This window comes from Lampris incognitus, chromosome 20 (genome assembly GCF_029633865.1).
Source record: "Lampris incognitus isolate fLamInc1 chromosome 20, fLamInc1.hap2, whole genome shotgun sequence".
NCBI lineage: Eukaryota > Metazoa > Chordata > Actinopteri > Lampriformes > Lampridae > Lampris > Lampris incognitus.
The window spans coordinates 22,886,157-22,942,470 of record NC_079230.1 but is presented as its reverse complement, the minus strand read 5'-3'; the positions used below and the strand labels follow the sequence as shown (position 1 = coordinate 22,942,470).

The window sequence follows — 56,314 nt, the reverse complement described above, 5'->3', positions numbered from 1 at the left end:
TCAGTAGGTAGGACCACTGCATAGGTAGAGGGGTGAAAGGTGACTGAGGCTGCAGTGGCACTTAGAGGACCATACCGGGGCATTTGCACGTTTTAGCCCATTTAAATCGAGTAGACAGCATTGCGACGATTCCCCTATCCAACTAAAGCGGACAACCCGCAAATAGATTTCCGTAAGCGTCACATCCTGAATTGCGCACATTCTGCACGAGCCACGAATGTCGCCTTAGCAGGTGACGGTCATTCGCCTGCATCGCGCACGTGTGACCGCAGCCAAATCCCGTTTTTCCCCCCAGAGCATATTTTATTTTCAGTTTTCTTTTAAAATTCCCCCATTCCCCCATTTCCTTACATACAAACGCTGATACGATAAACTCACCGTAAAATTCGGCATTGAGAAATCACCGACGTTTGATTTTCCTTTGCCAAACTAGGTTATTCGTCTTTTTTTCCCCCTGGGCCTTTTTTATTTTTATTATTATTTGCTCAATTCAATTTCAACTCCGTTATTCCGCAGCGGCAACTAGTTGGCGGACTAGTTGGTTTAAAATGCAAAAGCAAACAAGCACATTTCAAGTCTCTACCAGTTGATTTTAACGCCTCACTGAAAGAACGGAAACCAAACGGCTGCTTGGAAAGGAGGCGACGACGCTTTCGATCAAATCCATGTAAAATAACCACGGTACGCTTTTGGTTACCACGAGTCGCGTAAAGTACGCGGCGTTAGTAGTACATAAACTAAAACATGGCTAAAACACCGGAACGGCGCTACAATAGAAATCCACCAGTCCGGCGAAGGCAGGGCAGACGGTGCATCACACCCTCCCCTCCTCTCCCCCCCCCCCCCTGCATAAAGCGCAGATGGGAGACAACTTTCCCAGTCGGCCGCGCCGTACAGTGCAGTACAGTGCAGTCTAATGAACATTTACCCAGTTTCATTTCGTCTCCCCTGGACACGGCTTGGTTTCGGGGATAGTGCCGCGCTTCGTCTTTTTCAATGAGGAATATCTGAATGCGTTAAACGCGTATATTCAACGCTAGTTGTTGTAGAGAAACAGCCCTCTATCCGGCTCGCTGACTTTGTTTTTGTTTTCTTTTTCGTTACCTTCATTGATGTGGCCGAACTAGTGAGGAGCTCGAGCTAGCGGACAGATAAAACAGCAGCCGGACGCGGACTGTTCTCTCTCGGGGCGCTTCATTCTCTGGAGGGGGAAGAAGAAGAAGAAGAACACAACGACGACGACGACGAAGAAGAAGAAGTAGTCGAAGAAGAACAAGAAGGAGAGGAGAAAGAATAAGACGGTCCGAGAGAAAGTGATAATCGTTACCAGTCCGTCGCTCAGAATGAATAACAACAAGATCGAGAAGGAGAACGAGCAAAATGAATTCAGCAATCACGAGGAGGAGGTATGACGACTTTCCTCGCTGCATCACCTGCTCTCACCTGTGCTGTTATTGTAATATAGGCCCATACGTATAACGAATAGGGTTTTTTTCCCCACACGATACAACTTTTAATTTACTCTTCACACTCCTTTCAGTGTTTGTTCTTGTCTTCTTTTTTTGTTTGGTTGTTAAGACCTCATCTTAATATATTTAGACACACTTCATCCGATAATACCTAACTTTATGTGTGTGTGTGTGTGTGTGTGTGTGTGTGTGTGTGTGTGTGTGTGTGTGTGTGTGTGTATATATATATTTATTCAATTGACAAGTGAAATATCTGCTTCTCAGTGGTACCGTAGAAGTAAATACACTACACTAAATAGGTGTGTAGGAGGAATTCTCCGCCAAATCATATTAGTTTTCATTGAAGCTGAGGGTGCAGTGGAAGTTCAAACAATTGCTGTTGCAACATGTAGGCAATGTGCTTTGCAAGCCCATGTCTACTGTACTACAGTCATGCAAGAGCACAGCCTTTCCAGCAATCTGTGTTCATTACACTTTAAAGTCTCCGGGTACTGTTGTCAGATAAGAAAATGTAATTCAGATAGTTGAGGGTAAAAAAAAAAAACCCAACGAAACATCAACGTTATTTTCACTAACAGCCTGGACAATAGCCCATTTTCCCTCCTTCATAAATATCGGTCTGGTTGTGCAATCTGAATCCAATTTCCTGGTATCTCTCTTGCTAAACATGGTTGGATCGTGGTGTCCTTTGCGTGGGGTAATTTACTTTGGATCTGAAATCTCTGCTCACTTGTTGTTTTAGAGCCACTCTGTATGTGCAGCCAAATGATGTAAGAAAAGGTATATCAGATTATATCCGTTATTTCTCTTGAAGCAATTAGATTAAGGCCTAACATGCTCTCGGTCCATTTGTAACTGAATAGCCGAAGGTTTTGGCCTGATGTAACAACAGAACCATATTTGGTTCTGTTGTTTAGATTACGCTGTGTGCAGGCCACCAGACAGATGACACGTCGTCACTGAGAGAAAAGAACATGCATCTTAGAAACGTATGGAAAGCATATGGCCAAGCCTAATGCTGGATTTATGTAGGCTTAAAGCACTTCTCACACTTTGGGAAGATAAACTATATACATTTCTCAGCGAAAAATATGTCTAAAACAAATCATTGAATTACAACACAAACATAAGATCACACGCTTACTTAGGATGTGATTTAGGATCGAGGGTAATGGCATTTTGAGTCAGTGTGACTGCAAAGAGCATTGATTGATGGAGTGAATTATAAACTAATTCTTTCGCTCAGACGTTTTTTAAATAACATGATGTAAACAGAGAGGATCGCAAGGACGGTTGAGTCAGATTTGGTGCTCTCATGTCGGATAAACTATAACGGAGTGAAGGAGAGAGACTGATTAGGAACTGTATGAGGAGCTAGAGGAATGTAAATGGTTGTGGAATTACTTGGAAGCCATCCAGACCGGCGAGGGATTGCATTTACTCAGTAATATTAACATGAAATAAGAAGGCCCCACTTCATCTTTTGGGAAATGATGTATGCTGTAATATATGAAGGGGGGGGGTAAAGTTTGGGTAGAGTGTGGGGGTTCACACATACACGCACACACACAATCACTTTTGCACACATGAGCCCCCCCCTCCACACACACACACTCACACACACATACACACTCACACACAGACAGACAGACAATCACTTTTGCACACAAGTGGCCCTTACACACACGCACACAAACACACAATCACACACTGGAGACTTAACACGAGGCTCCTAATTCTCAGCAACAGGCCGTTAAGAGACAATGACTTGCAATTTTTTTCCAGGTTATTCATGACCGCCACTTCTTCTAAATAATATTAAATCGGGTAAGATTTCAAAACTACCCTTCCCCACGCGTACGAAGATGGAGCTTCTTATTCTTTCATCTGAAACACGTGAAATGATATTGAAACGAGGGTTACCTTCGTACAACGATTCCGTTTCACGACCGCATGTAAAAGGTTTATTACAAACGCTGTAAGGGTATCTGTTTCCGTCTTGCCTTCATAAACCTTTGCTCAGACCTTCTTATTAGGCTATATTGACTAAAACCCATCCTTTGCATACGGGGCAACTATCCTGCAGTCAAAAACAGGAGCTATAAAATGTTAAATAGCTATGTACTTAACAGTGCTATAGAAATGGTTAACCATTACTTCAATGGGAGAGCCAAAGTTTAACAGGCCTTTCTGGCATGACTCTCACATGCAGAACAATAGCCGTTGTGAGCTTTGTGCTGCCGCGCATGTGTATGTGTCTCAATGGATCATCGATTCGAGCCGGTAAAGCCTCCCGGCAAGCTTGGCTCCTCATGGCCGCTCCGTTGCTCAACCTCACACAACACCATCAGTGTACACTTAAATGTTTATCTTTTGTGGACCAGCGGTCACCAAACATGGTGTTGCTGCAGGAGGAGAGGTATGCAGGTTTCAGTTCCAGCCCAGTGTTGACAACATCTAATCTTGCGGGGTCAGGTTGATAAAGTCCTTATTATCAGGTGTTCTGGATGCCTTCACATGCCGTGGCACTCAGAAGTGCCATGGTTAGGAACAAGCCACCGGTTCAGTCTATGTGACATACTGTCTTTTAGATAGCGAGCGTCGGAGATAAGTTACCGCCGTCTGAGATTTCCAGACCTTGTATGGACAAAGCACCAGGAGAGAAGATTTCCTTTTGCCAACGGAAAATTAATGTGGTTTTGTAAAATGGTTGGAACAGGGAAAAAACAAAAACAAAAACGATATGATGCGATGGAGCCACAAAGGGGTTTTTGCTCACCTTTTGATGGTTGACTTAATTGATGCGATTTAAGCTCAGGAAGAAGAAGAAGGGTATTGACACCCATTAGATGCATTTGTTTCATGGCACACTGCAAACACACGTCATCCTTATTTCCCCCTAAAACACCTTTAAAAAAAAACCTCCTCAGGAAGGTGAGATCATTTTCTTTTGTTTTGAAAAATGTTACCTAGTGGAGAAAATAGTGTCACATGACTGAAGAACACATGATCCACGTAAATAAGCCTGGGCACATCTTCCCTCGTTGGCCATGCGTCTCACTCGTTTTGAGAATAATAAGACTTTTAAAAGACTCGAGGCTGGGTTAAATGACTAAATATGGATATTATTTGTCACACAACGCTATCACGGGGTCTTATAACGCTGGCATATCGCAGCAGCAAACGCAGGGCACATAGCTCTCGTGAGATTTTAATCACTTATTTATTCAAATTTTTGGTTCATTCCGGCTCTGTTTAGCTGAATACAGCGTACAGTGAACGAGATGGCTGTGATGGGTGGGGGTGGGGGGGGCGGCCATGGTGGTAAAATAAGCCAGTCAAAACCACTCTACCCATATAAGCCACAAAAAAAATCTACGTTAAAGAATTGATTTACTGCATGTTTCCGTCCCCGTCTGATCCCACACGTTAGTCCGTCGTCGTGTGAGTTTGATGCTACTTACAACAACAGATTTACGTCGTAATGTTTTATTATCGCCTTAAAAGGTGAGTCATGTCTCCCTTCCCATAACTGGAGATGGTGGGGGCTAGGTGGTTCTTTTCCATCCTGATTTAAGGTTATGGTTATGTCTCAGAGCCCACCAAGACACCACAATCCTCTTGACCTTTAACTTCCACGCTGTCAATCTCCCAGCCAGTCCACCCGTTTCTGCTAAAAACGGCAACTATCCTGCTGCCGCCGCTGCCGCTGCTGCTGCTGCTGCGGCCTCCACTGAGCTCCACGCCGTCTTTGCGTTCGGTTTTCTTCAGATCGACCAAAAAGGAGCTGCGTCCTCGTTAACCGTTTCCTCCACTGGATGTGAATATATAACAGCGTACATGCATGTGTTCGCCCAACAGCACGGCATCATAGCTGGAGGGTTTGTTCACCCCAGATATCAAATGACACAACGCGAGGCCGGACCTTGTAAAACATCTGTTGATTCAAGATCGCGGCAGGCTATAAACGTGTAAGTGGATCTTGACACGCAAATGCCCCCGAGAGAGACAAAATACCCCTCCCCCCACCCACCACCACCACCACCCCGTAGAGTTCAGCAGATATGGCGCATCTCCCCGGGGTGTAATTGGATTGTGCTTTGGCATGGTCGGGGTATCTGCACGGTTCCTCTTCAAATAGCAGGTCATGTGACCAGCGTGACCTTTTCTTGTGAAGCGATCTAAGCGGGGAGTTGCGCCGCTGCAGGACCACGTCGGAGCAGTCTCGGGCACAGCCGTGTGAGCGGTCCATATGTGTGCATGTGTCTATGAAAAGGGCACATAGATATATTAACTCTCCTTGACATGAAACTTTATCGGGGGGGGGGGGATAACATAAAGGCGCTTGTGGAGCTTGGGGGCAACGTGGCCATGATAGGTAAAATGTGACCGTCCATGCAGGCTGGCTTAGACGATGCACTAGTTGGTATGCTACAGAGAAAGAGTGGCAAACGCTCTCCAACACATACACCTGCCTGTGTACCCACTCACAGTAGAAGGTCACAATTTCACAGATATACAATGAAACGCACATAATTAGATAGTCCTAATACATAACACAAAAATACACAATATATGACGGAAATAGAAACTTGTGAGTGCTTACCTTCACCCGACACGTGCAAGCATAGACCCACACACCTCCAAGACAGTCACGCCACCGGTACACATAGACACACACACACACACACACACATACACACACACAGTCACACACACACAGTCACACACACGCACACATAGACAGACAGACAGACACACATACACGGTCATACACTGGCACGCAGACACACAAACACACACACACACACACTGGCACACATAGACAGACAGACACACAGTCAGTCACACACACACACACAGTCACACACTGGCACACAGACAGACACACAGTCACACACGTGCACACATAGACAGAAAGATGCACATAGACAGACACACACATAAAGACAGACACGCATACACAGTCACACACCGGCACACAGACACACACAGGCAATCGCACACATAGACACACACACACACAGTCACACACCGGCACACATAGACAGACAGACACACACAGAGAAACACAGTGTTTCATCTACCAGCAGATAGGTTGGAGTTTATTTATAAAAGCGCTGGGGGAATTGTCATCTTATCTTAGCCATTTGTCAGCAGTGTGACAAGAGGTATTTGAAAAGACAACAACAAGGCTTAGCGTCAGGAACGGCTGCTATAGGAACCCGCTAAAGTGACGCGAGAGGAACAGGGGAAAAAGACGTGTACGAAACACACCGAAGGAAAAAGGGAAAACCTTCAAGCTGACCGGCGCTGAGGGACGGTGGATCCTCTCATGTGGCGCTGTTTGGTTATGAAGAAACATGTTGAAAAGGAGGCCGAGTCTCGTGATGCTGTGCAATAAATGACATGCTTGCCCAACGGAGGAAGTGGGATCTTTCCTGAGACAACGTCAGCCATCTTGGCTTGCTTTGTCATGCTGTATACTTTGTCACCTCCACACTGACGTTGCTTACTCACAGACTATAATTATCCGTCTTAGTGTTCAACACATTCTCTTGTTCTCTCTCGCTCTTTCTCTCTTCCTTTTTTGTCGGTCCTCATAATGACTCTGTACTTTCTTGACTCTTAATACTCTTCCATTTCTTTTGGTTTTAGTTTCCTGACCATTCTTCTCTCCGCCCCCATCTCTCCATCTTTATCTCTCTTCCTCCTCGCTCTTATCTCGCTTGCTCCCTGTTTCCTCCCTCTTTCCCTACTCTAGTAATTTTCTACCCCTCCTCTCTCTGTCTCCCCCCCCTTTGTCTCACTCTCCATTCTCTTTCTCTCTCCACTCTCTTTCACTCTGTCTGCTCCCTCCACTCTATCACTCTCCACTCTCTCTCTCTCTGCTGTCTCTCCTCTCTCTCTCTCTTTCTCAGCTCTATCTCACCACTCTCTCTCCACTCTTTCTCTCTCTCCACTCTCTCTCTCTGCTCTCTCCTCTTTCTCTCTCTCTCTTTCTCAGCTCTATCTCACCACTCTCTCTCTCCACTCTTTCTCTCTCTTCACTCTCTTTCTCTCTCTCCACTCTTTCTCTCTCTCCACTCTCTTTCTCTCTTTCTCTCTCCCTCTCTCCACTCTATTGCTCTCTCAACTCTATCTTCGCTCTCTCTCTCTCTCTTTCCACTTTATCGCTCTCGCTCTCCGCTCTCTGTCTCTCTCTCCACTCTATCACTCTCATTCTTGCTCTCCTCTCTCTCTTTCTCTCTCTCTCGCTCCACTCAGCCCAGACGTTGTAGCTGTGACCCTTGAATCTCCAAACTGAAGGGCCGTTTATGGGTATGGGAAGAACTCTGTGGAGACAGAAACGAGCCAGGCATTTAGAAAGGGTTACATGAAGAAGCCTGTCAGCTTACCGACTGTGCAGCAGCTTTGTTTGTGCCAACAGTCTTTTTAACTAGGCAGCAAGAGTTAACCATCCAAGGTCAAATCCCACGAGCTTGGCTGGGAGTGCTGGGCCACAGGAGGGCAGGGAGTTCAGTTAATTCTTGCTGTTGTGAGGTTACATTAGTTTGTTTAATCGGGCTACAGTTGGAATCGGTGAAGGTTTCTGGGTTTTTAATCAAACAGTCGATCAAACTTAATCCATGTGGCACCTTCCCTACGTTGAAATGCAGTGCGGCAGGGCTGACATCATGTCAAAACTGCACAGGTAATGATAAAAGAGGAAGACGGATGAAATGAAAACATTATGAGTTGAAGATAAAGTAAAAAAAGTGGAAAATCAAATCGATTTTTAAATCTTGATAAAATAAAGAGATGGAATTTTTTTTTTTAAAACTAAATGCAATGACACATCAGATTTTGTAATTGATCAACAGCAGATTTTTGGCCCCTGATGGGAGACAGATAGCTTTATTGTTGGATAACGTTTTGTGCTTTAGTCACTTGCGTTATTTTCCTTGGCAACAGCTACTGCTGGTTGTCCATCAAATGCCCATAAGGTTTGCCGTCTGACATCATTGCAGTGTGAGCTAGTGTGTTTGGAGTTCTCCATCAAAGGAGAAAAGCATCAAACAACATAGCAGAAGTTTTACACAGTCCACACGGGGTCAGTTTCAGAACTCAAAGCCAGCACCAAGTCATGAGCAGGCCTGCATTTTATTTATTTATTTATTTATTTATTTTTATTCTATGCTGGCAAAGCGGTAGACTGAGTGCCAAATGCTGCCCCCCCTCCCTCCCCGGCGATTTTAACCCCTCTCCACCCGACCTTGAAGCCAAACGGTGCAAGACGCCCAGTTGAGCGAGCATTTACAAAGGGAGTCGGTGGAAAGTGGATGTGGACTTGGTCAGTTTGTCAGTGTTAATGAGCTCCCCGGGATGTGGTGTTTAGCCCATTCGTAAAGAATTGCCAGGCTAAAAAGGAAGTGGATGCTTATTGTCTGGTAGGACTTTCATGGGGAGGGGGATGACTCTTATGTCTCCAACATAGTGGCCAAGTGTGGAATAAGGAAGGCTGGTAGTGTGCGGTTGTGTTTGTTCTGGGTTACCAGCTGAGATGGTGGAACAAACTCATGCAAGAGCTTTACCAACAGACCTCTCCAACATCAACTCGGGTTCAATTATGTTTTGGTTTTTTTTGGTCTGGCGGTGAGGGGAGGTGCTGGCAAAACCAGCAATGGGGGCTCTGTTTTATTTCAAATTGGTCTCTGGGATTTGGAGTGGTCAATCACCAGTGCCGATACCAGGATCACCACAGACGATCTTCAGGACTGTGGCTTTAAGAAGACAGTACACCGTACCATGAGAGGTTTTGATGATCTCTTGACTGATGGCTGAAGTGTCAAACTGATATCCACTTGGCAATCTGTGAACGAGTTCCTCTTCCACACACGACGGTGGAATGACACATCGGGGCTTTTGCAGGGTGCTCGCCTGTAGATGGATAGGAAATGAAGACCGCATATTGGTGTCAAGAAGAGAGACATAGCCCGAGGACTGTTTTTTTTTTTGCCAGGTTTCATTTAAAATAAGGAAAAGCTATTACGGATAGAGTTAACGAACGGTATGGGAGGAGCTGAAGGAAAAACATGTTGAAGTGGGCACTTTGCCTTTCGTAGGTCATTTATTTAAAATGCCTTCAAAGGTTAACCTGTTGGAACATTTACAGACCCATACTGGGCTGTAATTGTTGGGAAAGGCACTTGGCGGCTGTAACACACACACAAAAAAAACCCCTCTCAGCCTTTTGTCGTGACTTTGGAGTGTGTTCAGCCCCTCAGCCTATGCAACAACCTGGCCCTAACCCCTGACCTTTGACCCCGAGTGTGAAACTTCACCCCTTGAACCCTGCCGATTAACAGACACTTTAAACTGAGCCATCCATTTATGGACGTTTGACACCTAGCAGGCCTGCGGTCTCTCTTTTCACATCCTCCGACATGAAAGGTGGAGGGGGGGAAAAAAGAAAGAAAATAAGACCTTGCGTGGATGATGGAGAGTGACACGGACGCAGTGCAGTGACAAGTGAGATAGCAAAGGAGAGGCAGTCTTGTTTTTGTTTTTTTCTGACATTGTGCGAGACTGATGTAAGACACAGCTTGCCTTGAGCTCTCCTGGGCGCATGGGTGTGATTTCATTCTTTGATTTCAGCTTCTGTCATGGAGAAGGGCTGTGTTGAAGTGCACGCAACTGGTTTGGGCGTGCACTAAAGTGCTTCTTCACGGTCTCTGGGTGGATTTTGAAAGGTACACCGGTGCTGTCAGGTGAAAACCTCATATCGCTAAAATGGTAACTACTCAGAAATTGTGTGTGTGTGTGTGTGTGTGTGTGTGTGTGTGTGTGTGTGTGTGTGTGTGTGTGTGTGTGTGTGTGTGTGTGTGAGGTGGGGGGGATGGTCCCCATCAGTGCATTTGGCTCAGTGCATTTTTTAAATTACACAGTTGGTATTGAATGGCTTTCATTGTCCCTTAGGTTAGGCAATTTTCTGCTCAGTCCACCAAGGACACGGTAAAGCCTGAATTTGAGCAACGAGTACCATCATAACTGGAACTCTTGAGTTGCTCACATAATAGCGGGGAAACAGTTTTTGACATAGTTGATGCTTTCATGTACTGTAGATTCACATGATCAGTGTCAGAACCTGTTCTATTCCCAGAATACTGGGAATACAACTTGGTGAGTTCTTCACAGGAAATGCACGACACAACGTCATAGGAATCGGAGAACTGAACTTAATTAGCTAAGGTGGAGTCACAGAAATGAGGCCGTAACACATCTATTCTGTATGGGGGGTGGGTGGGGGGGGGGGAATCCAACAAGAAAATTAGAAATATTCAAATAATAGAAAAGCTGTTTTACCGGCATTCACACGTAAAGCTGTTGCAGTGTGTGAATCATATTAACAGGTATCGGCAGGTATGCGTATCTTACAGATCGTGGCAATATTGGACTGAGGAGGTGGTTTTAAATACAGTATACATCAGACCACTAAATACTAATTATAGGGTGTATAATTGTACTAACTACAGGCATTGTGAGTTGAATACAAACAATTAACTGAGAAATATAGAGTACAATAAGCTGCTGTCCTGATGCGTTTGAAGACTCGGGGAACAGTAGTAGTAGTAATGGTACAACTGTATGCCAACCTCCTATCTGTAGTGCGCGCACACACACACACACACACACACACACACAAATAGTCAACAACAACAACATGCTCCCATACACAAATGAGGAGTAGGGGGTGAGTCACACAAGAGTTTGGTGAACTCAAACAAGCGACTTTAAAGTAACGCCCCAGTCATTCAGTCACCCAGTTGTCGGCCAGGTTTACTTAGCAAGCTCTGTTGTTGCAGGAGTTTGGGATTTTTGTTGACTTTACGTGTCCCGGTGGACAAAAATGTTTCATTGATGAATGACTCCATTTCCCAGAAGCATTGCCCTTTGTCACGAAGATCCCCGTTCACCCTCTATTGGCGCCTGCATCAGTGTTTTGGAGAGTTGAGAGATGTAGAGGTGTGGTATGATGAGGTAATGTCTCTCCGATTGTGGCTATGCAACACGTCATCTGTGCGTCGTAGGTCATTTTGTCAGATTTTGCAGCAGGGAATCCGACACGGAGGCAAGCACTTTTCGGCGAGGATCGCCTTAAACTTGTACGTGGGTACGAGCGAACGGCAAGTAAGATGGCAGAACTACAGGAACCACCTGAGATTCAGCCTCAGGTGCAGACAGAGCGGGATTACGCCTAAGAGCCTGCAAACGAAATTTTCTGTCAGGGGCCACCGAGCTAGCGAGATCCTCCAGAAGGCACAGAGCCAGCTGTTGAACGAAGGGGTGAGACAAACCGATTTGACCATCGACGCTTTGAAAGCACTTGGAAATATTACATTGCAATATTTAATCTCCTCACGGATGGTCTCGTTTGATTATGTCAAAGGCTTATAGAGGCATGGAAATTAGAAATAATGATGTTAAAGAAACCCTCAAATTGTTGGCCTTAAGGTCTTAGGCCTTTCCTGTCTGAGAGTTTATAAGAAGAACAGATACGGGTCTTTGGTTGGGGGTGATCAATGAATGAGGTGAGTTTTTATATATATATACTTTAAATTAGAGATGATATTGCACTTGGTTGCTACCGGAGGTCTGCCTCCCATTTAAGAAAGCAGCTCGATTCTGGTTTATGGCCTATTTGAGCACAGCAACCCCCCTAACCTCCATCCCATCCTCAAGCAGAGCTTTGGCTGGCACCGGAAAAAGGTTGTGTGGGTGGTGTGATTGAGTATCAATCAGGTGATGACCCCCATCCGGAGCCTGTGGAACCGGGGATCTCTGATTAGAGGTGCCTTGTTTCCCTCGGGACAGGCTGCAGAGGTGGCCTTAATAGGATCTGATGTTTTTGGCCCGGAGGCTCCGCTCTCTGCCGAGCTCGGCTAAAACGTTGCCAGGGAACTGCACCGGTGCGCCGCTCGTGGACCTCCTTGGCTGGCTTTACGGTTGATATGACCTGCTGTTTTTGATCGAAGCATGCCCGCATGTTTGCGCGGGAGCATGCCATAAATGGTCAATGATTCAAAGCCCCGTACTTGACCAGTCAGCACTATGGAAATGCAGGTATGTGTAAAGCTCAAAGTGACTCACGAGGAACCAATAAAAGGACGCCACTAAGCTCCAGTAAAAAAAAAAGCGGCAGAGCATTTACGCTTGTATAATATATGAAACTCCCAAGATCTGCCCAATCTCCAAGATCTGGCTTGACCTTCAGTTTGGTTTACTGCTTCATGAAAGCTTGATGTCTTACTTGATTCGGTGGCAAATAGTTTTACTACTGCACTTTTTCAAAGTACTCTGAGGGCAGCAAAGAGAGAGAGAGGGAGAGAGAGAGCGAGGGGGAAATTCAGTAATCAACAGCAGATGTATGCGGAGAGAGCTGTCGACACATTTCGACTGTGAATCATTCGGTATCTGCTGTGCGGCCAGGCCAACACAGGACACACTCCAACCGATCATATATCACAACAAGTGACGTCAGTAAATCTCAGGAATGGGGAGCGCTCCTCCGCCCAACGCAGCTAGGATTGCCCCCATTGTTCCGTTTTGTATAGAGAACTCGTTGTTTTAGCGGGGTTTGCCCTTACTTGTGCTTTACGACTTCAGATAAAAGTTAAATCCTAACCGAAATCTGAGATGACTTGGCGAGGTGGAGAGGGATGACTAAGATACTCTTTAGTGTGTGTGCCAAGGCTCGCTTCAAGGAGAGAGGATCGCGTATTAACCGACATGGTGGTTGAGACACGGTTTCCAGCGATGAAAACAAACCCCCCGTGTCACGACAGCATAACAAAATGCGTTAACAACAAGCCGAGGCCTTGTTGGAAAATCCTGAAAATCTCTGGGAGGAGGGGGGGTCAATTTGGTTTGATAAATGTAGTGAGTGTTTGGTTTTTTTTTTACATCGTCTCACACCTGGCAGATTTTAGTTTCACCCCACACACACATTATTTTTATTTTTATTTTTTTACAGTTCCACTTTGTACCCTCGCACTATTAATTTGACAAGCTTCGGTAGCTCTCAGCGATCATCCTCGCCGCTATCTGATGCTTTTCTCTTCTTTGTCCTTTGTTCACATATTGCTGTGTGCCGTATAAGGATACCCACAAAGGAGCTTCTTTTTTTCAAAGAGGAATGCCAATGATAGAGCCGTGCCAGCTCTCCGGGGTTCAGCCCCTCTGAGATAAGATAAGAGTTGAGGTGAGAGGGTCACTGATGTGATCTTGGCCGGACGGCTGGCTTGGCACCTGCCAGCTATGGCTCCCCAGTTGCTAAGCTTCTCTGTTTGTGTGTCAGTCTCCATTCTGGCAGGGCCGGTGTGTGTCGGGTTACCGCGCGGGGACTGAGCCGTGGTGTTAGTTCAGCGGTTCCATTGTGCCGCGAGCTTTAAAGCCACCATCAAAAGTCAATATGGGGACTCTGGGGAGTCGAAATCCACTTTGTAGTCGTATTACAATCAAATTATGAAACAAAGATTAAAAAAAAGTTTTTAGGATGCTGTCGTCACCGTAACGGGGTTGAGAGTGTTGAGGCGGCGCCGGTTTAGGTGGTCAACTACATGGCCAAACCATGCGTTTCAGCGCCCCGTGTGGCGTAGGGCAGTTATTGTAGTTGCCCCACATGGATTTGGTTGATTGTTTTGCGTCGGGCGGTTGCGATTTGTTTCCGCTGGGAGGATACAGCCGCCGATGACAGCTGTGCCGCTTACAAGACTCCCAAATAGGCGGTGTCCCGTGTCACGATCAGAACGTCGGGCCAGCGTGACTCCATCACAGCCTCTCCGTCAGACCTGTATTTCCGACATGCGGAACAATGGTGGAAACTCCAAAGCAAACAGAAAACTCGGGATTGTACAAAAATAGCCGTGCGGATGAGCGATCCTAAGTGTTCGTCGTCGTCTCCCAAAAGCAAGAAGGTTCTCGCTGGGCTCACGGCGTTGCACGTCTGCGCTGATTTCGTGTCAGGTTTTACCGTGACGTCCCACCTGATACTCGGCGTAACGTGACGAATTATCCCGCTCAGGTGCGGTCGAGCGTTAAAACAAATATGACCTGATTTTTTTTTTTAATTTTTTTTATTCATTTCACATGGCAGGGCTTCTCTGGCGTGTTTGCTTGGATAAGCCCCGCATACCAGCTAAAGCGATATTTCAATTTTTATTTTTTTTAATTTTTGTAACATTTTGAATTTTTTTAGCACACGCGACCTCCAGATAACTGCATGAACAGCTGAACCCCCATTACAACCGTCCCCGGAGGTCCTCTAATCACTGCTGTTTTCTGCTCGTTTTCCATTTCTCTACCTAATCGTTGCTTTGGTTTGTATTATAAGTGTGCTTTCCTTGAAACTGAAAGAGCCTTTCTAGAAACTAAAAGCATGCGAAAGCAAAAAAAAAAACAACCTTGAACAGCTCACTCTCGTGAATACGTAAGAGATAAAGCGTTGCTAAAAGCGAAAATATTCTTCCACGCGTGCGCTTGAGCGAGCCTCTAATCTACCGTGCACCTGAAACAGTCACACTCCCTCCCCCGGAACAATCGGCGCACACAGCGAGCGCCGCGCAAGATAAAGACGTCCTTGTCAGGAATCACTTCCGCAGTCACACCCGTGCTGCTCCTGCAGCGCTCCTCGCATGACTGCGGCGAGGGCTGAATGCGACAGCAGCCGGGTTCCTCGGTTCCCCTCCGAGCCGACACGTACGTCGCAATTTGCCTACACAGCGAGCTGCTTTAGGTCCCTTATCCAAGATCCCAAGTTGAAAAGTTCAGACATAAAACTCAGAGTAAGGCTGTGGAGGGAGGTTTGCCATGAAAATCAGTAGGCCCTAGATTACGTGGAAGAACACAATAGACTTAGAGGGAAGGTATGATGGGCGTGGGAGTGTGTGTGTGTGTGTGTGTGTGTGTGTGTGTGTGTGTGTGTGTTTGCGAAGTTAAGCAAAATAAATAAAAATATCCCGTCTAGCAAAGTGTGTTTCATAACCTCCTACCTTCTTCATGTGAAACCTGCACCTCAAAACCACGATACAGCCTGGGCTTGATCTGGCCATTTCAATATCCCTTTTTTTTTCTCTCCTCTCTCTCCACTGTCCTCCTTCACTACCTCATCTTTTAGTGTCAAGGTACGCCGGATAGCTATTTATAACTAGCGGAGGTTAATGAAAAATACATGAACACAGCTCTCTCTCTCTCTCTCTTTCTTGTCTCCTCCCGCAGGTCCGAACACTATTCGTCAGTGGGCTACCGCTTGATATCAAGCCACGGGAGCTCTACCTTCTGTTCAGACCTTTTAAGGTATGTTTGTATGTATTATATGGATGGCTTGCAGCTATTCTTAGTGGCTTTCTTTCCAGCCGTCCGTGGGACCTCCATTAATGGTGATGAAATAAATGGCAATGGAAAATCTCCCTAGGTTCAAGTGTCTATGTTCCTTAAGCTGAGGTTCAATCAAATCCTGATCCGCAGGAAGCGCACCAGAGCCTAATGGAAAATGGCTGAGTGCCTGGTGTACACAGATGAAGCTATCTGTTCTACCCTAAGAAACAAGATCGGGGCAGGCGCGAAAGTAGTCATAGTTTGTCCCAAACGACAGCAAGAACAGGTGATTTTTGAGTGGAGGTTGGATCAAGGAAGGCTATGTAGACATTTCAAGCTGTTTTTGGACCATCTCCCGTTGATAATGTGCTTTAATGGCACCAAAACAGTGCATTTAAAGTGAGTAATGGGACAATTGCTGTGCTTCTAATCCCCTACTTAGATAATGCCCGTGGTATGTGCTCTTTGGAAATGGTTTATATCATGAGTGTTGAAAGTAGTAAATTTGAACTAATCAGGTATGACTCCACAGACTGCTCCACATGGTTTTAATAAGAAAGCTATGGCCCATGACACAACTATGCTTAGTCAATTATAAACCAGCACTGCAAAAAAAAGCAAACTAACTTATAGGCCATTTGGAAATTCAATAGATAGTCAAAGTCAAGTCTTTAATCATACTATACATTACATTACCGTCACCAAATGTTTCTCTGTTATATTTTAGCCTAATCTGTAGTTGTAATTTAGATCAAATTAAAGCTTTTTTTGACTTTTTTTTTCTATGTCCCTGTTAATGGCACTGACCGTGTTGGCTTCGGTCTCCATTTCAGGGCTACGAAGGCTCCCTGATCAAACTAACTTCAAAACAGGTAAGACGAAGACCCATCTATGGCCCGGTTTCTGTAGACTGGAACGCATGAATGAGCCCATCACTCAATGTCCCCGCCATGCTGTTACTGTCTGCGTCATGCAGTTGCATGATCATCAACACCTCTCCCCCCCCCCCCTTTATTTTTCTCCTTGTTTTTTTCCTCTCGGGGTCAACACTGTTGAGTGTGAAGGGCAAGGCTGTCGGCTTTGACGGGCCTAGCACACTCGCTAAGGAATTATCACCCTTTGTTAGGAAGCGACTTGAATAGAAAAGTCGTCTTTTTTTTCCCTCTTGTGGTGGTGGTGTTGGTGTTGGGATTGCACCAACTTGCCTCTGGCAGTCAGATAGTTTGCTTGTAATCACAGACGGTTAACTCTAGCGGGATGCGTGTGCATGAGAAGGGAGATGGAGAAGAATTTTTCAGGTGTCAAAGCAAACATTTTGACAAGACTAGTGGTGACGGCTGGCTTCGCCCGCGGGAGTGGTGGGGAGTCGGGGGTGGTGGAGGTGGTGGTGGTGGGGTGACTGAAAATGAGCTCAGCTGGCATGTGTCTACGTCCAGATTTGAGCAGTTTAGCTTCATGTCAGTGTCCTTATCGTCACATTGCAGTTAAGTCTAATTAGGAGGGGACATGCTCGTTAGAGGAGATTAAGGTGATTTAGATAGCGTGTGCAAGAAATAACACCTCTCGAACTAGACGCTGTACAAAATGTTGTGTCCTGGCAGTACAATAATAGTGCAATAAGTTATTATGAGGCCAACTGGAGCTGCAGTTCAGACCACTGGGTGGACAGGTTTGCTGAACTGATCAGGATGAGCAGAAATCGCAGCACAAAGCAAATAGATTTGACGACTGTACACGTTTCACCTCCATGATGTGCTTCCAAAGCAGACAAAATCATATTTCTCCGCAGAAGACGTTTCGGCTATACGGCTTTATGGGTCGAGGTTTTCAGTTATCCCCAGGTTACGGAGGCGTGACTTAGTCATTGCTCACGACACATTATGCCAAATTACCTCATCAGCTATAGTAAATGTGGTTTCTCTTGGACTTAGGTGTTTTTTTTTTGTGTCTGTGTGCAGCGTGTTTATGTATTAGCGAGCAAGCGGGCCAAAAAAACCTTCGCTGAGCAATTGAATTCTCACTTTGTACCCCTCGGGGCCTCGCCGTGTTCGAACACAGCCATCTTCTACATGCCAAACGTACAGTTCTCACAGAGCGCCGTGCAAAATCCCAGCGGGTATGTTTGCTTTAAGGTGACTCTCCCATGCTCCCTGCTCGGGCGAGCCCCCTCTGAATAATGGCAATGACAATGTTAACGTAAATCAATCGATCCCTCGCTTCGCTCCCCGTCTGAGAACACACGGCCATCGCCATATATAGCAAGAGCCAGATCTCAGGCCCTTTCTATTTATATTCCGGTTACGTTTCCTCCTCCTGACGTCTTTACTCAGTCTCTCCGCTTTTTTTTTCTCCTCCCTCTTTCATTTTTTTTCTCCCCCTCTCCTCTTCTCCTTGTTTAAAATTCCCATAACCCTCGAAAGCTCTTCAGATCAATCTGTGGTGTTGCCCTCCCCCAACAGAGTTCTCCAAACAACAAGTTTAGAGCACTCTTTTTCTCCCCCCCCCCCATCCTCCCTTATTCTCTCTTCTCTTCCTCCTTCTCCTTCTCTCACCACCCACTTCTTTTTTCGGGCTGGGAAACTGAAAATGTGTCTCCTTTGTTCATAGAAAAAAAAAAAGGTTTTGCGAACTGGCGATTCCAAACTTGCATCCCCCTTTCTCTTTCTTCCTTTCTCTCTCTCTCTCTCTCTCTCTCTCTCTCTCTCTCTCTCTCTCTCTCTCTCTCTCTCTCTCTCTCTCTCTCTCTCTCTCTCTCTCTCTCTCTCTGTGCTGTTGCGGGCACAAAAAAGTGATGTCACCGGCCGGAATGTAAAACATGTACAAATGTGTCGGTGAGAAAGATGTAGGTAGAGCGAGTGCCAGGGCTTTGCCATTTGACATCCCTGTTTGGAGACATCTTGAAAACTCCCATCTTTCTCTGCCTCTCTGCATCCCCCCCCCCCCCCGCCCTCTCCCGTCTCTCTCTCCCTCCCATCTGTCACGCTCACCTCCAACCCTTTCACTGTTTTTCCCTGTGCGCTCCCTCTCTCGTCATATAACCTCTCTTTCTCAAGCCCCCTTATTTGTCTTTTGCTCTGTCTCTTCTGCTTATCCTCTCTCTTTCTCTCCCTCGCTCCCTCGCTCCCTCCCTCCATCGCCCTCCCTCCCTCCCCCCCTCTCTCTCCCCCTCTCTTTTTTTTCTCTTACTTACTCTTGCCTGAGTTTTCTGTGTTTTTCCCGTATTTGGGCATAGGGGAGTTTTGTGCGATCCCCCTGAATGATGAACTCTCTGTGGACTTCAACAGCACAGGCCTCCATCCTCCCCCTCTCCTTCTCTCACTCTCTCTCTCGCTCACCCCCTCTCTTTCTTTCTGCAAATCTGTCACCATTGTTGGGAAAAAAAAGTGTGTGTAGGTGCACAAGTGTGTGTGCCTGCATGTGTGTGTGTGTATGTGTGTGTGTGTGGGGGGGGGGGAGTATGAAAAAACAAAATAAAATAAAAAAAAGACCCATGTCTATGTCACTCAGACAGAGGTGCTGACTCAGATTTCTGCCCTAAACCGTGTTTCTTTCTTTTGTTCTGTCTTCTCGTCTCCGCAGCCGGTGGGGTTTGTCAGCTTTGACAGCAGATCAGAGGCAGAGGCTGCTAAGAATGCCTTGAACGTAAGTGTCATGTCCTTCACACTGTGCACCAAGAAAACCGGCCTTGGCTTCCATATTCATTGTGACTACTATGAGCCTCCCTGGTCCTCTGCAGAACTGTAGTCAAATCTTGGCTCTGTGCAATATCACATCCAGGTCCTCTGATTTCATTTGGAAGAAGTCCGGATATTTGAAAATATCCCCCCCCCACACACACACACACATACCATAGTTAGAACAAGTAGGCTAGCCAAAGATGTGCAAAACTTTGATTGCGGTTGTGTTATTACATCTGTACAGTCTGGTTATCTTTGAAAACTGCAGGTGGCATTTTTAAAGTCTTACGGGTGATTTAGAAAAGCGTAAGGTTTCCGTCTGAGCGGTTCTTGTGTGGCTGAACACGCTAAAAACATTAAAATTAGCACCTCCATGGCTTATAAATAGAAGATATTGATCTAGGATCTTCATTTTAGTCTCATTAATTTCAAAATGCATCCTCCGAGCTTTGAGACCGATTCTCACAAAGCAGAGCTCGTCCTCGCAGGGGCTTTAGTCAAATCTCGAAAAACAAAGTGTAGATGGAGAGTAATGAACCGAAGCTCTCAAACACAAACCCTTCGCTTTCTTTTATTTTTGGAGTCGGATCATTGCACCCCACCTTTTCATCGTTTCCTCAAGTTTTTGTTGGTCTTTTGATCACAGAAATAGATCAGTTTAATCATCCGCTTAAAGTGGTACAGTGACACCTCCGGCAGCATCTGTCAACTCTCAGATGCGGTGATATTGGCTTGCATCAAAGCAAGGAGGAGAGAGAGGAGAGGAAGGGAATAGAAATTATCATCTGATTACGAGTTAACAGTATTCAGTGTTTCCACAAAACCGCTCAGTGGGGTTGAGAATTGTAGAGTGCTCTTGTTTTCCGGGTAAGGCTATGTCCCTGGGGTCTTGTGGCGATGGGCCAGATTTTGCAAACAACTCTTTGCATATGAAAATGTGGGAAAAACCTAGAGGGGATTGTTCGTTCAGGGGATGGTGGGCTGGTTGGGGGGGGGGGTGTTCAACTGTTGTAACGTTTCGCATGGAGGACGGATGAATCTATTTCTACTCAAACTATGACCGGATACAGATAAACACAACAATGACATCTATTTATACATTCAACACAGAATTCCACCAAAGCGGACATTATGACAAATGGTAGGTGCAGGCAGCGAAGAGGTGTCGAGATAAAAAAAAAACCCAAACAAAACGAGAACAAACATTTCTAGGTAGGGTTTCAACTCATCTGAACACCCCCCCCCCCCGAAATCGACCTCAGTGGAAACTGAGAGGTGCCCAGGCCTCATTATATCCGTGTATCTTATTATACCTCCACACTGAGCCGAAGCAATCCCAGTTAATTCCCTCCCCTCCATGAGAACCGTCGTCCCGCGTTCGCTTCGGCTCGAGCTCGTGGGGATGAGAGGGGGAACCGAATTCTCGCTCACTTGCGGAGAAACTTTCCACCCGACCGCATTTTCCCTCCATTGATCCGACCCCCTTTGTTTTTCTTTTTTCCCATTTTTCTTTTTTTGTTCCATAGGCAAGACGAGATTCTTAAATGAGGTTGATGATGGGGTGATTGCCGCCACCAGCAAGATTTTGCTCGGCCTTGTTGCTTTCCAACGCCGGCAAAATGGCGGCTTTGTCTCCAGATGAAGAAAACCTTTGTTTAGGGGACATTCACAATTTGTGGACTGTATCTTTGGGGCAAGTGTAACTTGGCAGAAAAAAATAACTCAGTCCAGTGTGTATGTGGTATTTTTTCTTTTCTTTTTATAGATTGTAGAAATTGGAAGTGACAGTTTTCCCTTGATCACAGACACATTTCTTGGCGGAATGTGTTAGCGTTGGTATCCCATGAATTTGTCGAGGCTTTTAGGCTAGCGCTAAGTGGTATTGCTCACCGTATGCCATGACGACTGGGGGATATAGGGTCATGGTATAGGCTTACGGATACAGTTTTAATGGGACCCGTGGTTAGGACCCTTTGGACTGTGCAGGGTGTGAATGATCCCATGCACTGGCTCAGTTTGTCATCATGTTCAGTGTTAATGTCATCGCTGACCACTTGCACTGAGCTAGACAGACATCCTACTCCACACTGGACGAGTCCACTGGAAAGACGGCTCAGGCTTTCAAGTGGGAAGATTTTTCCGAACCAAATTTGCATTTTGGAATTGACTGCCGGTTGTTACAGAGAGCAAGCAAGCATTTTTTTTAGCCTGCACATGTTTAGAATGAGGATAAGATAGGGGTGTAGATGATTAGGGCAGTGATGGTAGAGTGTTTGAGGAAGTCTACTCAGAGTATTTAGCTGGTCATCACCGGCATGTCGCCCCTCCACTCGCCTCATATCTCACTGGTCCAACATGCTGGACCCCACGTTTGTCGCCGACATCACATGAAGTGTCTATGGTCATTGGGTCCCCCAAGGGACGTGGGTATTTCAGAGGGATTTTTTTTCCCCTCCTTTTTTCTCTCCAATTGTATCCAGCCGATTACCCCGCTCTTCCGAGCCGTCCCAGTCACTGCTCCACCCCCTCCGCCAAGCTGGAGAGGGCTGCAGACTACACCATGCCTCCTCCAAGACATGTGGAGTCGTCAGCCGCTTCTTTTCACCTGACAGTGAGGAGTTTCACCAGGGGGTGTAGCGCGTGGGAGGATCACGCTATTCCTCCCAGTCCCACCCCCCACCACCCCCCGAACAGGCGCCCCGACCGACCAGAGGAGGTGCTAGTGCAGCTACCAGGACACATATCCACATCCGGCTTCCCACCCGCAGACATGGCCAGTTGTTTCTGTAGGAATGCCCGACCAAGCCGGAGGTAACATGGGGATTCAAACTGACGATCCCTGTGTTGGTAGGCAATGGAATAGACTTCTATGCTACCTGGACGCTGCTACTATCCCTTTAAACAGAGTGAGAAACTAATTCAACAAACCAAAAAATGAAAACAAGACAACTACAAAGAACAAACATGTCTCAGTAGCTTCTCACAGCCATTTTCAGGAAAACAAAAGGAAATGGGGGGGGGGGATCTTTGGAAATCATCTCAAGAGACGACATCATATTTCACATTTGATATATGCTGGTTGCCACAAAATGTAGTCACACGTATCATACATTACTGGAACATTTGAGTATATGTCAAAATTGTAGGGTAGTGAAGAAAAATAATATTTCAGTTATCCCAAAAAAACCAAAGGGTCTGTCTGCAGCCTAATTCATGTTTTCTGAAATGACTCCTTCCTTGTGCCAAACTGATTTCTTGTAATCAATATTTCTCTACTGGTGATGGTGTGCCAATGGAGAAATTGTAAATTCACTAAATTGTCATGGGTCTAGCATTGCTAAAGAATTATCGACACAATTTTCCTAAAACTTATCACAGTATTTGATTATCTATGTATTTGTTTATTCAAATGCAATATATACTGGAAGACCTTTCCTCTCCTCTGTATTTTCTGCATCTATATTTAACTAAAATCTTACAAAACCAAAGACAGACCAGCAAATATTACTAAATACTGTCAGTCGATACCATTCATCGCACTTTAGCTATATTATGTTATTCTTACTTAATCTCAGAGCCAAACTAACAAGTAATATGTTGATATTCGCCTAACCAAATTTAAAACAAGTCTCTCTCCTCTAAAGTTCTGTGGCTTACAGACCAAGGAGGACATATTATAGGGGGGGACAAAATTGTTTTGCTGATTCCCTAACTTTTCCATTTGATCCCAGGGTGTCCGGTTTGATCCGGAGATCCCCCAGACCCTGCGGCTGGAGTTTGCCAAGGCCAACACCAAGATGGCCAAGAACAAGCTGGTTGGTACTCCCAACCCCCCTCCCTCCCAGCAGAGCCCGGGGCCACAGTTCATCAGCAGAGACCCATGTGAGTCCTCCATCCATGAATCTGTCCGTCTGTCTGTCTCTTACTGTCCGTCTGTCTGTCTGCTGTTGCTCCTCTCGAACCCTTAATCTCTGTGGTCTGTAGTTCGGGTTACGTAAGTAGTTGTAGTTCAGATTACTGTGTTCTTATGTTTGGCTGGGACTATGAATGCAAAAACGAACTGATGTTGAGCATACTTTACCTATCCTCGCAACATCAGAAAGTGCTTCTTCTCTTCATTTGTGACATGGTGTATTTTTGTGTGTGTGTGTGTGTGTGGGGGGGGGGTCAAATTTTTTCGAATGAGGAATCTGCTATCAGCATCGTATCCAAACAGGCAACACGTTTCCTTGGAAATCAAATTCTGTTTAATGTACTTTAATGTACTTTTTAGCCCGTCATTTGTCAATGTGACTTCTGGAGCTTTCTACCCCAAGCAACACATTCCCCTCAGAGTTAGATTAATGGTTCATAAACAATACATGTTCACCATTAGCTGTGGGCGTGATACCCCGGAGCCAACCCTTTGAGCTTTGAGCGTGTGTGGAATTTCCCGATGCAGCTCCGTGTCGTCCCGTGTTAAGTTAAATATTTTTGTGAAGGGGTTAAGTATTCGCATTTAGAAGCAGGCAGCGATGGTTGAACATGGGCCAGCTGTGGTTTCTAAATTCTTCCTGAATGACCAAACTGCTCTTATCTTGGACCTTTCTGCCAAGGGTGTACACTTCTCTGGCCCCAGCAAGACATGGAAGGAAACGATTAATGAAAGCATGACGTAATAACCAGGAGAGAAATTGCTGTCTCTTCCTGATTAGAGCCATTTAAATCAGCCGTTTTCCTGATCGTGCATCGATAAAACAGTTGCTATGAGACCTCAAAATGTAGAGTACATTGTAAATGTTCTTTATGCACGTAGAAAAAAAATCGGTGTCTAACAACTTTCCAAAGAGTTGTTTTTGGAGCTGATTTTGCACTAAGACACAAATTCACTCCCTCTGTACTGCTCTGCACCTCACCATGACCACCTTCGTCTTTTCACTCATGCACTTTCCTCTAGGTCCTGTTTTTTTTCCTTTTCTTTTAGTTTTTTTTTTCAAATCCCTCTATCGCTGACTCCATAAGCGAAGCACTAACTGAGATGTTTTCCTCACATTCTTTGCTGGCAGTAAGGGCAAAGATAAACGGGGAGCTACTTCAGATAACTGTTTGACACACGCTGGCACCACACCTCCGCCGCCACCACTTCCACCCTGTCTCTGTAGCCACCCACCCATCCACTGGCCACTCTCCTCACCCCACTCCTCCTCTTCTTCTTCTTTCCACAGATGAACTCACAGTGCCCGCTCTCTATCCCAGCAGCCCAGACGTGTGGGCGTCATACCCGCTGTACCCGGCGGAGCTCTCGCCAGCCCTCCCGCCCGCTTTCACCTACCCCTCCTCGCTCCACACTCAGGTAACCTGCAGCCCCCCACCACCACCCCGACCCACCCACCCAGCCCTCACCACGACTATAACCGTCACTTCCTCCTCCTTTTCCTCCTCCTGAGCCCATTGCACCACCAGCCACCGCCGCCGAGCCTGAAATGATTCACCCACCCACGGGGCACGCAGAGCACAGAATGCCAAATTCTGTTCCAATTACAAATTCCTATGGCTACCAAGGACTGAAATCAAAGTCAGTCATTTAAGCACTGAAAATCATGTGAGGTTTTGAGGTCAATAGAGTCTCACCTAAAATGTTATTGTAGTGCTTCTAATTCATAGGTGGCTTTGAATTCAGGTGTGCTGGATAAAAAAACAAAGCTCCCTATGTCTGCAAAAAGAAGGAAGAAGAAGAAAAAAAGATCGCATCATTTCTAAGTCTTGAAGACTTATCTTTAGTAACTGCTGTTTTGAAGATCCATTGTCAGCTGCAGAGTAACATCATCTAGTTTAATGTCTCGTTTGGCCCGTATTAGCATTACATCTTACTGAAAATACACCCAAATATTGACCACAAAAACCATGAAAAAATGGAGGCCTAGAAAAAGTATGAATATATAGGAAGCTAAGGTCAAACACCATAGAACAAATGTCGTCTTTTTTTTTTTTTTTTGGATCATGAGCATTAAACACGATTCATTACACATTTAGCAAATGCAAGTCTAGCTTACGTATCCCAATTAGCGGCATTATGGAGACTTTTTGATGTGTGGTTTAAACCTTCAGCTGTTTGAACAGTTTGTATCATTCTTCCGTGCATCACCTATTTCATTAATCAAATCCTTTTTCTTTTCCTTATCCGTAACCCAATTATCTACCTCTTTTAATCTGCCCGGCTCTACTGTGAGTTCACAAAGCAGTTCAGTATTGATCTTGTTGAATTCTTCTCATGAAGCCTGTTTGGTGCCGGCTGGTTCTTTTAAGGTCTTGGTTTCAGCTGTCCAGCCTGTGAATTTTTGTTCGCTGACAGTGTTCCAAGCTCACGTTGATCTTCACTCATGCAATCTTTAGACAATGCTGTATTTCAAACGCAATATGTGGACTACCATTGTTTCAGTGTCGGCTTCTTTGTAGATCAAAGAAGGTTGAATAAGTTCTTCTGGATACAACGTTTGAGTGATGAAACGTATCTGTCAATAAACGTTTTATTTCACTCAACTAAGTTGAGTGTAAAATGTATCTGTCAATAAACGTTGTATCAAAGAAGGTTGAATCAGTTCTTCTGGATACAATGTTTATTGACAGATACGTTTCATCACTCAGCTTCTTTGATTTTCTTAACCTGGATTATTGGGCATGCATCAAGACACTTCTTCATAGTTACTTTGTGACTCATACCTTTGATATCAGAGGGACTTCATTAGCTGTTTTATATACTCTATATATATATATATATTTCCTTATATAATGCAGGCACGCAGTGAGGTTATTTAAGTATAAGGACCCCTAGCGAAGGTACTAAAGCTGAAGCTGCGATGATGTCAGACTTTGAAATAGGCCTAGGTTGAATCTGCTTAGCTTGCAATTTCACTTGCTTGGTTATGTGTGCGAGCATGTCCGAGGAAGCATGTGCATACAAACCCGACATGCACAAAGAGACCCTGTGGCTTCCAGCAAGAGGGTTTAGACGGCAGTTCATACAGTCTTCTGTATATGGGTTAATTTGAGAGTCAGCTAAAAAAAAAAAGAAGCACAAATGTGTGAGCCAATGAATTGGTCCAGTCAGTTCCTGAAACCATATGACCTCATGTACAGTATGCCCCTGCTGGCCTTGGATCAGATCCCACAATAACTGTCTTCTCTTGTACTCCCCTATTCTGTTTTCCAAGGAACTTAAGTTGAGCTGTCTGCTCCATTTCGTGGAAAAACAAAAGCAGAAAACGTCAGTGTTAAATCATCCAAACGAATACGCTGATTGCAAATCGACTCCCGTGAACACATAGAGCGCAACTAATACGGTAACCTGATGAATTGAATGCGTGTGTCCTGTGTGTTTAGATTCGCTGGCTCCCACCTGCAGATGGCACTCCTCAGGGATGGAAGTCCAGGCAGTTCTGCTGAAGTATGTGTGAGTAACTACACTACACACACAAACACACACACATTTAGATATACACACACGCACATATGCACACACACATTTGAATATACACACATGCACATTTGCACACAGAGCATGCACATCCACATATTCTCTAGTCCTGCTATGAGAAAGAGGTGTACATTGCACCATGCTATGAAATGCTTTTGTAAATGTTATGACACTTGGTGTAAACAGGCAATGAAACATTCCTAAACATTTGTTAGCCATAACTCACACAAGTGTTACAACACTCACGTTGCAGCATGTGGGGGGTTAAACTAATCACACCCGATGCCTTCCAGACCTCCCCTGTGACCACAACTTACACATTGTGTACCCCAAAAGCTATGGTTGGGAAAAACAGCCGAACTTCTGACCGAACCGGCCCATTTAGTTGAGCAGCAACGTCTCTCTCGATTGACTTCAGAGGTTGAAACTTGGCTGTGTAAAGCAGACAAATGAGTCTGGAGGCGGTAGGGAACTGACACAGCGAGTCATCGAGTCTTAAGTGACCAGAACATAATGTGCGTCCCACACTTGTTGCAACGCATAAAAGGTTCAATTGAAAACGGGCCATGTGTTGGGAGTACAGCAGGTCGAGGCACTCCATTGATGGCATGCTTTCTGTCAGATGCACGGCATCAATGTCAGCATCCCGAAGAGAATACACAACTGGCTCAAGGGCCTCGATTATATATGGTTATAGAGCTGCACCATTTAGGCTAAAACAGTAAACCTGATTGTTTTGCATCATACTGTGACTCGCATTGATAATCATGACTATTCATCTCTGCGATGACAGACCACACTTATGGCTCAGTTTTCATCTTACGTCAGCATTTGAATATTCTTATCTACCACGGGCCTTGTAATAAAATAAAATGTTCCAATATTGCTTTTATAGCAATGCTCTACACTGATATACGGTTCAGTTGCAGAGCCTTAGTGTTGGGACTGGGGGGGAATAGTTGGTTTTTGTGCTTCTACGCGATGTTGAAGGTATTTTATTACAAAGCAAAAAGCTAATATTGCCATAACAATATTATTGATCTAATTTTGTGGTAAAAAATTTGGATGTTGTGGGCTAGATTGTAAGGGATATTTGTATACTTGTCACAAACTGGCAGAATGAAATACTGTTTTTAATTTGAAATCTTTTTTTTTTTGTTGCTATTTTTCCACTGTGGAAAATAACAGAAAAATTGGGAAAGGAAGAGATTGAAAATGTGATGGTAAATGAACTGCATTTATACAGCACTTTTCTAGTCTACTGTCCGCTCATAGAGCTTTACAGTGTACACCTCACATCCACCCGTCCACACATGCATTCAAACACTGATGGTGGAAGCTGCCATGCAAGGCGCCAACCTGGTCATCAGGAGCAGTTAGGGGGTTCAGTGTCTCGCTCAAGGGCACTTCGACATGCTCTCCGCAGGAGCCGGGGATCGAACCGGAGACCCTCCGATTACTAGATGACCCCACTCCATCTCCTGAGACGTGCCACCCCGATGCAACAGACGGTCGTAAATACGCGGCGCTACATGCACCGCAGCTGCTGTAATGGAGCAAATTAAAAGCAAATTACAGCTAAATTGCCATCAGTGTAATTTCCCTGTCCAACTTAGTTTTCTATTACTGCTGTTTTCTAATTAGTGTTACGTAAAACAGGACCACTGTAAAAGTCATTAGGTCAAGCCCTGGGACCCAAAATCTTTTTCTTTTTCTTTTTTAATCTGACAGTTGGGAGAGATTGCTTCACTTGTTTTCCATGCACTTTCACCTAAAAATAAACGCAGAATCTCCTTAAAGAGAACCGAAAACAAGATTTCACTTCTTTAAGGAGAAACTTTTGGAGGGCAGGAGGAACATCATCTCATCCCACCAGCAAGATTTTTTTTCTCTCTCTCCCTTTAAGAAAAAGAACAAAACCTTGAAACCCGATGCCAAACCGAATAAACGATTAGGAGAGATTTTTATGCCGCATTGCCTTGTGATACGGCCTTTGATAAGGACAAGAGACGATCGTGACCGATGCAAGAGCTGCGCAGCACACATGCTCGGCGCTCTCACTCAGACAAAAGGAACACTGTTGTGCTAGCAGAAAAAAACATGACCGCAAAGCAAAACAAATCTCCTTCTACTCTGTCTGTGTATGCGTGTTGCTTATGGCGCGCGCGCGCGCGCGTGTGTGTGTGTGTGTGTGTGTGTGTGTGTGTGTGTGTGTGTGCACGTGAGTACTTGGCGCCAGTCACACAGTCACAGATACCCCCTGAGTACAGTCTTGGGACAGGAAGAAACATGTTTCCCCAAATCCGAAGGGACTCAAAAGGGAGTTGTTGTTTTTTTTTTTTTGGTTTTTTTTTTGTGGGTGGGTGGGGGGGTTGGACAAGGGCGAACATCCATGAAGCTGTTGATTGGTGCCAATCCTGTAGTGCCCAGCCCCTTTTGTTTTTTTTGTTTTTTTGTTTTATTAAGGCAGCGCCTCTTGGTCTATCTGTTGTTCAGAACATGGTGAGAGAAGGATAAATGACAAAGTGTACAGTCCTTCAGCATGAAACAGTCTTACAGGGGGATAAATGACAGAAACCGTACAGTCCTGCAGCATGAAACAGTCTTACAGGAGGATAAATGACAGAAACTATACAGTCCTGCAGCATGAAACAGTCTTACAGGAAGATGAATGACAGAAACTATACAGTCCTGCAGCATGAAACAGTCTTACAGGAGGATGAATGACAGAAACTATACAGTCCTGCAGCATGAAACAGTCTTACAGGAGAATAAATGACAGAAACTATACAGTCCTGCAGCATGAAACAGTCTTACAGGAGGATAAATGACAGAAACTATACAGTCCTGCAGCATGAAACAGTCTTACAGGAAGATGAATGACAGAAACTATACAGTCCTGCAGCATGAAACAGTCTTACAGGAGGATGAATGACAGAAACTATACAGTCCTGCAGCATGAAACAGTCTTACAGGAGAATAAATGACAGAAACTATACAGTCCTGCAGCATGAAACAGTCTTACAGGAAGATGAATGACAGAAACTATACAGTCCTGCAGCATGAAACAGTCTTACAGGAGGATGAATGACAGAAACTATACAGTCCTGCAGCATGAAACAGTCTTACAGGAGAATAAATGACAGAAACTGTACAGTCCTGCAGCATGAAACAGTCTTACAGGAAGATGAATGACAGAAACTATACAGTCCTGCAGCATGAAACAGTCTTACAGGAGGATAAATGACAGAAACCGTACAGTCCTGCAGCATGAAACAGTCTTACAGGAGGATAAATGACAGAAACCGTACAGTCCTGCAGCATGAAACAGTCTTACAGGAGGATAAATGACAGAAACTATACAGTCCTGCAGCATGAAACAGTCTTACAGGAAGATGAATGACAGAAACTATACAGTCCTGCAGCATGAAACAGTCTTACAGGAGGATGAATGACAGAAACTATACAGTCCTGCAGCATGAAACAGTCTTACAGGAGAATAAATGACAGAAACTGTACAGTCCTGCAGCATGAAACAGTCTTACAGGAAGATGAATGACAGAAACTATACAGTCCTGCAGCATGAAACAGTCTTACAGGAGGATAAATGACAGAAACCGTACAGTCCTGCAGCATGAAACAGTCTTACAGGAGGATAAATGACAGAAACCGTACAGTCCTGCAGCATGAAACAGTCTTACAGGAGGATAAATGACAGAATCCGTACAGTCCTGCAGCATGAAACAGTCTTACAGGAGAATAAATGACAGAAACTGTACAGTCCTGCAGCATGAAACAGTCTTACAGGAAGATGAATGACAGAAACTATACAGTCCTGCAGCATGAAACAGTCTTACAGGAGGATAAATGACAGAAACCGTACAGTCCTGCAGCATGAAACAGTCTTACAGGAGGATAAATGACAGAAACCGTACAGTCCTGCAGCATGAAACAGTCTTACAGGAGGATAAATGACAGAATCCGTACAGTCCTGCAGCATGAAACAGTCTTACAGGAAGATGAATGACAGAAACTATACAGTCCTGCAGCATGAAACAGTCTTACAGGGGGATAAATGATAGAAACCGTACAGTCCTGCAGCATGAAACAGTCTTACAGGAGGATAAATGACAGAAACTATACAGTCCTGCAGCATGAAACAGTCTTACAGGAGGATAAATGACAGAAACTATACAGTCCTGCAGCATGAAACAGTCTTACAGGAGGATAAATGACAGAAACTATACAGTCCTGCAGCATGAAACAGTCTTACAGGAGGATAAATGATAGAAACCGTACAGTCCTGCAGCATGAAACAGTCTTACAGGAGGATAAATGACAGAAACCGTACAGTCCTGCAGCATGAAACAGTCTTACAGGAGGATAAATGATAGAAACCGTACAGTCCTGCAGCATGAAACAGTCTTACAGGAGGATAAATGACAGAAACTGTACAGTCCTGCAGCATGAAACAGTCTTACAGGAGGATAAATGACAGAAACTATACAGTCCTGCAGCATGAAACAGTCTTACAGGAGGATAAATGATAGAAACCGTACAGTCCTGCAGCATGAAACAGTCTTACAGGAGGATAAATGACAGAAATCGTTCAGTCCTGCAGCATGAAACAGTCTTACAGGAGGATAAATGATAGAAACCGTACAGTCCTGCAGCATGAAACAGTCTTACAGGAGGATAAATGACAGAAACTGTACAGTCCTGCAGCTTACCAGGCTATAGCTAACCAGCTAGAAGCAACTGAACAATAATGACATGGTAGTTGTGGTAGCACTTTTCCTACATGAAGTGTAGCTCAAGGTGCTTTACATCAGAAAGATGTGCACAAACTAAAAGATGCATGAAAGGGCTTTGGGATGAAGAAACTTAAAACACATATTGTGCATGGTGGAGATCTATTTTCTATCTTGTGCGTTCCAAAAATGAACATTTTTCCATGGATACTGACTTCCTTAGCAGATGCCAAAGAAAGATTCAACAGAATAATCTTGAACATGGCAAGAGGCTTCTGGGAACGGACTGTGAAAATTTGTTGGTTTTAGGGGTTAAATTTTTTTTTGGATCCGTTTAATGAAGTAGATTGTGCTGAAGAAACGACGAGAAAAACAAACGGATTTCCTGAGGTACCATGTCATTATGATGAAGGAGGATATATAGGGTTGGGTGTTTGACGCCTGACCGACTTGACTGTTGGTTTGGGCCTGGGTGCCCACAGGGCTGCAGCGACACCGCCGTGGGAAAAACAGATGACAGTTGAGATATTTAGAGGATTTTTTATGTTTTGGGGGATTTTTGTCCCTCAGGGGGGGTAAAAGAAAGAAGGGAGTGAAGCAGGGAGGGAGGGAGTAAGAGGAAATAATTACTCCTCTATCAAACTGAGAGGAAGTCATTTGGCCGGTCAGGCCGCCCCAGCGGATACAAACCCCAGCGGTGAAACAACATCGTCCCCACATCCGGCTCACGGCGGCGAGGGGAAGTCTGGGAACAGCTGAGGTGAGACTCAGGCGTCCACTCAAAATACAGGCAGATGTGATAATTATAGGAAGCAGGCGCACGCACAAATACAAATTATGCGCCACACAGCGTACACACCCCGGCGTCCGCCCCGTACACGGACATATATGCCTGTACACATGCACGCTGGCATACAATTTACCTACAAGCCTTCGAAGAACCGTCCTACGATGGCCCTGCAGTCAGCCCGATGGGAAAGTTGAATGTCCATTTCCTGTGTCACCAGTGACAGAAGTTGTAACGTGCCCCCTTTCCTTTTCAGCATCACCTGAGCCTCAAAGCCCCTTGACCCCTCTAGTCGACTCGTGTTCAACGCTGACAAATCGGTGTGGAAATACTTCAAGAATTTCATGTTTGGAAACCAGCTGAGAGGGAGTGTCGCTCAAAGGAAGCAAACTCCCCCTCCCCCTTTTGTCCCCAATTGTGTTCGGCCAATTATCCCACTCTTCAGAGCCGCCCCGGTCACTCCTCCACCCCCCTCTGCCGATCCGGGGAGGGCTGCAGACTACCACATGACTCCTCCGATACATCTGGAGTCGCCAGCCGCTTCTTTTCACCTGACAGTGAGGAGTTTCACCAGGGGGATGTAGTGCGTGGGAGGATCCTGCTACCCCCCCCCCCCCAGTTCTCCCTCCCCCCTGAACAGGCGCCTGACCGACACACGCCCCCATCCGGCTTCCTACCCGCAGACATGGCCAATTACGTCTGTGGGGACGGCCAACCAAGGCAGAGGCAACACGGAGACTCGAATCTCTGGTCCCCATTTGGTCGGCTATGGAGTAGACCGCCACGCTACCCGGGCGCCCTTTTTGTCTCCTTTTTAAACAAAGCCAAAACTCAAACAAAAAAATAACTTAAACATAACTATGCATGTTTGGTGCAGTAGCGGTGCTTGTTTGTTGTGAGCGGTACCTGCAGTAGAGATGGCGATGCTGCGGTGGTGTACAGTAACGATGCCACCACCCTGAAACATCCATTAAAAACTACTGCACACACATTAGCGCTTGTCCAGAGTCCTCTGTTTGTTCTGGACATATAACTGTGAGACCAGACTTTCATTTATGTGTGGCGTCCAGGTAGCACGGCAGTCTATTCCATTGCCTACCAACATGGAGATCGACGGTTCGAACCCCCCGTGTTACCGCCGGCTTGATCGCGCACCCCTACAGACACAGTCGGCCATGTCTGCAGGTGGGAAGCTGGATGTGTGTTGTGATCGCTACACTAGCGCCTCCTCTGGTCAGTCGGGGCGTCTGTTCAGGGGGGAGGGTCAACTGGGGGGGGAATAGCGTGATCCTCCCATGCACTACGTCCCCCTGGCGACTCCACATGTATCGGAGGAGACGTGTGGTAGTCTGCAGCCCTCCCCGGATCGGCAGAGGGGGTGGGGCAGTGACCGGGGCGGCTCGGAAGAGTGGGGTAATTGGCTGGGTACAATTGGGGAGGAAAAAAATGGGGGGCAAATCGAAAAAAAATGTGATATGCATGAAGGCTGGTTGCCCCAGACTACGTGATGCTGTAGGGGGGGGGGAATTACCCCGGTGTACCGAGACACCAGCGGGGGGCAGTTGGTCCCATATAAACTTCTGAGCACTCACCCGATGAAACAGTTGTACGGTGCAGCTTTAAACTCCGGCTGCCGAGGCGGTGCTTTGCAGCCTGCCTGCCTTCTGGTTAGTCAGTAACCTCCATAAAAGGGGTTTGTCGGTGTCACTCAAACCCAAATCGTCCGGTCGCACAACAGCACCGCGAGTTCCTCCACAGCGGGAATCCAAACAAGCGCACAACTTCACAGTCTTGAGAGGCCTGTGGTTTTTCAGCGGTCGTCTAGTCATTCAACAGGCGGGCCACACTCATGGTTAGAGTATGTACTTTGCCTTGGACTGTGTCAAGTGTGCGCGTGTGTGTGTGCGTGTGTGTGTGTGTGAACAGCTGAAATGAGAGCGTTATGCAGGGTCTCTTTGTTCACTGGGAGAGGTCTGAAGTCATGGCTCATAATGAGCTTTAGTTATCACCTGGCTTCCTGCCTGTCAACGGGGGAATTCTGAAAGCTTCCAGAGTACCAGCACCCCCAAACGCAGGTTCAGGCAGGTTGAAGGTTGCTGGCCGCGCTCGATCCGCTGTTGGTTTTGACTGTAGATTTACCTGCCGTCACTGAAAGCAGGATTCCTCAAGATATTTTTTGTTGGGGGGGGGGGGGGGGGGCTACTTCAGTCATGTGAGTGTTTGCAGTTGAGGTTGAACACCTACTGATGAAGATACCACACGGCTCATCCGGACAAGTCATCTAGTCTTAAAACCGACTGATAATCTAAATGTATGTCCGCTCTCAGCGGCGGTGGGAGTTTACTCCGCTAGGTTCAGATGCCGTGACGCAGGTCGGAGCGCGGCACATCATCACGCCAAGGCCGGGACAAGAGACACGAAAACAACAACATGCGAACCCGTTGATTTACCCCGGAAACTAGTTAGATCATCATCTCGGGGGGGGGGGGGTGATCTAACTAGTTTTCATAACAACAGGCCCGTGGGGGGGTCGCGGACTGTTTTTATTACTTATTTCGGGGGGGAGGGGGGCGGGTTGTGATCTGATATGAAAGTACACGTCTTGTTAGAACAGAGTTTTGTTGTTTTTTTGTATTGTGGAGACAAAGGAAACTTCAGCGTGGACACTAATGCCAGGTGAATTTTAGGGGAAGGTAATCTGGATTTTCCATCTGACAACACACAGTGGGGGAGTGCAGGTTTTGTGTGTGTGTGTGCGTGTGCGTGTGTGTGTGTGTGTGTGTACATGTATTATGCATGTGAGGGAGTTAGAGAGACCGAGTGAGGGAGTTGTGTGCATGTACTCGTGTGTATGTGTGTGTCAGTGTGTGTGTAGTGTGGCTGCCTGCCCTGAGGGAGGGGGATGGGGGGGGCTTATTGGCCAATAGCCCGACAAAGCCAGTGGTTCCTGTGCAACGTAGAACTCACTCCCACCAGGGAGCAGACGGCCAGCTGAGGCCCCCTTCAATAAGGAAGTGGGACTTAATTCTCTCACCCCCTACTGACACAACACACACAGACACACACAGACACACACACACACACACATATCAGGGGTTGTATAGCTACACTGCGGCCTTGTGCCTGTGCCGGGTTTCAAGGGCTTGATTCATGTCAGCAGCTGCATTTACCCCCCCCCACCCCCCATCACCCCCCCTCCATTTCGCTCACCATCGTCGCTGTGTGAGATACACAGTTTAGTTCCAAAGGCTTTATATTGGATTAAAGGGGCTTTGACCCCTTGTCCTCTCTTTTTTTTTCTTCCATGGCCTCGCTGCACAGGTAAAGGTCTCCGCATTGATTCTGGATGGTGCAAAGTCCTGTCATGTGGAAGAAAAGAACTTGATCCTGTTTGAGAAATGACAGTAATAGGCGTTTTGAGACTCGGCAGTTATTAGAATTACGCTCCCACCAGACTCGGAAAGAGTTGTTTTGAAGATTTCTCCTCTCGTGTCGCGTTTGTGGTCTAGCTCGACCCTGATGATCTACACTTACAGCACACAATCACCGAAAGCACTAATGGGAACAATTGCTACATGATGCTTCGCTAAAGAATAAACAGTACGCACATTCATGATCGCTGCCCCCCCCACCGCACCCCACCCCCGTTCCCCTAGAGCGCTTGTTTACTTATCTCACATTGTGCGTCGGATCCAAGTTATTGGATGTAACACATTAAGCCTGCAAATCACTAAACCTTCCCCTAATCCACAAAGACATGTTCAATGATCAACCCAATCTTTAACCTTGGCATCTCAGCCAGAACAAATGGGGTGGTCTGAAAGTATGCGTCGCCTCAGCTTAGCCGAGCGACTGTATAATGCATCGATTCCCTCATCCTTGATTGAACGCACAATAGGGCATTAGCTAGGCCAGCCGTGCCCAGGCATGTTACCTTCAAAACACACTACGCTGATCAGCAAACACTTGTTTTGGGTTTTTTTTTTCATTCTTCTCAAACTATCTGTCTGTCTCTGTGGGTCATGTTGGTGTTTTCCTAGTTATTTATTGCTACAAAGAACACACAAATATCTGTAGGTACCTGCTGTAGTTGCAAACGTGCACACACCCCCACAGACCCCCCACACCGCTGAACCCCCAGTGACCACAATTTCCAGGAAATTCCTATTTTTGGCAACACATCTGGGTCGGATGGGTGGGGGGGGCTCGGTCTTTCTCATTATTTTGCTGGATGTCATGAATTTGGAGGAATTGTTGTGGATGGGGTTCATGGGAAGTCAGGATGTTTTGGGGAAGTTCAGCTTAAAATGAAACCACAACGATTCCTAACATCTCAATATGTAATGTTGTAGAGATAACACTCTGTTAGTAGAGTTGAGAGTTCCTTGGGCAGCACGGTGGCCCAGTGGTTAGCACTGTTGTCTCATAGCAAGAGGGTCCTGGGTTCGAACCCCAGGGTCATCTCCTGTATGGAGTTTGCATGTTCTCCCCGTGTCTGCAGGGGGTTTTCTCCAGGTGCTCCGATTTCTCCCACCATCAAAAAGACATGCATGTTAGGGTTAATACTCCTGTCTGTGCCCCTGACGGAGGCATGGCAAGATAAACTGGGGTTGGTCCCAGGTGTTGCACGGCAGCTTTCCACTGCTCCTAGCTACACAGCTAGGGTGGATTAAATGCAAAGCACAATTTCCCTACGGGGATCAATAAAGTATCTCAAAACCAAAAAAATAGAAATAAATAAATAAAGCAGCAGTTATACGGGGCAGTCTTCTATGCGTCTCTGAAACGCTGCCAAAATCGTGCGGAAAAGTTTCGACCGGTGACGTCACTGGAGGACAATCTGTGCATGTGAAAACGACAACCCTTGCTTCCTGGTTTGAAACTATTATGTGAATAACAACGCTGCGTAAAATTATACCAAATACCACCGAATGCTTAAATAACTACTGCGCCATAAAATTTTACCAAATGTGTGAATAACAACATTACATAAAATTTCACAAAATGCGTGAATAACGTTGCATAAAATCTTACCAAATGCGTGAATGACAACGCTACATAAACTTCAGACTTCATCTGTGATTTATTTGATTTATGATGTTTGTTTTTCTTTCCCTTTTGTATCCAAGTCGGAGAGTACTGCTGGCGTCATGCGTGGCTGCCGCTTCTCCCTCTCATAAGCCCCCCTTCCCATCCACCCCTCTATGTTGTGTTATGTTTATCTGTCGTCTTGTTTCACCCCGTTTATTGTAAAGCGACTTTGAGTATTAGAAAAGCGCTATATGAGATTGATTTATTATTATTATTATCATTATTATTATAGAATTTTACCAAATGCGTGAATAACAATGTTACATAAAATTTTACCAAATGCGTGAATAACGTTACATAAAATTTTACCAAATGTGTGAATGTTACATAAAATCTCACCAAAGGCGTGAATAACGTTACATACATTTTACCAAATGCGTGAATAACATTACATAAAATTTTACAAAATGTGTGAATGTTACATAAAATTTATCAAATGCGTGAATAACATTACATAAAATTTTACCAAATGCATGAATAACAACTGCTACATAAAATTTCACCAAATGCGTGAATAACAACGTTACATAACATTTTACCAAATGCCACTGAGTGCTGCATAAGGACAGCAATTCATGTATTGTGTGGTCAACAATTTAGCTGCCAATGAAGCGTTATCCCTGGTTAACAGGTTTAACTCCGCTATTGTGTCCTACGATTGGATCTTCTCACATAGGACAGAAAGGAAAAAAAAATCCACATTTTTGATATTCAGGTTGATGGAAGAGTTTCTTCAGGAGCCTTTAAATAGTGGGTGTATTTTGAACAAAACTTAAATAAAACTTCACCACATAACCAGAGATCAGTTTTTGATATTTTAACACTTTCTTTTCCTTTAGTCATTCACTAATTTGGAAAGCCTTGCTGCACGCCAGAGCCATCCAGTGACGCCCATCTCCTTTGTGTCCCCAGGTTCCTGATGTGTGATGGTGGCCGTGGCCGGCCGTAACGGGTGTTGCTGACTGCTTCTTGTGTCCTATTAGAAACCAGAAGGACTGACCTGACCCTACCCCTCTGAGCAGCGGACCGCCGGTAAGTTCACAGCTCTCGGTGGGAACTCAGCGGCCCACGTGAGCCTGGCGGGCACGGCCAAAACGTGTAAATCACACCTGGGCTGACGCGGCGTTTGATTTGAAAGCGTGGATTTGCAGGAACAAAGCTGTGAAAACCTTGCCGTGGTTTTCGGAGACAACGTGTCGCTGCCAAAGACATCTGCAGGAATGAACTTTAAAGCACCCAGGCATATTGACACTGTGTCAGCTTTCACGCACAAATGTTTTAGTTTGCGCCTGACGCAGAAGGCCTTTGAAAACACAGCCAGAATCAGATATTGGTGGGATAAACCTGGGTGTGTGTGTGGTCTTAACGTTAGTCCCCGCAAAGGAGGCGAGGGAGCGAAATTGAGTGAGCTAATGGGAAACATGTTTGTTTTTTTGTGTATGCCCGTGTGTGTATGTGTGTGTTTGCAACAGTGGTGTGTACCTACAGATATTTGTGTTCACATTGTATCACACTGCTCTTAAATGCCGTGTGCAAGTGAACTGTGTGTGTGTGTGTGTGTGTGTGTGTGTGTGTGTGTGTGTGTGTGTGTGTGTGTGTGCGGTCTTGGTGCAGCTTCACATCATCCCTCGTGTTTTCTCGAGTGTACATGTGCACATGGTTTAGGTGCTGTGACCATGGCAACCTCACCTCTCTCTCTCTCTCTCTCTCTCTCTCTCTGTCTGTCTGTCTGTCTGTCTGTCTCTCTCTCTCTCTCAGGGAGCAGCAGCAGCCTTATGGGCCTCAGGACATACTAGACCCCAGCCTCCATCACACATCGACCCCCCCCTTGTTAACCCCATCCCTCTTTTTTTATACTGTTACATACTCGAAAAAAATTCTTTTTGTGAAACTTTGGCTACACTTCCTACATCGCCTGCCTTATGTCAACACAGAGCGGTGCTGGCCACGCAGGCGAAAAAGACACAAAAGCCCATCGTTCACTGTCCGGCTTCATCACCTCTGTACCGTACTGTACACGGGCGGTCTGCTGTGCACATGTACGTGCGCAGGTGTAAAGACGGTGCGGTCGACGTTGTACATGTGGGAAGCTTCCCCGAGGTCTGGGACTAATTTATGCAGCCATTCGGGAGGCCTCGCGTATGGGCGTGTAACCAAAGTGCAACCAGGCCATGTTATTATATGATCATTACTATTCTGTATATCATTCATATTAATGTTATTATGATTATTAAATACATGTTGAAGCATGACTTTGCAACAAAAAAAAGAGAAAAAAAAACAACAACAACGATGCTGTACATTTTTAGATATTTTAAAGAAATACAAAATTGTATTTTTGTAATCAAGGCAATGTTTGAAACGGTCCTGTTCGATTGGTTAATGTTGTGCTTAGGTTTTGTGAGGAAACTGTAAACCTCTACTTTTCCTACTATGTCCCCCCCCCCCCTTCTTTCGTATTTGTGCCATTATAACATGGACGGTAGCCCTGCTACACCAAAGCAGTCTCGTCGGTTTGCTATATAGTCTTTTTCTTCATGCTGTGTGGAAAATGTTAGGTCATGTGTAACCCCCCCACCCCACCCCCCTCGAGGCGTACTTAACCCCGGTGATGTGCCGCAATAACGCAAAGTATACCACCTCCCCACCTTGTTGGACCCCCCCCCCTCCCCTCAAGACACGCTTCGGTTGCACCGAGGAAGCAACCGTCCGGTTTCTCTCCCAGCGGATTGAGCTGTGACTCGCGTGTGCAGCAGCCCTGCTGAAATTCCAGTGAAGTCAAGTGACGTGCCGGGAGTCGGAGAGGGGGCAGACGAAGTGGCGGTATAAAGACATTGACAGGATTAAGCCATCACTGGTGAAGGTGGGGTGACCCCAGAGACTGCAACGCATGGCAAACTAAGCCCTGCTATAATTAGAGAACGACTCCTAGGTTGTGCAGAGGGAGGACGGCGGCGCAGTACAGAGAAACAAAAAAGACCAAAGGCATTTTCTCCCCCCCCCCCCTACACTGGAGAGCTATCTGGACTGGCGGAGTTATTCCAGTTCTCGACTGCTTTGTACTCCTCAATCTGAATTCTTATGAAGTTTGACATTATTATTGTTATATATATATTTTTTTTTTCTTGGCTGCATGTCTCTCTTGGTGTCACTCCAAAGAGTATCTCCATATCTGAAAGGATAGTCATGTAAACGGTTTTTTTTTTTTTTTGTTTTTTATCTGTTGTCTATTTTTAGGGGAAACGATGTGATCTGATTTTTTTTTGTTTTTTGTAAAATATAGATTTATATTGTTAATGATCGGAGTGAAAACAAGAACGTTTTTGTAATTTTGTCTTTACTGGGCCTGCAATAACCTTCTTCTTTTTTTTCCCTCCTCCTCGTATGAGAGATGTCTGCACAGGACTATTAGTGTGACATTTCGAGGCCAAACGTCGCATGGAGACAATACGTCCTGTAGTTTTATGGGTCCACCCGGCGGATGTGTCACAAGATCACGGTGATGTGACAATCACAAACTCAAGAAGAAGAAAAAAAATATCCTCTAACCTGACAATGTTCAATCTTGTGTCCACAATCATTGGACTGGCTGTGTAATATATCCAATATCTACTATGTCTTGACTATAGAACTAGGTACATAATATCAAACCATAGAGGGATTTATTTTATTTATTTCATTTTTTTGTCTTTTTCCTCTCCTTTTTTTTCTCCTCCCACATTGTATCCGGCCAATTATCCTATTTTCCGAGCCGTCCCGGTTTCTGCTCCACCCCCCTCTGCCTAACCGGGGAGGACTGCGGACTGCCACGTGCCTCCTCCGATACATGTGTAGTCGCCAGCCGCTTCTTTTCACCTGACAGTGAGGAGTTTCACCAGGGGGACGTAGCGCGTGGGAGGATCACGCTACCCCCCCCCCCCGAACAGGCGCCCCGACTGGCCAGAGGAGGCGCTAGTGCAGCGACCAGGACACATACCCACATCCAGCTTCCCACCCGCAGACACGGGTCAATTGTGTCTGTAGGGACGCCCGACCAAGCCGGAGATAACGCGGGGATTCGAACCGGCGATCCCCGTGTCGGTAGGCAACGAAATAGACCGCTACGCTCCCCGGACACCCATAGGGGGATTTATGAAGCGATTTTTGTTTTGATTCAGATGCAGTTGTGTTTTTTTTTTGTTGCATCGAGTGTTGCGCCAAGTTTCCTAGAACAAATATTTACTCTCTGTGTACGCGCGCGCGCGCGCGCGTGTTTGTTTTGTTGGTATTTTAAGACGCCCGCAGACGTTGCCTGCCCTATAATTCAATATTATTGCGAGTTTGACTGTTTATCCGTTTTGGTGGTTTGAAAAAAAAGCTCCTCGTTGTGTCCGTAAGTGAACGAGCGGAGCCAGCGTGATCGTGAACACTGCTTTACCTTGATAAAGTCACTGTGAAGTCGAGAGGGGAGGACGCGCTCGTCCAGCAGACCGCCGGGACGGGTTCTGGTCGCCAGCTGCAAGGCGGAGTGTCCTGATACGATGATTCCCCCCCCTCCCCCCTCCTCCTCCATCAGAGGAAACCTTATATCCCTTTATCGTTTGAATCTTCGTGAGTGCCCGTGTGCTCTGTGCACGGCACGTGAGCGTGCACGCGTGTGTGTGCGTGTGGGTTTTTATTTTTAGGTTTCTATTTTCTCCATAATGCGTACAGTACTGTTGATATTTATGTATTTCAGCCGCTGTGAGGAGATACTGTTTCAGTGAATTGCATAGGTTTGTTTGTTTGTAACCAAAAAAAAAAATGTTGATCAAAGAAAGTTTTTATGAAAATGAAAAAAAAATGTTAAATGAAGACATTTCAGGCCATCAGCCATTAAAGATTGACATCATCCCTGCTGTGGTGCACGGTTTCTTGTCTCCTCCTACACGTGAGTGTGTGTGCTTGGCGGAGCACGCTCGCCGCAATGAACGGAGCGAAACTCAAATCCGAGGCCTTGTTTGTTGAATCAGGCACATGTGAAGAAACCCCGAGAGCCGAGACCAAACCCCGACTCCTCTCCGAGGTCTCCTGTAGCGTCCATACCAACCACATTCTCGGGCACGTCCGTAAAAGTAAAAAAAGAAATATATCTCCATTTCCTCTCGCGCCTTTTTTGGCTCCCCCCAACCCTCAGGTGGTCTTTAGAACTGTGTGTGGTGTCCTACATGGGGGTGGGAGGGGCATCGGGGGAGCTACACAGACCTCTCCGTGCCCTCTATAAGAATAGCCCACCTAACCCAGGAGCTTCCTACTCAGGAGACAGGAGGACATAGCCAATTTAGTCTCTCCCGCTCCTTTGTCTTCCTCTCTCTCTCTCTCCCTCCCCCCTCCTCTCGTTCTCTCGCTCTCGCTCTTCTCAGGAGGGAGGTATGGGTACAAACCCCACCTTTTTTTGTCTGTCTCACACTCACAGTAGCACCCACCCAGCACACCTCCACGCTTGCAGGGGTTCACACTATGCAGCGCATCCTATTAGTGGGGGCTGAGTGTGAAAGAGTGTGCTGTGTTGGGAGTACAGGAGCTTGTGTGTGTGTGTGTGTGTGTGTGTGTGTGTGTGTGTGTGTGTGTGTGTGTGTGTGTGTGTGTTGATGCATGCTCAATAATGCAGGTAAGAAAATCAAAGAAGGTTGAATCAGTTCATCTGGACACAACGTTTATTGACACATTGGTTTCATCACTCGTCTAGGTGACCTCTTCAGGCTGACTGACCCGCCCTCATAAACAATGCAGGGGCCTAACGACCGGCTCCATGTGCAAATATGTGCGTGACCATTAACTAGAGTCCTGTGTGTGTGTGTGTGTGTGTGTGTGTGTGTGTGTGTGTGTGTGTGTGTGTGTGTGTTTGTTTTTGTTCAGCCACATTTGTGAGGACCATTGTGAGTTTTTTTTTAACTTTGTTTCTTGAGTTTTTACACTCTGTTGCAATTAAAAATGTAAAATTGAAATACAAAGTGAATTTTGTAACGCCTCACAACAACAATTATAAAAAGGAAACATTTTTTATCAACAACTGCATAACCCCATGTAACAACACGTAATAGTACGATAACGCCCAAACCAAACAAAAAAAGGTGTGTGTGTGTGTGTGTGTGTATGCACACACTTAAATATATAAATACATAACCATGTATGCGTGCATACATACACACATTAAAATACTAGTGATTGTATAAAATACGTTCACAGTGTTATCTATAAAAAATGGGAGCTATGTAGTGAAATACACAATACAATCCACCTTATTACACACATTATTGTTTTACAGTGTTATAAGGGACAACTCATTCTTGAACTTCTGCAAAGGTTGTGCGTTTGATACACTGGAAAAAGGGGTCACGAAGCCTTTTGAATTGACCAGAGGCACCACGCAGGGGTAGCCTTATCTTTTCCAAGTTAAGAAAATAAAGTAAGGTGGTAAAAGCCATTACATTCTTTTTAGATGAGGAGAGGAGAGAAGAGACGAGGAGGGTTGACACACTAAGAACATTTGGATCAAGTTTTCCATCGATCACAATTGACGGTGTTAATGATTTCTGTCCAATAATTACCTAATGACGGACAGAGCCAGAACATGTGTATGAGATTAGCCGGAGTCTGATGTCACCTGTCACAGGCAGGAGATACATCATCATATACTTAAGACAGCCTAGCCTGGGTGTAATAAGTAATAAGTCTTCTTCTTCTTCTTCTTCTTCTTCTTCTTCTTCTTCTTCTTCTTCTTCTTCTTCTTCTTCTTCTTCTTCTTCTTCTTCTTCTTCTTCTTTCGGCTGCTCCCGTTAGGGGGCGCCACAGCGGATCATCCGTTTCCATCTCTTCCTGTCCTCTGCGTCTTCCTCTGTCACGCCAGCCACCTGCATGTCGTCCCTCACCACATCCATAAACCTCCTCTTTGGCTTTCCTCTTTTCCTCTTCCCTGGCAGCTCCATCTTAGGCATCCTTCTCCCAGTATACCCAGCATCTCTCCTCCACACATGTCAGAACCATCTCATTCTTGCCTCTCTTGATTTGTCTCCAAACCGTCCAACCTGAGCTGTCCCTCTAATATACTCATTCCTAATCCTGTCCATCTTTGTCACTCCCAATGAAAATCTTATCATCTTCAGCTCTGCCACCTCCAGCCCCGCCTCCTGCGTTTTCATCAGTGCCACTGTCTCCAAGCCATATAACATAGCTGGTCTCACAACCATCTTGTAAACCTTCCCTTTAACTCTGGCTGGTACCCTTCTGTCGCAAATCACTCCTGACACTCTTCTCCACCCACTCCACCCTGCCTGCACTCTCTTCTTCACCTCTCTTCTGCACTCCCTGCTACTTTGGACAATTGACCCCAAGTATTTAAACTCATACCCCTTTCATCACCTCCACTCCTTGCATCCTCACCATTCCACTGTCCTCCCTCTCGTTCATGGATAGGTATTCCATCTTGCTCCTACTGACTTTCATTCCTCTTCTCTCCGGTGCATACCTCCACCTCTCCAGGCTCTCCTCCACCTGCAACCTACTCTCGCTACAGATCACAATGTCATCCGTGAACACCATACTCCACGGAGACTCCTGCCTGATCTTGTCCGTCAACCTGTCCATCACCATTGCAAACAAGGAAGGGCTCAGAGCCGATCCTTGATGTAATCCCACCTCTACCTTGAACCCATCTGTCATTCCAACCGCACACCTCACCACTGTCACACTTCCCTCATACATATCCTGCACCACTCCTACATACTTCTCTGCAACTCCCGACTTCCTCATACAATACCACACCTCCTCTCTCAGCACCCTGTCATAAGCTTTCTCTAAATCCACAAAGACACAATGTAACTCCTTCTGGCCTTCTCTGTACTTCTCCATCAACATTCTCAAAACAAACATCGCATCTGTGGTGCTCTTTAGCGGCATGAAACCATACTGCTGCTCGCTGATCATCACCTCTCCTCTTAAGTCAAGTCAGGTCAATTTTATTTGTATAGCTCAATATCACAAATTACAAACCTAGCTTCCACTACTCTTTCCCATATCTTCATGGTGGGGCTGGTCAACTTTATACCTCTGTAGTTGCTACAGCTCTGCACATCATCCTTATTCTTGAAAATCGGTACCATTCTTCTCCATTCCTCAGGCATCCTCTCCCTTTCCAAGATGGTGTTAAACAATCTAATAAAAAAACTCCACAGCCATCCTCCTAAACACCGCCATGCCTCCACAGGTATGTCATCTGTACCAACCACTTTTCTCCTCTTCATCCTCTTCATAGCTTCCCTCACTTCCCCCTTGCTAATCCCCCACACTTCCTGATTCACTATCACCACATCATCCAACCTTCTCACTCTCATTTTCTTCATTCAACAGCCCATCAAAGTACTCTTTGCCAACCTCTTCCTCTGTATGCTTTCCTGTACTTCCTCATTACACCGCCAAGTCTCCTTGTCTCCCTTCCTCTGTCCAGATGACACACCAAGTCCCTTCCTAGCTGTCTCCCTCACTATTTCTGTAGTGCCTGCCAAGCCATCCGGCAACTCTTCACTACCACCCAGTGTCTGTCTTAACTCCTCCCTGAACTCCACACAACAGTCTTCCTTCTTCAACTTCCACTATTTGATCCTTGGCTCTGCCTTCACTTTCTTCCTCTTCTTGATCCCCAGTCATCATACAGACAGCCATGCGATGTTGCCCAGCTACGTTCTCCCCTGTCACCACCTTGCAGTCTCCAATCTCTTTCAGTTTGCACCTCCTGCATAAGATATAGTCCACCTGTGTACACCTTCCTCCACTTTTATATCATCCTGTGTTCCTCCTTCTTGAAATACATATTCACCACAGCCATTTCCATCTCTTTCCCCAAAATCAACCACCATCTGTCCTTCCACATTCCTCTCCTTGACACCATACCTCCTCATCACTTCCGTTCCATTCACCAACATGCCCATTCAAGTCCGCTCCAATCACCACTCTCTCCTCCTTGGGTACCCTCTCCCCCACTTCATCTAACTCACTCCAGAATTCTTCTTTCTCTGCCATCTCATACCCAACTTGCGGGGCATATACGCTGAAAACATTATTCACCACACCTTCGATTTCCAGCTTCATACTCATCACTCTGTTCGATACTCTCTTCACCTCCAACACACTCTTGACATACTCTTCCTTCAGGATTACCCCAACCCCATTTCTCCTCCCATCCATACCATGGTAGAAGAGTTGAAACCCACCTCTGCTCCTGGCCTTACTCCCATTCCACCTAGTCTCTTGCACACAAAGTACATCTACCTTCCTTCTCTCCATCATATCAACGAGCTCTCTCCCTTACCAGTCATATAGCCATCATCATAGTGCCAACGTTCAAAATTCTGACTCTCACCTCCACATTCCTACTCTTCCTCCTCTCCCGGTGCCTCTGGACCTGCCTTCCTCCTCTCCTTCTCCTTCATCCAACAGTAGCATAGTTTCCATCAGCACCCTGCTGGCAGACAGTACTGGTGGTGGTTGTTGGTAACTCGGGTCTCGACCGATCCGGTATAGTAATCTGATTTATGATCCACATATTTGATCTAGCAAAGGTTTTACGCCAGATGCCCTTCTTGACACAACCCTCCCCATTTATCCGGGCTTGGGACCGGCACTAAGAATACCCTGGCTCCTGCATCCCCAGTGGCTAGGTTCCTGGATGTAATAAGTACGGTGTATGAATTTACACCACATAAAGCCATGTTTTGCAAAAATGGAAGAGCTCTTTCACAAAAGTTGAATCAGTTCATCTGGACCCAATGTTTACTGAGAGAAATGTTTCATCACTCATCTAAATGACCTCATCAGTCTAAACTGACTGCAGGTATCAATGATCGGTTTCATATGCAAATTGCCATGAGCATTACCTAGACTTTCACTGGCAACGTGTACTAGTCGGAGGATTTGAGGATGTTTGCAATTACAGCATTTTAAAGTAGCAACAAATGTACTCTCAGCCCTCCTCCCCCCTCGGTTCAGTGATGGGTGTTCCCTCTTCACATAGACTGCCTCTTTTATTCCCCGTTCAAACCAGCATTCTTCCCTATCGAGGATGTGACCGTCCCATGCGTAAAGACGGAGGAGCTCTTTGTACCCATTTCAAAATTTAATCCCAAAGTTCATTTGAAATTTCTTTCCCAAAATCTTTTTCTCAAAGAGCTTTCATAGAGTTAAGTGATTTTATCTGAAGAAGATTAATTTGAGAGTAAATGACTGAAATCACGCCTTTCATAGGCATGGATCCAAGAAACTATCTAAGGGTGAGTCATTAAGTAAATGAGGAAATGCGATGAATGTATTCTGAAAAAAACAAAACAAACACGGACCTGTAGATTTCTGAAAACGTGTCTCTTACTCAGTTTAAACCTGTCCACAAGCTGTTTAAAGGATGCAAATGTGTTGTGTATATACAAGTCTTTGAAAGTTTCAATATCTAATTTAGCCCAAGTTATAAAGGCACTGTGCATCAGAGAAGGGGCAAAACATGATTGGCCTCTAAAGGAGACTTAATAGACAAGGATTGCAGGCCGAAATAGCACCTAAACTGAACCCAAAATTTAAGACAGGCCTTCACAATCGAATAGGGAGAAGTGCAGGAGTGCACAGAGGGGTACAGCAAGGCTTTCAGTGGGACTGCTTTGGAACCTGTCTCCATGATCAACCAGGCTGGGGGAATCAACTTTCTCTCCTTGAAGCCAAAACTTCAAGGCTGTGATGTTCCCAGTCCAGTTGTTAGAATCAGAAATTTGGCAGAGCCATTCCGTCCATTGGCCTAGGTTTCTGTTAGCGCTGTTTACTCAGCCTGGGAACCTTCTTTTTCCAAATAAATCCCAAAACCAAACTGCCCACTTTAAGGAAAAAAGTCTGACCATTCTGAGTGTTTAACCATAGCAGAGAGAGAGGACATTTTGGCTAGTCTTCACTTGTCTAATGGTCTATTTCAGGGTCATGACTTGGGTTTAGGGTTAAAGTTAGAACTGGGGTAAGCGTGAAGGTGAGGCATGTAGTTATGACAGGACGCAGAAGCGGGGCAGGCTAAGCTAAGTGCTAGCCCATGCAGACCGGCAGTTCTGACAGTCATCCTGGCTCGCATTCGCGTTTTTGGACAGCGAATTTATTTATTTATTGGTGGATGTTGGATTTAAGTGTTTTTGTATTTTTGTAGTTTTTTTTGGATATATGTGTCTTGTAGGTTTTGAACTTATTGTAACGTGCATGGATAACCACACACGCTGGCCACTGGCTCAAGGGTCTGACCCTTTAGTCGAGCGGTTAGCGATGTCTCCCGCCGTGCGGGCGATACTGTGGTTGCGTTGTCCCCCGAATTTGCTATAGTATGTTTTTGTCTCTGTGTTGCACTGCTGTGGGCTGGGGGAAATGGTATTTCATTTTCATTTTCGTTTGACAAATAAATGTCCCTGATTCCTGATTCCTGATTGTTAACGTTTGGGTTACGGGCTAGGGAATGAATGTAGAGACAATGAGGTTCCTCACAAGTATAGATAAACGAATGTGTGTGTGTGTGTGTGTGTGTGTGTGTGTGTGTGTGTGTGTGTGTGTGTGTGTGTGTGTGTGTGTCTCCAGGTGTTCACACACACACGAGTGCACAAATGTGCACGCTCGACTGGCAACACTTTGTAATGGCGTTACTGCCCCTGACAAGTCCATTGACGAAGTGTGGCTGTCACCTCTCGCTCATGCTCTTCCAGCTGTGGCGTGCAAGACGCTGATAGTCCCACCTTCTAATGTGCCGGTATTGTCCTAGAAAAGTCATAATAATGTCCTCCTTTGTAGAAAAGTATATTTGGATTGCACGTCTTTAAATAGCCGCCATTACATCAGCTGTGTAGTTTTATTTTCAGTCCAAGCCACTGGTAGCTCCCCAGAGATGTACAGATGTACAGTTATTGTTTTTTGTTTTTCTTTTGTAACCCATATGACACACAGGGCTACTAACAGTCATTGATTTAGAGGTGTAGTGACATGGCGCTCCTTAAGGGGCGCACTATGCAAGTCGCTAGGGTAGAGACTGCTACACGCAGTCGGCATTCCCCCCCCCCCAGTCATCCTGGAAATTGTGCTTTCGAATCGACGACTGAATTTCATTATATATAGCCCACAGAAAGTTAGAGTGTTGACATTTTTTGATTGTGAAAAGTGTTATGTATAATCGGAATCTCATCTGTGAGCTTACGAGACGAAGGTCTGTCGAGTTTTAAGTATTTGGAACTCCGGTGAGTAAAGCAGGTTTTTGTGCTAGCTTATTGCTAACCACCGAAGGGGAGAGATAACGCTGGATCAGATAGCCGTTAAGATACTCTTCATAAAACCAGTCGGGGTTATAAGAATGTCTTAATGTTTGAATAGCCTGTACTTTGGTACGTATTGCGTCATAGTTATGAGAATGTCAATGTTTAGAACTCACTTTGGTGCGTACTATCATTGTGTCATGTTGAATGTTTTAGAAGATAGCTCACGCCAATAGTTAGCTAGTGCCAAGCGCTAGGTTAGTCAGTGAAGCATTGGGGAATTGTGTAGCGTTAAAGATGCGTGGCACTTATCCTGTTGACGTTAAAGCCATTCGGTTTAAGTGGTTAGCGCACTTACATGGTTTGTATTGAGGCTACACTGTGATTGCACTGATTTTTTGTAACAGAATTATAGATATGTAGTGATTAAGTAATGATATTGCAATTCATATACGTACATGTTAATGGAAAGCATATTGTAAGATGTTCTGAATGAAAAGAAATTAATGAGGTCTCATGTTAGAAACAGATATAGAATGAAATACTTACTATTCTGCACTATTTGTGTTGATTGTTTTTTTTTTAACTACCAGATAGAATTTGGAAGATTTTGATGGCGAGCACAGCCTAGTGAGACTGTGGACGATCATAGAAGCGGTGGCCTACCGTAGGATCTGTCCCAGGAAATGTCTGACAAGCCTGAATCATTCATCCAGATGCCAGATAAGAACTCATACACACTAGCCTATTTCCTGTACCAGGGTAGAAATAGTCATCGTTGAAGTATGTTCAATACACATTGTGCATTGTGCAAGAACTGAACTCTTGGACCAACACATACACTCAAGGATAAGGAACTGAATTTTTCTTTCATCACAAACTGTTTACACTCATTGAGGGTTGTGATTTAAATGAGGTTTTCTATGGTTTATTATTTTACTTACTTTAAAGAGCTCTATTTTGTTTTATTTCAATACTCTTATGTAAAAGTCAGCGTTGTGTATATTTTGCTGTTGTGAGGCAATAAAATTGTCAACTGTTCAACTGCACATCGACTCCTCTCGTGAGTTAGTCAAGGTAAACCCCTCAACCAAACCTAGTTAGATGTTAGCGCCTTTACTGCTATCCCTAGTTTGCACTGGAGGTGCTACACTGGAGGTGCTAAGTGTCATTGACACTTTTTTAAGGATGTCAAAGTAGTCAAATCATTTCCTTATGACTAACTATAGTTACATACACTACCGTTCAAAAGTTTGGGATCACATTGAAATGTCCATATTTTTGAAGGAAAAGCACTGTACTGTTCAATGAAGATAACTTTAAACTAGTCTTAACTTTAAAGAAATACACTATACATTGCTAATGTGGTAAATGACTATTCTAGCTGCAAATGTCTGGTTTTTGGTGCAATATCTACATAGGTGTATAGAGGCCCATTTCAAGCAACTATCACTCCAGTGTTCTAATGGTACAATGTGTTTGCTCATTGGCTCAGAAGGCTAATTGATGATTAGAAAACCCTTGTGCAATCAAGTTCACACATCCGAAAACAGTTTAGCTCGTTACAGAAGCTACAAAACTGACCTTCCTTTGAGCAGATTGAGTTTCTGGAGCATCACATTTGTGGGGTCAATTAAACGCTCAAAATGGCCAGAAAAAGAGAACTTTCATCTGAAACTCGACAGTCTATTCTTGTTCTTAGAAATGAAGGCTATTCCATGCGAGAAATTGCTAAGAAATTGAAGATTTCCTACACCGGTGTGTACTACTCCCTTCAGAGGACAGCACAAACAGGCTCTAACCAGAGTAGAAAAAGAAGTGGGAGGCCGCGTTGCACAACTGAGCAAGAAGATAAGTACATTAGAGTCTCTAGTTTGAGAAACAGACGCCTCACAGGTCCCCAACTGGCATCTTCATTAAATAGTACCTGCAAAACACCAGTGTCAACATCTACAGTGAAGAGGCGGCTGCGGGATTCTGGGCTTCAGGGCAGAGTGGCAAAGAAAAAGCCATATCTGAGACTGACCAATAAAAGAAAAAGATTAAGATGGGCAAAAGAACACAGACATTGGACAGAAGAAGACTGGAAAAAAGTGTTGTGGACAGATGAATCCAAGTTTGAGGTGTTTGGATCACAAAGAAGAACGTTTGTGAGACGCAGAACAAATGAAAAGATGCTGGAAGAATGCCTGACGCCATCTGTTAAGCATGGTGGAGGTAATGTGATGGTCTGGGGTTGCTTTGGTGCTGGTAAGGTGGGAGATTTGTACAGGGTAAAAGGGATTCTGAATAAGGAAGGCTATCACTCCATTTTGCAACGCCATGCCATACCCAGTGGACAGCGCTTGATTGGAGCCAATTTCATCCTACAACAGGACAATGACCCTAAACACACCTCCAAATTGTGCAAGAACTATTTAGAGCAGAAGCAGGCAGCTGGTGTTCTATCGGTAATGGAGTGGCCAGCGCAGTCACCAGATCTGAACCCCATTGAGCTGTTGTGGGAGCAGCTTGACCGTATGGTACGCAAGAAGTGCCCATCCAACCAATCCAACTTGTGGGAGCTGCTTCTGGAAGCGTGGGGTGCAATTTCTCCAGATTACCTCAACAAATTAACAGCTAGAATGCCAAAGGTCTGCAATGCTGTAATTGCTGCAAATGGAGGATTCTTTGACGAAAGCAAAGTTTGATGTAAAAAAAATCTTATTTCAAATACAAATCATTATTTCTAACCTTGTCAATGTCTTGACTCTATTTTCTATTCATTTCACAACATATGGTGGTGAATAAGTGTGACTTTTCATGGAAAACACAAAATTGTTTGGGTGATCCCAAACTTTTGAACGGTAGTGTATAACAACAGATTTATAACTTTTGTAAACCAGGTTACATATGTGCTAGCATCCTAGCAAATGAGCTCTTGTCCCCTGCAACAAAAGAAAATCGCCTAAATGCACAACTGAATGTTCATAATTTGCCTGTGCCAAAAAACTGTTAAGATAGTCCAACAAATCCAAACAATACAGCAAAACAAGCATAGCCAAGTGCTCTAACTACTAGCACTTAGCCCAGCATGGTGGCCCGGTGGTTAGCACTGTTGCATCACAGTAAGAAGGTCCTGAGATCAAATCCCAAGCCATCCCAGGCCTGCGTGGGTTTCCTCTGGGTGCTCCGGTTTCCTCACCATCAAAAAGCCATGCACGTTAAGGTTAATACTCCTGTCTGTGCCCCTGGCCAAGGCAATAGGAAAAAGAACTGGAGTTGGTCCCTGCACGCTGCACCACATCTGCCCACTGCTTCTATACAATAGGATGGGTTAAATGCAGTAAACAACTTTCATTGTAACCAAACAACTATACAATGACAAAAATAAAGTGGCTTTAATGTAAGACAGCTAGCAATAGCTGCAGTGCTAAAGTCATGCTCCGCTTCATTAGGTTTCAGAGTGACTGAGGTGAGCCGATCCAATTGGTGTCTGTGTCTAGCAGGGCCAATGACCAGCATCTTAGTTTTACCTAAATTTAAAAGCAGGAGATTTAGCGACATCCAAGCAGGCCTCTAAATTAGTCATTTGAGTATGATCATCAGCCCGTATAGGCACATACAGCTGAGTATCATCCGCATAGCAATGGAAATGTATTCCATGAATGCGTATAATTTGGCCAAGAGGTGAAATATAGAGAGAAAAGAACAGGGCCAAGATCTGAGCCAAGGTACACCATATTTAACGTCAGATTTTTTGTTTGTTCCCCCCCTTTTCCCCCTCCAGTTTTATCCAGCAAATTAGCCTACTCTTCCGAGCCATCCCGGTTGCTGCTCCACCCCCTCTGCCAAGCCAGGGAGGGCTGCAGACTACCACATGGCTCCTCCGATACATGTGAAGTCGCCAGCTGCTTCTTTTTACCTGACAGGGAGGAATTTCGTCAGGGGGACGTAGCGCCAGGGAGGATCACACTGTTCCCCCTCCCCCCTGAACAGGCGCCCCGCCCGACCAGAGGAGGCGCTAGTGCAGCAACCAGGACACATACCCACATCCGGCTTCCCAACCGCAGACACGGCCTATTGTGTCTGTAGGGATGCCCGACCAAGCCGGAGGTAGCATGGGGATTCGAACCAGCGATCCTCATGTTGGTAGGCAACAGACTAGACTGCTACGCTACCCGGACGCCCCAACGTCAGAGAAATTTGATGTAATATTATTATAGCAGACACAATGTATTCTTCCAGATAAGTAGGACTCAAGCCAAGAGAGAGCTAAGCAAGAGACACCAAAATTACAATTTATTCTGCCTAACTATACATTGATCAGTGGTGTCAAAGGCTGCACTGAGGTCCAGTAGTAGAAGCACATAAGTGGAATCAGAGTCCATAGCTAGTAAAAGGTCATTTACCCCTCTGGTCAGAGCAGTTTCAGTGGGGTGACAGGCCCTGAAAGTTGATTGAAAAAGTTCATATATACTAAGCACAAAAAGTAAGGAAATTTGTTTTTGGTAGATTATTTCTTTATTGTAACAATGCTTCTTGGCAATAAATCTTATACCGTTGGAAAGCCTGTTTATTTCCCTTTTAAATGGTGCCACATTTGTAAGGAACATGCATTTGTGGGATGAGCAGCAGAGCTGAGTATGTGGGTTGCGCCCATGAAAAATTTGCCAAATCTTCTCTGCCAATGCCAAACAGCTTATTTTGCTGCTGCTATTGACTCTTGTTTTGAGCTTCTGGTACCCCAGGTGCTGACAAGCAGGTGCCTGATATAAGATTTATTGCCAAGAAGCATTGTTACAACAAAGAAATAATCTACCAAACACAAATGTCCTTACTTTTTGTGCTAAGTTTAGATAGTTTTCTTCTACATGGGTCGAAAGGTATTGATACAGAACTCTCTCTAGTACTTTAGAAAAGAATGGCAGATTAGAGAATCTACTACTACTACTACTTTTGGCTGCTCCCGTTAGGGGTCGCCACAGCGGATCATCCGTTTCCATTTCTTCCTGTCTTCTGCGTCTTCCTCTGTCACACCAGCCACTTGCATGTCTTCCCTCACCACATCCATAAACCTCCTCTTTGGCCTTCCTCTTCTCTTCCCTGGCAGCTCCATATTCAGCATCCTTCTCCCAATATACTCAGCATCTCTCCTCCACACATGTCCAAGCCATCTCAATCTTGCCTCTCTTGCTTTGTCTCCAAACCGTCCAACCTGAGCGGTCCCTCTAATATAATCATTCCTAATCCTGTCCTTCGTTACTCCCAGTGAAAATCTTAGCATCTTCAACTCTGCCACCTCCTGCTCCGCCTCCTGTCTTTTCGTCAGTGCCACTGTCTCCAAGCCATATAACATAGCTGGTCTCACAACCATCTTGTAAACTTTCCCTTTAACTCTTGCTGGTACCCTTCTGTCGCAAATCACTCCTGACACTTCTCCACCCACTCCACCCTGCCTGCACTCTCTTTTTCACCTCTCTACTGCACTCCCCGTTACTTTGGACAGTTGACCCCAAGTATTTAAACTCAAGTGTCTTTCTCACCTCCACTCCTCGCATCCTGACCATTCCACTGTCCTCCCTCTCATTCACGCATAGGTATTCCGTCTTGCTCCTACTGACTTTCATTCCTCTTCTCTCCAGTGCATACCTCCACCTCTCCAGGCTCTCCTCAACCTGCACCCTACTCTCGCTACAGATCACAATGTCATCCGCGAACATCATTGTCCATGGAGACTCCTGCCTGATCTTGTCCGTCAACCTGTCCACCACCATTGCAAACAAGAAAGGGCTCAGAGCCGATCCCTGATGTAATCCGACCTCCACCTTGAGCCCATCTGTCATTCCAACCGCACACCTCACCATTGTCACACTTCCCTCATACGTATCCTGCACCACTCCTACATACTTCTCTGCAACTCCCGACTTCCTCATACAATACCACACCTCCTCTCTCGGCACTCTGTCATAAGCTTTCTCTAAATCTACAAAGACACAATGCAACTCTTTCTGGCCTTCTCTATACTTCTCAATCAACATTCTCAAAGCAAACATCGCATCTGTGGTGCTCTTTCATGGCATGAAACCATACTGCTGCTCGCTGATCATCACCTCTCCTCTTAACCTAGCTTCTATTACTCTTTCCCAAATCTTCATGCTGTGGCTGATCAACTTTATACCTCTGTAGTTGTTACAGTTCTGCACATCGCCCTTGTTCTTGAAAATCGGTACCAGAATGCTTCTTCTCCACTCCTCAGGCATCCTCTCACTTTCCAGGATTGTGTTAAACAATCTAGTTAAAAACTCCACTGCCATCTCTCCTAAACATCTCCATGCCTCCACAGGTATGTCATCAGGACCAACTGCCTTTCCACTTTTCATCCTCTTCATAGCTGCCCTCACTTCCTCCTTGTTAATCCACTGAACTTCCTGATTCACTATCCCTACATCATCCAACCTTCTCTCTCTCTCATTTTCT

The 56,314-nt window shown here is 45.4% G+C and overlaps 1 protein-coding gene across 4 annotated transcripts; it reads left to right on the top strand.

Annotated features, from left to right (window-relative positions):
- Positions 1 to 895: 895 nt before the first annotated feature.
- LOC130130376 (RNA-binding protein with multiple splicing-like) lies at positions 896 to 42,697 on the top strand. 4 transcript variants are annotated; one of them, XR_008812159.1, is made up of 8 exons: positions 896 to 1,406; positions 15,726 to 15,803; positions 16,658 to 16,696; positions 19,404 to 19,466; positions 23,233 to 23,383; positions 26,861 to 26,924; positions 38,496 to 38,615; positions 39,342 to 42,697. XR_008812159.1 is itself a non-coding variant. In XM_056300068.1 (8 exons), the coding sequence occupies exons 1-7, from the start codon at positions 1,344 to 1,346 to the stop codon at positions 26,921 to 26,923; spliced, it is 585 nt and encodes a 194-aa protein (XP_056156043.1). In that variant the 5' UTR covers positions 896 to 1,343; the 3' UTR covers position 26,924; positions 38,496 to 38,616. The 4 variants fall into 4 exon arrangements, 2 of the variants coding, with proteins under 2 accessions (XP_056156043.1, XP_056156042.1); XR_008812158.1 differs by having other exon boundaries at positions 26,861 to 26,930; XM_056300068.1 differs by lacking the exon at positions 39,342 to 42,697 and adding an exon at positions 24,706 to 24,833 and having other exon boundaries at positions 38,496 to 38,616.
- Positions 42,698 to 56,314: the final 13,617 nt, after the last annotated feature.

What these genes read in the sequence shown, in the direction of transcription:
- LOC130130376 (XM_056300068.1), top strand. Translation starts at nt 1,344, where the DNA reads ATGAATAACAACAAGATCGAGAAGGAGAACGAGCAAAATGAATTCAGC. An exon ending in TCAGCAATCACGAGGAGGAG is followed by an intron (nt 1,407 to 15,725) that starts GTATGACGACTT and finishes CTCCTCCCGCAG; the next exon opens with GTCCGAACACTATTCGTCAG. An exon ending in TTCTGTTCAGACCTTTTAAG is followed by an intron (nt 15,804 to 16,657) that starts GTATGTTTGTAT and finishes TCTCCATTTCAG; the next exon opens with GGCTACGAAGGCTCCCTGAT.